General features: G+C 45.2%; 2 protein-coding genes across 3 annotated transcripts; one reads left to right on the forward strand and one right to left on the reverse strand.

Moving 5' to 3' along the window:
- Positions 1 to 12,874: 12,874 nt before the first annotated feature.
- On the reverse strand, positions 12,875 to 24,185 carry LOC119441837 (NADH dehydrogenase [ubiquinone] 1 alpha subcomplex subunit 1-like). The gene is made up of 3 exons (XM_037706468.2): positions 23,977 to 24,185; positions 21,252 to 21,338; positions 12,875 to 12,985 (listed from the first exon to the last, which is right to left on the reverse strand). The coding sequence occupies exons 1-3, from the start codon at positions 24,073 to 24,075 to the stop codon at positions 12,947 to 12,949; spliced, it is 225 nt and encodes a 74-aa protein (XP_037562396.1). The 5' UTR covers positions 24,076 to 24,185; the 3' UTR covers positions 12,875 to 12,946.
- Positions 24,186 to 24,375: 190 nt separating this feature from the next.
- Positions 24,376 to 57,661, forward strand: LOC119441838 (metallo-beta-lactamase domain-containing protein 1-like). Of its 2 annotated transcripts, none has more exons than XM_037706469.2 (6): positions 24,376 to 24,683; positions 24,976 to 25,140; positions 25,481 to 25,643; positions 34,222 to 34,385; positions 39,929 to 40,043; positions 48,562 to 57,661. In XM_037706469.2, exons 2-6 carry the CDS (start codon positions 24,997 to 24,999, stop codon positions 48,780 to 48,782), a joined length of 807 nt encoding a protein of 268 aa, XP_037562397.1. In that variant the 5' UTR covers positions 24,376 to 24,683; positions 24,976 to 24,996; the 3' UTR covers positions 48,783 to 57,661. The 2 variants fall into 2 exon arrangements, with proteins under 2 accessions (XP_037562397.1, XP_049517618.1); XM_049661661.1 differs by having other exon boundaries at positions 24,376 to 24,564.
- Positions 57,662 to 72,089: the final 14,428 nt, after the last annotated feature.

The raw sequence follows: 72,089 nt of genomic DNA on the forward strand, positions 1-72,089 counted from the left end.
TTTGCTTCCCAGTAACGCCTGCAGCCAATAATGAGCTTCTGTGTGTGGTTACAGCGGATGATCCACATCATTTATTGGGGGGGGGGGGGGGGGGAGAGGGGGGGACGTGACTGACTCTACACTCAACTGAAATAAACAACTTACAAGGGCCTGCTATTACAATTACAACTTACAAGGCCTGCTACAAGGGCCTACTGGAACATACACAAAAAGATCATACTATCTCGACTATGTCTAAATGGAGTCTGCAGCACTTTGGAATAAAATTGTGCAACTATGACGCACTTATTGATAGAGCATCGTGATTCGTTGACTGAAGGTGTTAGGGGGACTCTACACATTTGTATCCTGAGATGCCGAAAATTTGCAATGTCGGACATGACAGGTATAAATTTTAGAGATGTGCGAATATTCAAAACTTCCGAATTTTAGAGAAGCCCGCGAATACACGCAATATTGCTGCGCGACTGGCCGCTCGAGGCACTTTGCGTGTATTCGCGGGCTTCTTTCACGCTCGAAAAAACGCTTTTATGTATAGCGCGTACTGAGCAACAGAAAGCTGTACCGGGAGTTTTTCATGTTGCTCGACAATTTTCTCATTGACATTTTAAGTCTAATTATAATATTTGAGAAGTCGATTAAGTAATTAAGCCTAGTTACGTAATTAGGCGGAATGCAAAAAATAATCTGAGTATCTCCAATCGACGGCAAACAACATTACCTTTGTTCTGTCCAGCTACGTGGTATTTGCATATTTTAAAATCTTGGTGCATGATAGTTGGGACACCACGTATAATTCGAATTGCAATATAGTTAATCTATTTACCATCGACTCTCGTCGGCCATCGACGCTGGCCAAGCCATAGAAACTAACATTTTCCTAATTATTTCTTTAAGCCTATATGTCTATGCCGAGTCATCATGAAACGCGCTCAACCGGGCCAGGCCTTCTGTATTCACCTCGTCTCGAGCCCGCTCAAAGTTGCCAAGCCTCTTGAAAATCGGCCCTCCCAATGACAGACACTCCGCATGAGACCCACAGATATAGCATTCCTCTATATGCATGCGGCTCGAATATTCTTGGCGTAAGCTTGAGACATCTGCCAGCGTACTGCTATATATACTTCGCTTATCGACGTATTTATCTGCAGTAAGCCACACGCCGACCGAGTCGTTTACGGGGCAATCATGTCATCTGCAAATTGTAGGTTTGTCAGACATATTTCCCGTTAATTTATAGGCTTTCTTTTTTTTTCCCCCTTTCTTTCGGGCATGCCATTTGAAAAACAAGGAAAAGATTGTGTCTCGCTGTCGCGCACGTCTTTCATGATTTGTATCTATGCGCTTCTGCACTGCGCCTGACGCATACAGTATATGTGTATTTATGAGAGTACTTCAACACACTGATTACGAAGTGCTGACGTGACCGCTGGTATGTCCTTTGGGTGATATGCTGAAGGTTCTGTGACATATTACGAAAATGTTCCGCGCTCTTACCTGTTATAAGGCGAACTAACGAATTGCCTCGGCATATAGTTATAACCATTCTTACAGCTTGATAATTTATGCTATCTTTTCGTGCTGCACTTATATTGGAGAGACGTGTATAGAATCTGGTTGAAGGCGTCACATCACTATCATAATTATTGTATATCTCTTATAATGTATTTAATTTCCTGACCTTTCAATCCCTCCGAACAGCTTTGTGCAGACAAAGCTACACATGAGAGCTCTCATACATATTTATGCAAACAAATAGCCCCAACATTTTATTTTAAGTATATTTCATTGCGGCTCAAGCTGTGTAATTCGTTGAGCTTGCGTATTGGAGGTAGGCTTTTTTAAAGAAAAAAAAAAAAGGGGGGGGGGGGGGCGGAATCTTCTTCCAAGGTCGACCGTTGACACATCTCCGTGCCTTCAAGAAGCATGCTCGACGGGAAATGAGACGGCATAACGTGAGTGACTCGACAACAAAGTAATTAACAGTGGTAGAAGAAGGAATGTCGCTGGCAGAGTGATTCCCTGTTCCTCCATTGTTAATCACTTCAAGCCTCCAGCTTCCCGTGAACCTCTCTCTCTTATTTCTGACAACTTCTCAGAGGGCGCCGTCGCCCCAACATCATTGTTCGTTTATTTACAAAGGGGCTCACCTTTTTTATTCGGTGCCCGCATTGTTTTGGGCAAACACACTGTTGAGGTGCATAACCTGCATACACATTACACAGGCAACTGGACATACTACAGCATTCAGGGCTTATTCTTACGCAAAACTAGTGCGTACTGGTGTGCTATGTGCTTGGGATTATTTTGGCTCACGTATATTTCAGTGGGACCAGTCACCTTTGAAAAAAAAATAATAAGCTGTGTTTCGCGGCCTGCATAAATCCTGTATAATACCGCAAGTCTTGCGCTGCGAGAACGCGGTGAACCTCGATTCTATAGCAAGTGTTTAATAATAGCCCCTCACCACACTTGGAGCTTCGTATACGCGAGAAAAGGATCATGCTCTATATTTCGTTCCTTGTATAACGCCGTGACGAAAAGGGTGAATAACTGCCTCGCCACTCTTCGCTTGTGGCATGCAGCTTGCATACGTCATGGGAGGATCGCGGGGCAAGGGAAAGGCGCCGTCGGAAAGCATGCTTCGTTTGGGGTCTATCGGCGCTGAGTAGTGCTCTCTCAAGGGCTGAAGAAGATAGTGCCAACATTTCCCCGAATTCCTCACACAGAACCACTTCTCGTTTGGCGTCTGCTCAGAAACGCTACTACTATAGACATAGCAACGGTTGCCGACAAAGGTGAATAACTTAAGGTACGCTAAGGCCCATTTCTGATATTCCTTAAAAATAGGACCCGTGCAAGTTTGTCCGTGCGGACAGCTGAGGCAGACGGCTGCAAGCGGCAAGCGGCCGTCCAGCAAATCAGTCACGATGCGATGTGCACTTGCGAGGGAATGCCAGTGCTATAACGTTCTCGCAGTCTATACGAACAATGGTGCGTAACAACGCCTCGAGCGATTAAACACGTCTCGCTGTGTGTTTTGTGTACTAAGTGTCTCCCACGTGAAAGTAGGACAACGGGAAGGCAGCGCGGGAGGGAGGGGTTGCGGCTTCTGCTCTGCGAGCAACTTGTACTTTGCGCGGCGCCGGACGGTCGCGCGCACCGTATCTTGAAAGCGATCTGCAACACGGCTCCTACCTTTGTATGCGCTGTGCTTTCCCCGCTCAGTTTCCGTTGAAGCGATAGACCGCATGAACCTTCGCTCGCTGCTGCTGGCACGCTTGCTCACGCCAGCGATTTGACAGCGGTTGTGTGCGGTCACACAAATAACGCGCAGAACTGTTGTCGACGGCGGCGGCGTTTTGCCCGCGTTCGCACCGAACGCGCGTGGCGACGGTGACGTGTTTATGAAGAATGTGGCAACCTTTGCCGTAAACCCTATGGCGGTGTACCGTAGCGACCATAAGGCCATGGTCCCTGTGGTCACTAAATAAATGAAAACCACCGGATTATATATATTTCTTTCTTTAATGCTTCAAATAACGAATTACATCATCACATCTTAATAGTTATAATTAGAAATACATAATTACCACCACAGCACAGCTTCACTGGTCTTCCATCTCCACCCCAGTGGAAGGGCTGACAGTTTTTTTCATAACCAAGGTTCAACATCCCACCATCGGGAACGTAACTGATTTTTTTTTTTTTTTTGATGTGTGAGATATTCGGTATGACAGCTGTGCACAGCCACGGTGAGGAAAATCCGGGAGCGTCCGCAGAGAAAGCGTCCCTTTATTAATATCTGCGGATATCGAGGCAATGCCCGCGATCGGACGCTTTTGCACTGGCCACGTAACAACAAAGGCCAACGTCCTTTCCTCCCCCTTTTATTTCTTCTTTATTAACACGCGTAACGATAGCACAATGGAATCATGGACGTCAAGTACGTCGTGCAATTACTGGAGACGTGCCAATCATTCAGGTCAGAGCTGACAACGTGAGTTTCTTGCGAACATTTCGACCAAAATGAAATAATTCTCCCGAACGATTGTTGCAATTTTAAACCAATTACGTCAATTAGAAAATATACAAGCACGAAGTGGCACGCAGTGAGCTGGCTTGACTAGGGCGTGAAAAGCGCGGCGCGTTTTCCTTGCCAGACAGGGTCCCTCGCCACGCCGCTGCGCTAGGGGCGCTGCTGCAGGGGGGGGGGGGGGGGTTAAAGTGGAAGGAAACATCAACAGATCAGCCGTCGAGATAAGCAGCAAGAGACGATTAGAGTACTGGTGGAAAAAAAAAAAAGCAGGGCAAAGATGGATACGACCTGATCTCTTAAAACCATAGTAGCGGTACAAGGTAAATTTTTGAAAAAAAAAAGAGATAAAGAATAATAAGAGGTATACAAAAATGCTAGATAAAGAACATGTATAGTATACCTGATTAAATCAAGCAGGTTAGGTGACTATTTGTCACCGCCCCTTTTCAAAGGGGATGCCAATAAATCATCATCATCATCATCATCATCATCATCATCATCATCATCGGTGCCGTGCCGCCACCGCCGTCGCAAGTTCCCTGTAGGATAAATTCCCTGCAGGATAACGTGGCGGCGTCACGGGGTTTCACACCTCCCAATTCTAGACACCCTAGCTTGACGCAAAACAGCTGAGATCTCTTGAGTCCGTGCTATTTCTTTCTTTTCTTTTTTCCTTTTTTTTTCTCTTTTTTTTTTTTTTTTAGCTTGTGAGGCTCGGCCTTCCCGTCCCGACGTGGGAACGGCCCGCGGTCCTCCTTCCATGAAAACGGGGGGGGGGGGGGGGGGGGGGGGGTGACTGCTTCAGGACCTCAATATAAAGTTTACTACCTACCTACCTTGGGTGCTCCTATCTAATTACACGGGAACGGGTGAAGCATTTTCCTCGGCAACCACTGCCCCGAATCTGATGTTATTTATTACATGCAAAAGAAAACGTTAAAATCTAGCGACTTTGTAGGAAGCAATTTTTGTTTAAACCGTCGATTTTTTAAAGAAAAATAATTGCAAATTTTAAATACACTAAGCTATCAAGTTTACAACTCTGTACTTCAGCAATGAAAAATGATACCACAGTTCTTTGAACTGCATCTAATAAGACATCTAAAGCGGACAAGATTGAGGTATGATGCACCGCTCTGAAATAGACCACTCATTTGTGAGTAGGAGTACAAAACTTTCGTAAACATTGTGACAATTTCACATAATCTGTAAATTCACATATCAGGTTTGCCCGCCTGAGATGCAGATGCAGTTTGCAGAACTGCGATATCTGTTTTCGCAGAGTTACGGATTTGTAAACTTCGTGCCTAAATTTTTTGAGGCATACTAATTAGCTCTTCTTTTAATAAAAAAAAAGTTCCGAGGCCCTAAATAAAAATTTTGTTTGATAAAAATTAGATTTCACTCAAATATCCCACACATTTTTTTTTTTTCGAATCGGTCCAGGGGTTGTGTCATAAAAGCATTTCTGCGTTTTACATGTATTTGAATGGGCGGCATCGCAGTTGGCCGCGAGATAAATTAAGCTTTCTTTTATTAAGGATGATGATAAAGGGAAGTTACATTAGGACCCGTCGGAAAAGCGTGGCGAACCATCACGCAACTGACAAAAAGGCAAGGGAAAATTATTTTTTGGCCTACGAGAACGTGAGGCGCAGACATGCTCATAACATGCTCTTCAAATTGTGCGCGTATGTTTGAACGCGTACAGGAAGTCACGTAACCCAAACAAGCGGGGACCTGGCGACACCTGGTGCATCGAAGGAGCACTACTGGCGGCGGCTTGGCCAGCCGGCTCCAGGCCGAAGAGTAGCCTTGTGAAAGATTTTAATATTGCTACTCGGGGCGCTTTCGTGCGTTCGAACTATTGGAACACGCAGCTCAGACGCTAAAATGTAACTTCTGCAGGATTTGCTTGCCGGTTGAAACGTTGAAGACAGCGAACGCCACCCGATCCTTGGCCAATCCACCTTGTGGGTGTGCATCACATTGTTGTCGACGTCATCATAATCGTCATTATCACAATTAGCCGAAAACATACTTTATATTTGCACGCATACTGAAATACACACGGTGTGCACTGCTACTAGACACGGATAGGCGAGTAGGGAGTGTATGGAAAGGAGCCACACGGGGGACCTCGATAGAGTCGGACATATATATTTTGCAAAATCTATCCGAAGCATATGAAGAGCTAGGCTATTTTGCGATGTCTATATTTAGTGAAATTCGCCAGATAGTTATGGGCGCTTACTCGACTTTTGTTCTTGCTTTTTAATATTACATTATAGTTTAGAAAATTATATTTCGACGCAATGCCTGTAAAAACACGTGCAGAAAAGCCACGACCACTGTGGCCACGACTACAGTGTACTAGATAGCCACGACTATCGACTAAAATCCGTAGAAGGGCCAACAGAAGTACGGCGCAACCCTGACCGCATTGGTTCCTGTCGTCGCCTGGTGAACCACCAGCGCCGTGCGCTGAATTTCTTTTAGTAACTGCGGCGTGCACGAGGAAGGACCTTCTGTCGCGTTTGAACAATGCCGTCTCGCCAGGACATTCCAATGCGTTCGAATTAAGCGAAAAGTCGACTTATCCGATCTCGAATTATCGGGAGTTGACTGTACATATGCGACTACTCGTGCAGGTCTTGGGCCCTGCTCGGCGCTAATTAATCGTTGAAAAAAGTTGTCGCAGTTTCACCCGAAAGGCGAAGCATCAATTGCGATAGCAAATTAGTAGAGAGCTATACGGAGTAAAGGCCCATTCACACTTGCGACTAGGCGAGGTCGCGCGACCAAGTTGGTCGCAAAGCGACCAGTCGCTAGTCGCAAATGGTCGCTTTTCTCGAACTGCGACCATTTCGGGCCAGTCGCTCACTGCTCGATTTTTCAGTCGCGCGACCGCAGTTGCAGAACAGCTGAACCAATCATATGCGAAGGAACAGGAAGTCCGTATACGCTGACGCTTATTTTACGCGGCGATGACAGTTCAAGCAGACGTGAACGGCATATCGTGATACATTTCGGTTTAGCGACTCGTCGGTCGCATTTGTAAGTGTGAACATCGTTCGTCTTGAGTAGTTTTCTGGTCGCCAGTCGCAATTGGTCGCGCGACCTCGCCTAGTCGCAAGTGTGAATGGGCCCTTAGGATAGTAGTTTTATCCACTGACCTGTATTATGTTTTGTAATGTACAGATCAGTGGTTTTATCAGCTGTTAAAACTTGTACATGCAGCAGCACCAGCAACGCGCAGAACTGTTGTCGACACCGTCGGAGTTTTGCCCGCGTTCGCACCGAACGCGCGCAGCGTTGGTGACTGTTGTCGGTGCCTCTGGGGCGGCTCGGAGGTTTTCGACGAGATCAGAATGGGACACTCGTCGAGCTGCGTCGGAAATCGGGTAAGATTACCTTCTCGCCTCGCAGCGTTTTTATATAAATACGCATTTGGTGCCGCAGCTAAACGTCACCTCCCCTCCCTCCCTCCCGTCCCCCCACGGCCTTTCGCCCAACGGAAGAAGTCGCATTTGCTCTCTATATGTGGTGATTGTAAAGGAAGAAAGAGACGCTTAATTCTGCAGCCCTTCAGGGAGCACGGCTCAGAAGGCGCGTTTGCTCTCCGACGTGCGTTCGCTCCCCGTGAAAGCGCGCATCCCTCGCGCCCTTTCACTCGCACATACAGCGTCCGGAGCGCGGCGACGATTTCATCGCCGTTGACGTCATACAGTGCTGCCACTGACGAACTGAGATTTAGAGCAATTTTTGAAGCAGCAAAATCTTAATTTTGGAGCAGTTTGGAGCATCCAGAAAAAGATTTCGGAGCACTTTGCATCTAATAAATGCCAGATGCTGGACACGTCCTAAGCTATTTCAAACGCTTAAAATTGACAAGCGTTATTCCAAAAAGTATTTGCTTGCTGTAAAAAAATGTTGCTCTACCTCTAAATACGTGAGTTTCCCTTTAATTTAAATGAAGACAACAAACCTGTTCATACAGTGTGCTTTTATTAGTTTATTTCAAGTTTAGTGAAGCTGCTCAGATGTTGCCTTTTACATCGTATGATTTTTTCATTGACAGCAGACACTTTGTTATGTTTTCAGCAAGGCTCTAGCATCAGTCAGAAACACCTAGCCAGACAATGTCCAATGCTTTTCTGAGCCAGGCCAGCCTTAACGAGCCCCTCGTAAAGCTCAGTCATTGTTTCAAACGCCAGCAGGTACTTTTCAACGGTCTGTCTTTCCTCGTAAAGCTGAAGCTTCTGTTGGACACCAGCAATTCAAACAAGCTCGATTATTCGGACTACTTTGCGGCACCATCACTGGCCCATAAATTTAAAGTATAAGTACGACCGAAATTTCGGACACCTTAAGGTACGCCATTCTATATTATTCGGACTGTGCCTGCACGACTGCCTGCTAATTTGACCGCCGAGTTCAGCGGAAATAGCTATATTTTGGCGTTGATACGTCGCTGGCATCGCCGCAGCATGGTGGTCGGCCATGTTGCCGACACCTCCTGGAAACTGAAAGTAGCGAACCCTAGTTAATCCAGCACCTTTGCGCCCAAACCGTCGGGCAAGTGAACTCCGGCAAGCCATTCGGGAGTGCATTCGGGTTGGCTCCGCGCCTCCACCGTTTATTCATTGACGTGCTAACTGACGACACGGTCGCGGCGCCGACTACAGCCTCGATGTCTCCGCCGACGAGGGCAGTGACAGTTTCAAAAAAAAAAAAAAAAAAAAAAAAAAAACGAAAAAAAAAAACGCGGTGACGCGAAATCCCGCGAAAGTGAACACATATATCCCCGAAATCGGTGAACCGAGAATAATCTCTTTATTAGCCATTGGCGGAATAAATTCAGTTATTTTCTGGCGAATGTGGATATATCCGACTCCCAATTTGGACTTTTAGACAGTCCCCATCGAGCCCGAATTATCGCGGTCGCCGTTCGATTTATGAAGCCGCTTTAGTCACGCGCGCTACGCACGTGTGCGGGCCACTGCGGCCACACACGTAATGCGCAGGCGCTAATTTTGGCGCACTTCGGCGCAACATCGTGTATTTTTATCAGGGTGGCGCAGGAAATCTCGTGTGGCGCAATCTGGCGCAGGAGTGGGAGCACTGCGTCATACGGAACCTCACGGCGACGGCAGAAATCCGCTTTGGAGTGTCCATATAATTGTTATCGCAATGAAAAGAATTCGCTCGTGCGAAGTAGGTGATGCTTAGTAGCGACACTTATGATTTCGAGAGGCTGTATTAGTACATGAGCTTTTTTTTTCTCCCTTGCTGCCTCCCCTGCAGCACCCACCGCGGCAGGCCAGTGGCTAAGGCGTAACGCTGCTGAGCACAAGGTCGCGGGTTCGTTCCCCGCCGAATTTCGATGGGAGCAAAATGCAAAAAAAAAAAAAAAAAAAAATGCTCGTGTACCTAGATTTAAGGGCACGTTAAACAAACCCAATTGGTCAAAATTTAGTCCGCTACGGTGTGCCTAATAATCAGATCGTGGCTTTGGCATGCCAAGAATTTTTATTATTTCACTCTGCGGCATAGATGTGTATTAAATAAGAGCGTGGAGGCCTTCTTCATGCAGAAATTGGTGTCTGATCCGTTCGTAGATTGGAATTTCTTGAGAATCCCCTTTCGAGTATAGCCGTCGTTCCTGGACAGATCCACAAACAGGTGGTGAATGCCAGTTGTAGACACTGAAGAGCAATGCGTTGATGCATTCAAGCCACTCTTACCTCCACAGGAAGACACAAGGTGTCGTGTCGTCCTGCAGTTGCCACACCAACTCAACGTGATGTCACGGATTTTGAGTGGCTGCTTCGGTCTATAGTTAATTTATAGCAGCAAGAAGGAATTGCATATTGCATTCCAGATTAACCAAAGACGCAACCTAACAATTGGGTTGCAGCACTTTTTCTGCATCAAAATGGGCCCAAGTATGAGAAAATACTTTGAAATCCGTGACGTCCCAGTGAGTTATATATTGACACAAAATTCAACAAATGGAAGTCTGGCCTTCACCTTTTGCACTAGTAATTGTAGCCTTTTGTCACCGTTTATGAATGGAATTTATTAAGAAATTTTTATGATGAAAGCAGTCCTGAAGAAGAAAAAAAAAAAACTGCTTTTCTGGTGTAAATTGATTTTGGCGCTGCTGCTTGACGTTTCTTTAGCGGCTTACTATAATAATAATAATTTATTCCACAAAGTTAAAAAGAAAGAAGCAGAAAGATATAAACTAGGACTAAGCTACACTCAATTTATAGATTACGCACACATCTGGAATTAAAAATAGGTCTGTCTGAATGGAAGTTCGGAAAAGCAGAAGAGAAATAGGAAAAAAAGGAAGATCAACCAGTCACACGTTTGGTTTGCTACCCTGCGCAGGGGGAAGATATAAAAAGAAAAAGAGGAAAGGAAGCATTAATTAGCAGTGCGAACATGTGGGGCTGTCCATCAAGCACGCCTAGAATATTGGTCGTGGAGGCCAGTCCATTTTATATATTGAAGGCCCGTGTTGCTTGGAAAGGCTGCGACACATTAAACCAACTGTAACACTAAGTTCCCGCACCTATCCCCCTTTCGTGAAATCATAATTATTGACAGACTCTGCTCGATGCTAATTAAGCGATTATGAATATAAAGGAACTACACATTGCAGCAGAAAGTAAGCAAAGGTTTGATTTCACAACTCTGTAGATTTTTCCAGCAAAAGAATTGAGACGAGAATGGAAGGAGCAAGATGCTGTGAAATCAATAACTTCTTTTTGACCGTCGTTCAGACGCCATCCGTTATCTCGAGAATCAGCCACTTGGCTGCCACACAGGTTGAAGGAGTCAAAAATAAAATTATTAAAAATAGGTTAACATGAGTACATGCTCTCTGCCTTCATTTTTTCTCATTTATGTATTTATTTCTCAGCAATAGAAGTACGCACAAGAATTTTGGACTGGATAATTCACCAGTTTAATTTAGGTGCATGTTTCTCTCAAGTGTCTCATTTAGTTGGCATTTGACTACTGATCTTCAACTCTTGGAGTGACTGCTGCTGGATTTCTGTGGGCTTTCAATGTGTGCAACCTTGCACGCAAAGTAATTGGGCAGTGACCCTAAAGATACATTTATAGAATAGAAAGCATTTCTTTTCTAAGATTGCCCAAAGACCTTTAAGTACATGTCAACCTCTGCACTTTAAAATTCGTAAAAATACAGAAGAGGGGAGGCTGAGTTATTGCATGCATTTCTTTTCAAAGTGCCCTGAGCATACGCTTTTAGCATGCACATATGCACTTCATTGTGATTTACCTTCGGACGCAGCACACCAGCAGCAGAAAACTTCGCACAGCAGAGATTGACAAGCAACACAATGTTTTATATCACAGTCCTTTTCACTGAGTTTGCTTTTGCTAATTTGGCCTATTCAGGCACATGTCTCTTTGAAGTTGCTCAAAGCAAGTGCCCCTATCAAGTACTTTCACCATCAAACTTCCAATGTCCTAAGTTCCTTTCTCTAGACCTGATTGAAGGTCCGGAGAACGAGGACCTAAACGTTTTCCCAAAGATTCTATTTTTCATGAAACATTATGCGACATTAGTAATATCGTAGAACAACCCCAAATTCATAAATGTTATGGAAAATTCTAGAGTTGACCATCTGTAGTGACCCCTTGGAAATACACTTGCAAGATAGACAAGTCACTTGGCTCTAAGAAGAAACCTAAGTCCAATGTACCACTGCGCATTGATGTTGCCATAGACCAATGTGTTTTGCATGCAGACGCTGATATTACATGCGACAGTCGGCGCCTGGCATGGATCGGCTCTGCGCATTTGACTCTTCAAGGGAGCCATAAATATAAGATGGCTGTCCACGACTGCTCTACTTGAACATTGAGGCAGCCTCACGCATGTTTATCAAACATTACCCAATTAGTACACAGATGTTCCGACTTCTTGAATGTCATTAAACAGCTAAAGGATGTCAGTAAAAGCTTCACCTCTCTGTCAGAACACCCAAGCTTCACAATAACTCGCCTTTTAATATTAATCTACACTGGGTACAAAAACAAAGCTCTGACCCTTTCAATGCCATGGCAGATAGCAAAGCCCATGACAACACGAAGGTCACACAACTGCCGATACCTCTTGTCCCGGACTCATTTTGCATTCTCCAAGTCCAAAAATTCTCTCCAACACGACATACATGCTCTTATTACCCCGTGCCTACTCCCTCCCCCACAACCTGACAAAGGTGGAGGAATCTTCCCCGACTAGGATCCGGGCTGGGGTAGCCCTCACCCTTACTGTCAACTGCAAGTGGAAGGGCTTCATCAAGGACAACGAACCCTGTGTCAAGTGTACGACACTGGCACCAGACATTGATGTGTACCACCTGCTGTGGACTTTCCCAGGCACGCAATATACCCGGGAGCACTTGCTCAGATGGCCTGGCCTCCTAAATTAGACCCTTACTGGACTTCCTGCACGATGCAAGATTACGTTCACTCTTAGTTTTTTTTTTAAGCACACCTTAAAGCAGCCCATCTCGAAATAAAAAAGACAGATTGCTGCAAATACAGCTTTAACCAGCAATGAAAGTGAAATATACAGTGGGAACATGAACCACAGATGTGTTAACAGGTCAAAACATTTCGCATAATTAGTTATACTTCCCACATAAGTTAGATTGGTTGCAGACGTGATGTGCATGAGGGAGAGGAACATGCATAGATAGCCATCTACCCATACTTATAGGGAATAGATGCACATAAGCTGCTTACTTAAAGGATTAAGCATTTTGAGAAACTGAACAAGTTGGCAAATTTCACTGTACAAATGTCATTTATATCACTTTATGACTACAATGCCTGACACAAAATTTGTTGCTTGTGTCTTCATTTCTTCTCAGGCTCGTCAGGAATTCCTTCAAGTCCCTAAAACAAACAAAAAAAGAAAGTAGATATAAGGCAGTGAATGCATAATGAATCGAAGAAGCAACACAAACGAACAAGTTTTAAAGTAAGCATTCACAAAAATCCTCTTTGCACCTTGAAATATGAAAAAGAATAAAGAAAACAAATGTCGTGGACAATGACTACTTGACTGCAATGATACGAGATGAGGACATAGGGAAGGCTGGAAACAAATGGGCTTGCTCGTTGATCTTTCCAACTTTTCTCCTACCATACTACACTACAGTGAGGTAACCAGAATCTTATTATAGGAGGGGAGCAGGTACAGCTGCCCAAATCTGTAACTAGCGTGCGCAAGCGGTGAGTTTCTGTGCGCCAACACCTTAAATTAGGAACAAACTTACAAATGACTATGCTATCTTCACGAGCTTTGTGAGCATTAGTTAACCTCGACTGTTTCACAAGTTCGTTCCATCGTAATGCACTGGACAGCAGAAAAAAATGCACTTACATAAGCTAGCTAAATATTTGACCGGCTATACATGCCCTGTGTGGCACGTATTGGCTATGCCACCACTACCATACTACCATGCTGTACTATTATTCGAGCTCTGCTGCAAAGCCATATCTGGTCACAGGAAATGCTTTGTTAAAATATTATGTACAATTGAATATGGTTACCCACAACAAACACCCAAGCTACGGTGGCTAGATGGGTAGGTGTGCCGACCGAGCGTAGTTCACCACTTCTCCGCATCATGACGCAAAATTGGCGCTGCGGACAGCAGAACGGTTCAGCGGCGCGCAACGGCGGCTGCGCTGTGTAGACGAGCTGCGTGTCTGATAATATCGCTTGCCTCTGATTGTATCTTTGAAGTGCGCACTATAATACCATTCTGAGCAGTGTAGCCAAGTCACAATGACGAACTTGTTGTCGTCTAGTCAGAAAAAACGAAATGCTGAAGTAAATTTTCTAGCTTGGCAATCGGTCACATTTATTGATATAAACGCAGCGCTCCAGCCCATTGCATTAAAGACGTAAATGCATTTTTTCCATGCATAAAACAATACTGCAATGGTTTTATACGGTATGTGGAACCGTGTTTACATGATATTTAGCGAGTTCTAATGTTTCAATTTCGAGAAATCCAGCTATTGTTTTATTGCTGCGTCAGTTACGGTATCTAAATTGGTGCGAGAAGAATTGTGTTGGTAAGTGCATATGGTTCACTGTTTCATTGTAATAAAATAGAGTAATACGTCTTGGGCTAAATTCATGCATATATTTAAAATACAAGAAAAGCTCTCGTAACTTGAGTCAGCAGACACACCAACATAAATTAGCTAGCGCCAGCAAGGCCGCAACGTTGGTCCACCACATCATAGCATTGTTCACAGCACACGCCTCATCTTCAGGTGCTTCCTCTTCTCCCTGTTGCTTTCGCGCGCCATGTTCTTGCCCTTTACAAGAAAGTAAAGCCGTGTAATCGTATAGAACTTCACAACATCGTTTGTGAACTCTTTCTTGGGCTGTTCACAGCCGATCAAATTTGGAGGATTCATCTGCAGAAAGGATGCAAAGTCGGCGATACTATTCCTTCGTAGCGCATTTAAACTGAAGCAGAGCGTGAAGGCGTCTTCTAGCGATGCTACCAGTTTGTTTAGAGCTTCAGAAGGGAGTATCAGCCCTGACCTACTCATGTGCAGCGTAAGTGACGACTCGGGAGGAGGAGCTGATTCTGTGGAATTCAGTAATGTCCCTGAGCAATCAGGGCACTTGGTTCTTTGCAGGAATTTCTGTGCTACATAGCCTGCTATATAGAATATCAGTCGCTTTTCCCTGTAGCAGCGCAGCGGTGCTCGATGTCGCAGGTGCTGAGCACCTGATGTGCAGCTTGCAAATTTCCAACGTCGAAGGGCTCATGGACGTACGCTTTTCGGTGTACCGTTTGCTCATTAACGTCACCGATACTGAGCAAGCTACTGAGCAGCCCGGGGCGAACATTTCCGCTGTCTTTCTCACAAATTTAGAGCCCGACTTGCAATTCGAAGCGAAGCAGTAAGTCTCCTTGGTGGTCTTCTTTGGTGGAGCAATGCCGCCGCTAATCTCGCCAGTCATTTTTCCGACCTGGAACATTCCACATCGCTTAGGAACTTGCAAACAGTACGAGAGACGCGGAGCTCTTCATCTTTGAAACTGGCACGAACAGACGACATACAAATATTCAAATACGGGCTTTATTTTTTTGCTCGCCGCCAACCCCCTGTAGCAGACGACGCGCGCTGCGGAGCCGTTCTACTGACCGCAGCGCCAATTTTGTGTCATGATGGGGAGAAGCGGTGAACTACCGCTCCAGACGCGGCGGTCGGCACACCTACCCATCTAGCCACCGTACCCGAGCCAATAAGGTATTGAAATCAGTTTTAACCAACATGGGAAGAAAGTACATAGGCATAAAATGAGCACAAATATAAATCTATGTATTCGAGAATGCAACATGAAAACAAATATATTCTGGGGAAGGTGTTTTTGAGGTAAAAAAAAAACAAGATTACCATGATTATAATGTAACCTGACACAGCAGACGATAAATGTCGCTTAAGGCTTTAAATGAAAAATTAATATTCAGTGGATTTAACGCTATCGGCATTAAACAAAGCTTTCTTTGATGTTCCTGCAAATGCTTTTAAAGCAAAGTGATATGCAAACGTAATGATAATTACACAAATGTTTGTGTAAGATAACAAATGCAACACAATGTTTATGCTATAGTACCATCAATGCCAAAAGTGCGATGCAGTGTTTAAGCATAGGCAACATGCTGTGCCAATCAGCACCTTGGGTGTGTAGGAGGCCCACTTACAGACTATTGCAACTCAGGACAAAAAAAGCTGAGATAGAAGGTCATGTCACATTTTAAGAATCGCAGCATGCTTCCTAAAATGACCTGAGGCACAATTTTGGCCTGGAAGTTACACAAAGATATTTCACCTCAATACGGGTGACATTTGTACAAACAGGATGATTCAGGACAGGCTGCAGTGGTACACCCAGAGCACATATTTCCAATTTCAATTTCAACAGTGAAATACACCGGCTGGCTCAGGACATTATCCTTCTAGAGTTTAAGCATCTGAATGTTGCATAAAACAGCATCTTAAGTGGTCCTGACACTTTATAATGGTGCTCCAAAACACTACAGACATGAGGAGACAGCTTAAGAAATCTCTTCCCGAAATAATTTTTGAATAGTGTTTTGCATTAGCATGGCCAAAAAGAGCAAAATGCTCCACAGAAGCTTTCATGCACCTTTAGTGTTTCTGTGGAAGTGGACATGTTTTGTTCATTATAGCTTGACTGTGGTGTGCTTTAGTTTTCGTTATTTTATACTTATCACACTGCACATCACACAGCTTTTATTAATTTTCATTTCAACTAAATGTGTGGAGTAAAATAAAGTACAGAAGTCAACACACTTATCTAGAACACACTCCTGAGGCCCAAAGCAACTACCAAAGCTTGAGTCGACCACCAGGTGGAGAGAACTCAATGGAAACTGTTAAAGTAGTCGCGCAGCCTCACATCCAGCCAATTTTGTGCCACGTGTCATCTTCAGATATTGTCAGCGCAGTCCTGAGAATGTGGTTCGTGCGTTCTAGAGAAGTGTGTTGACCTCTGTAGAAGCTAGAGGCCATTGAAGTGAAACAGGAGACAGCACATTTATGAATTCCTTATCCTGCCTGGTATCGAGCAGTATATCCCCTTCAGATGCCAATTAAATCTGTCCACTGAAAATTCCGTTTGATGGCATTTCTTGCATCTTCAGAATCAAATGCATACAGCTGCAGAACAGATTAGGAAGTTTCAGTTCATCAGCGAGTTTTACGTTGACAGAATGTGGATTCCATGTGATAGGTCAATACAATACAATACATCGTATATGAGAACACCAACTATTTTATGTATACCATACTTGAAAAGCACATATTCAGCCACTTATATGCCCCATGCAAAAAACATTTGTGAAAAACACCAAAAGCAGTAGCGACATGACATATTGACACCTATAGCAAACCCTCAGCCCGTCGAAAGTATACGGGCTAGGCTGCCTGCGACCGCTAGGCTATCTAACAGAATGTTTTAAGGGAGTTACTGTGGTGTGCCATAACATCAAACGCCCTGGGGAATAAAAATCTCAGTATCCAAAGAAGTGAAGTGTGAAGAGCGCCGCGGGAACCGCACCACACAGCTGAACGACATACATACATGGTGAACGTGCAGAGTAGCCCGTACACTTTTGACAACCGCTGTACATCCCAACTCATTTTACTGAAACACTTTTAGACACTATTCAAAATTGCAGCACATGTCCAATCAGGAGTGTTTCAAGATGTACGTGACACATTTTAAATGTACAATTCTTTTCATCAGTGCTTTTGCTTTTGATGCCCTATCTTGGCATGCACTATTGTGCACAGTGCACATGGAAGGGATAGGTTCACTATGCTTCTGACCTCAAAGATTAGGCAGAATGTTTGACTATAGTATTCACCCCCGACAGGGGCCACCCTGAGACCTCACCATGATTTTCAATAAAGATGTTGTAACCAACCACCATTCACAATATCCACTGAGCACTGCTGATCACCATTTTTGCACTAGTTTACCGAATGCTTCAGAATGCTTTGTAGTTTTGAACACGGCAGAGTTTTCAGTAGAGCATACATGAACATGTCCAAATGCACTCCTTGCATTTTAGCATTAGCAAGGGCATTGTAAAATTACAATGAACCACCAACATGCCCAAACTTCCTCCCTGCTAAAGAGGCATACAAGGACCACTTGACTTACTGAGTGCCATCATTGTATTTCTTTCTCCTTTCTTCTTCAGTGTCTGATTTCTTTCTTTTTTTTTGCCACTTAACTAGCTGAACATTGCTTCTGCTCTCTGTGACCTGCCAGCGATTGGTCAAGACATCTACAGGGCTTATTGAGCCAACAGCTGCTGTTGGCCCTGGGGTCATGATTAAAGGCCAACTGCAATGACATTTTCGACCACGCAAGTAACCTAGTTTCAGGTAGTGTAGATATAATGCAGGCGCTGTGCAAACTCACAGGTTTCTCCCAGTTTGAGATATGAGCGGCTGCATCACATAAAGCTAGCAAAAAAACATTTTACAAAGCAAAATTGAAAAAAAAAAAAAAAAAACATTATCCAGATCCCATACACTGTGGGAATCAATTTTAAGTGAAGCCTTCATCAGCGTCTGTGAGACGCGCTGTTCCTGTTTAGCCATTTGCAACTACAGTGGAACCTGGATATATCGAATGTGAAGGGGATTACAAAAAAAGTTCGATATATAGGTAATTCGATATATAAGATAAAAATATTGTACAAAAATGTTCAAGGGGATTTTACTGCTGTCCGTTATACACAATAATTCGTTATACGCGGGCTCAATATATCCGGGTTCGACTGTATTTAAAGCACATGACCTAACCGGACACACTTTCACGGGGAAATGCTTTGCTCAACACAAACTTACGGTGCTCTAACACTGCACCCATGTGCGACAAAATCCTGAGTCCATCACACACACTACACATTAAACTGAACTCATCCTGCAAGAAATGGTTTTCAAATTACTTTTTTTTTTGCACCTTTAAATGACATGGCGAAGTTCCACTTCTCTCTCATCAATTATTCTGAGCCCGCCATGCCCCAGAAGCAATGCAAGCAACCTGCCTACACTGTCGTGTAAAAGTTATTTAGAGGCTGATGGTGATGGTGGCTCTGGCCAAAATTGCTGAACTTTTTGACTGCGTCGGAGCACGAAGCCTTCGATGGCTTCGAGTGAAGTGCCATAAATGCTGCTTTTAGCGCTGAAGAAGAGCTTTGGTTAATTTTTTTTTTTTTGCTAGAATTTGCAGCCCGTAAAAATGTTTTTTAAGGAAATTTCGTGGCCTGAAATGGGTAAGTATGGCATTTCACGGTGAGTGTACAAGTGTGCATAATCATGCTTTGCCATAAACAAAGAAATAAACAGACGCATCTTATATGCCGGCGCAACTTAGATACCAATATATTCTTTGAAACTTGCGAAAAGTGGGGCGTGCGACTTATCGTCTGGAAAGTACACAGGAGTGCAACATGCAGTCACTCCATGGCCAGTTCTTAACCACGATGTAGTCCACAAATCTACTAGCTCTAGAACTTGGATTAAGCCAGTCTTACAATTGTACAAACAAAACTGTAAGTGTAGCAATGTATTTTAGCTGTTTTCACCTTGTTTGCATTTGAATTTATGTTGATAGCACATTCAAATTGAAAAAAAAAAAAGCCTACAATCAACATACTATTGGACAGTGTGGCGAACAAAAAGAGAAAGCAACAATGTATATACTGTAGTACATTGTAGCGAGCCCTTCCTTCCCCCCCCCCCCCCTCACTGGGACAAACTACTACTTTATTATGCCACCATTGCTTCTCACATAGCTTCTTCCTGCATTTCGCCTTCATCTTCCTTCACTCACTCAATATGCCGTCTTTCTCTTTTAGCCTGTAACAATTTGAAGAGGCTGAATGCAAAAGAAGTATCACATGCAATGTACGTACACAGCAGACGACGACACTGATGACATAAAAAACCTAATTTTGGGGGGTTGTGCCAAAACCACAATCTGATTATGTGGGACGCCATACTGTGAAAGTCCAGATTAACTCTGACCATCTGTGGTTCTTTAACTTGCACCCAATACACGGCACAGGCGTTTTCACATTTTGCCCCTATCGAAATGCAGCTGCCACGGCCGAGATTCGATCCTGCATCTTCGGGCTTAGTAGCCCAACGCAGGACTACAATGAAATGTGTGCCTGATGGCGATTGAAGAATGATGGTATAATGACGACAGATTGATGATAGTGCAATAACAGCAGAACATGACAACACGACATGGGAGTGACAATGATGGAATGAAGGCAATGAAATGATAATGGAGGCAAGTTTGTGGTGGAGATCACATTTACACTTCCGTACATCACCCACTGCCCCGGGATGCCTTGGTTTGCATTATATCCGGGACCGGCCCCCCATTGCACAAAACAGCAGCCAGCACTCCCAAAGCGGGTGGGAGAGGAAAAATTAGCTCCTATTAAAAAAAATTGTGATGCCATTATGGCTCACCAGAAATTACGCAGAAACCAGAATGTTGAGAACCAAAGCAGTGCCTGAGCATGACCTCCAACATCTGGTGGTGCTGGCAACGTGCTGAAAATCTCGGAGGCCATCTTCTAGGATTTGTATAATATCCGCTAACCATCAGCCGCATGCATAGTCTGCTGAGGTGCTATGTAAAGGCTATTAACAAGAAAATTAGACAGTTACCAACCCTGCAGCTTTGCAAAGATTGATTCAACAGTATATATACTACTCATTTATAATTATTTTAGGCAAAGTTAAATAGTATCACAGCTGACCTTTAACCAGTGCGAGAAGACGTGACACAGCTCTACTGCTACTAAACCATCATGCCACTATTGCAACATCATCAGGTCAGATATCCAAGCGACATTAATGCATTAGCAATCTTCAGAATGACATTGTATGCCCCATGCTGTATGTAGGCAAGTAATATTTGACAACAGGTGAGTATAATGAAAGCACAACAGGTATTGGATGCAGAGAGATTAATTACATTCTTTTGTCATTTTAAAAAAGTGTTACGTCATTATTAGCACATGTTCAGCGCTCAGCAAGCAAGTGAGTGAGTAACAACTTTGTAAATTGAAGGAGTGAGGGGTAAGGGAGGCTAAGCTACGTAGGCTGCAGGCTGTGCTTCTCGATTACGTCAGTGAATGAAATGCGACACTTGAAGTGCATGGCAGACTGCGCTTTTTGCTTCACCAGTGGGTGCTGTGGACACTGAACTGATGCACTGTGGTGCAAAATGAAAGTGAGAGCCTTCGTGAAGCATTGTGACTGGTTCCCCAGCAATCACCCAACGCTCTCCAGTGGTGCAAAGCACACTGGCCCCATGCAGTCCGATTATCGTGTCTCAATCGCTGAGCACTGCACTTCAAAATCCAAGGCACCACAACATTTGAGCTTGCATTACAGGACAGAACTTGTAACCATCTGCACCTACATATAATCCAACACTGCTTCAATCAGCATCAGCTATTTCAGTAATACACAAAGTGACAGATGAACATCCCGACCTCACTATGTACATAGCTCGCCTAATTAGTTCCACAAGAAACATAGATAGGCAAGATGAAATACTTACGATGGTCGTGTATATATGCCCACTCAGCCGCTCGTCCCGCATGGCATCCTCCCGGCTTCTGACATCACACAGGACCCGCCTGTAAGGCTGCAACGGCAAGACATAAAATGTATCAAAACATCATCTTGTGTGTCAGGCATGGACATATTCAAGACGCCATAATAAAAGAAACACGGTGAATCCCTTCGCCAGGCACAGCCACAAGAAATACCATCAGCTGTTCAATATATTCCTGAATAAAATAAAATAGTTTTGACACGATGCTGACCATTCTCCTGCTTTGCTAAGCAAAACAGGCTTAGTTTGCAATACCTAGGCTTGTGGAAAGTCTCTTAAACTAAACTGTGGGTTCTAACGCCCAGAATTTGAACACTTGCTTATAACAGATGCCATCGTGTAAAGCTCCGAATTTTGACCACTTAGTGTTCTTTAACGTGTACCTAAATTCATAGTTTCATACAGTAATTACTAGAGGGAACTCTCGAGCTGCAATCGTTTAGCCACCTTGGGAATGTTGGTTAGTACATGGATTTGCCTGATCTTCATGCTTGCAGATTCAGACGTTCTTGTGGCTTTGTTCATTATACTTTATCTGCCTTCATGGTCCTACATTTCAAAGCAATCTAGACTTTTATGAACGCAGAAGACTCTGCGAATGTGCATTACTGCTACTAATAGTAGCGATTCAGCATGTCGAGGTGGCCAAATCAAAGCGCACCAAGCATCTCAATGAGCTGGTTTGCCCATGAGAAAGCCATAAGGATGCCTTATACCGTATGTCGATGCATGTGTCTATGGCATAACGGCTTCAATATCGGGCTTCTGTGCTAGAGGTCCTATGTTCAAACTGCTGTCAGACAATTTTAATAGTATTTATTTAATTATTGATAACAAAATATTTTTTTGAAAATGAGTTTACAAATTCATGAAGTTGTTTGAAGCCAAAAGGATGAAGTTTAGACAAATCCATGAACTATAGTAGAATGCAACTTAAAAAAACATCAGTTGGCAACAAAGGCACATGGACCGCGCGGGGTTGTGTTACTCCGCCAGCCAATCACAGAAGCAAACAAAATTTTCGTCATGCGACCTTTTCTAAACAGCGTTGTACTTGTACGTTCCACTATAACAGACAAGTGAAAACATAAAACTGTGCTCTAATAATTTTATTTTTGTGGTTACCTGCCTCATTTAGGGTAACAGGGAAAGTTTGAAGTACGAACCATTTGCAGCCTCGCGGAGGAACAGTGGCTGGAGGTTATGAAGGCGTGGGCAGGGCTTCATTGCAGACTTAAGTTGTATCCGACTATAACAATCATTCTTATACCGGCTGAACCGCCCCACTTGCAGCTTTCATAGACACTAGTGCAAGAATTCTCCCTAGTAATTATTGTATGAAAGTCTACGCCTAAATTTAAGTACAAGGGCGCTTGCACTTTGCCCCCAATAGAATACAGCTGCTGTAATCGGCAATGAATGGGCAATCTCATGCTTAGCAGCAAGCATAATGCCACAGCCCCAGCAGCAAGCCTGGAGAATGTCTAGTTTCAATGCAGCAGAATGCCGTACCTATGCTGGGTTGAAGAACAGCCACTTGACTGAGTATTCGTGTCCAAGAATTTAGCGGCAAGGGTCTCATATGTGTTCCATAATGGCTTCATTGCAATAAAGTAGTGAAATGCGATGAAGCATAGACAGTACATGGCGCTCAAGTATGAATTCCCAAAAGTATAAAGTGGGAACAACGCGACATTATCTACCATACTTGGGGCCATGGTGAGACACCAAAGCTGGAACCTGGACTGGCCCGTCTGGTCCTCTGTGTTCCAGAAGTGTAAGATTGGCTGTCCTCTATCGCAGACAGCAGATCTTGTATGTGAACACCCGCTCGGCACACTCTGGCCTCGGCAGCCCCAACACACAAACCACACTGGTTCCGGCTTTGATGTCCTTTGAATTCTTTAAAGTTTGACATCATATTCGCTTCCAAGAAAAATGCACATCTACCAACGCTGTGCACCATCCCATCTGCACCCTCATTTTAAGACTCGCTTCAATCAACTATCCTGTGAAGTTGTCTACAAGGTACACTTTCAGCATGACACGAAACACAGAAACGGCCACTGATTATGCCATCGTCATCATAAGCATCCTAAGTCATCCTATTTTATGTTCACTTAACGATGAAGGCCTATGTCAGCTGAGTGGTTATCCAAAATCGTTACGGTCAAATGATAACCTAGCTCGTGCAAGCCGTCGCACCGCGATGACGAGCTATGGGAAGACGGGAGACCAACAGGGCCAAAAATAAGCTTTAGATTGAAGTGGGAGCTTAATCCTACATGGAAGTATGAGGAAGTGCTTGCTATGATGTTCTGCATAGGCAAGAGCCGAGATTCTAGTCACTGACAGCTCCCATAGGCGCATAACCATGCGTTTGGTGTTCGCAACAGAGCACTTATCGAGCGTTTATTCTTCCAATGAGTTTGAAACGTGCAAGCGCTGAAACCACCCATGCCTGACTTCCAACACATTCGATAGTAGCGGAAGTCGGCTGCGTGGAAGCGCTCGAAGGTGCAAAGCAACTCTGCCTTTAGATTTTTTTTTCGCAACTAACTTCTCACCAAGGTGAATGCTACAAGCTACGGAAAAATGAGAGCACTCATAGGCTGAACACTCAGGCCAAGTTCTGTAATAGCAACCCGAAGGTCACCGGTGTACTAACCTTGCCGTCGTAAAGCCAAGATATTGGCTTAACAGTCAGATTTGGAATAGACATCAAAACGCCGATGATAGCAACGGAGGGAAGTATTTCGAACCACATAGTTACAAATGCGACTTCAAAACGGAATACGACGACGCTGCTCGAAGAAAAACGGGCTCAGCCGCTCATGCGGGGTCAGCTTCGCCGCACAGCACAAACGACACGACGACCTCCAGTGGTCGTTTAGTTCAAGTTTCTAAAATTAGTTTTAGTGATGCTTTACCGTAAATATCCAGAAAATAAAAAAAATTCAATGTTTGACAAAATTTGGGGTAACTACCACAAAATATTTTTATTGTATATATTCATAAATAGTTTTTGTTTTGAGGGGGGCGACTTGCTTAGCCAATGGGGCAACTTTCTACATTGCTTGCAATCGGCATTTAAAATAGCTCACATGTGACGTGATGTTTAGATTGTAGTTAATTGGGCAAGCTGATACTTCGCAACCTAAAATAAAATCGTGCACGGTCGCCACGACGCCAACGACGCGCCGTTCTCGCGTGTCTTCTTCAAAAAGGGTTACCGGAACCCCAACGAATGTGCGAAGTCTGGACGGTCTGCTGCATTTGAGAACCGCGAGACAAGTTCTTGTTACTTTGCTGAACTCTTTTTAATATCATCTCTGCTCTTGATTCAAATAGCCTTTGAGCTTCTATAGCAGTCAAGTAAGTCCATGCAGCAGGTATATATTATTACACCTCCAAGTGTATCTGGAATGACGGGAAAAACAACAGATAGGTCCCCTGCCAATGCCCCTGCCTGCATTGTTCTCTTCCAGTGTATCCAAGGTTTACATATACCTTGGTGTATCTGCTGCCGCATTTTTTGTTAATGATTGTTTACTCGAAGCCAGGATGGCGTCATTGCACTGTTGACTGCTATTGTGGCGTGTGGCGCTGATTGCTGTGACCGACCCTGCTAGATAAGAGCATATGTAACTGTTTCATTCATTCGCAGGCGCCCGAGAGGAGACGAGAGATGCGAAGCGCCTGTCGCAAAGAAGCGGCTCACCCCGCGATCGCTATCAGGGATCCTGTCAAGGAAGCGTTAGTGAACGAGTCGGGGAGTTGTGGAAGATCTCCCGTTGTCGATTTCTTCGTCTCTGCTTGGGAGCGACAGCCGGTGAGCTTTACACTCGACGGCAGCACCTTCACGTTAGTTACAAGTTGATGCGAAGTTTTAAAGCGCCTTACTGGAAGCTTCGGTCTGCTAGTCAACTGTGTGTCAGCAGCCAAAAATTTTGCGTAATACCCGCATGACTGTGGAAAGGAGCTGTCTACGAAAGGAGATGGCAATCAATTTCGCCTGCTACAGCAAGTTCATGTGTATTGTGCGCATGTCGTTCGGCTTGACACAAATGCACTATAACTTAAACATTTTCTTCTGTAATTCGGTGCACATCATTATTAATCCTTTTTTACCTCTTTTTGCTTTTTTTCTTCATTTTTTTTCCCATTCATAGAAAATGGACTACGACATAAACGTTATAAAGGAAGGGTACTCGTTGTTGAGCAAGGACGGCCGCACCATGGTAGCGAATGGGACATCCACCCTTGTACGTGGACCTGGCTTCAACATCATTGTGGATACATTGTCTGCTTGGGACAAGGACTTCCTTGTGGAAAGTAAGTACCTTTCTGCCGCATCCATGGGGTGGTGATTACCAGCACATAAACCTCATACTTTTCCGTTGCCTTTTGCACAGGTCTTTCTGCTTGCAAGAGTACTGGAATATATCACAAATGTGTGCCTTACATTTATTTAGTCTTTATATTTGCCAAGTCTGTGTTTCTCTACACGGAACATTGGAAAGCTATGATTAGCATATCAGCACTACAACCATTATACCCACCGTGTTTGGCCGAGTGGCTATGGTGTTTTGCTACGCAGCACGAGGCCAGGGCGTCGATTCCCAGATGCGACGGCTGCAGTTCGATGGCAGACAAATGCAAAAGTACTCGTGTACTAAGGTTTAGGTGTACGTTGAATTGGACCAAATATTCAAAATTAACTTCAATAACTCATAGCCCACTGTGCCAGTTTAGGGACATTAAACTGCACAATTGAACAACCATTATTTGGTGCACAAACTAATGTTTGCACTGGTGGGAGAGCTAATCAATTGAAGCAAAAAGCTGTGGTATGCGTATCTGAAAACACTTTGCGCAGCGATTCAACTCTGCTATTGCTGCTTTATTTCTCTTTCTGACATAATTAAGGGTGTGCAAATATTCGAAATTTCGAATAAGAATTGAATAATCTCTGCTATTATATTTGAGAATTCACTGTTCAGTGTCGTCGAACGTTCGTTTCTTTCGAATATATATGGGATAATAACACTTAATGGAATCTTCAAGAAGAGAAAACTATGAAAGTGAGTACTATTAATAGTGATTCTGCTGCAATATAACTGCTTTTATTGCGGAGGGCACCAGCTCCTTAGTGAATGCAAGGGGCACATTACTTCTCAATAAGTTTCATTCATTCATTATGAATGCATCACTTTTAAGCAGTTCGTATCGAAATTTGTTGTCTCAATTTATTATTTACCATGTTTGCATCGTTTTAAATAATGTGCGGTGTTTTAGTATCACACTTCTCTCGTTCAACGAACTTAATGTTGTGCATGCACCTGGTGACGCCTTGTTTCCTTTTGTTTCATTACTGTCATTGCCATATTGCTTGAGATAACTGAAAACAGTTGTTTTTAATTTACAATCTCATCATTTGTCTGGACATCTGGCTGTGAATGTTATTACATACATGTCAAATAATGTATATAAGCTTTTTTTTCTTTTTTACCACACGAACAACATGCCAACTTCATATTTTACTTAGAAATAAGACAATATTCTATTCTATATTCGGATGTATTTATTCTCGAATATTCGTATTCGATTCAATTAGTAAACTTTACTATTCGAACACCTTGTTGAAATAATTGTGGGTTATGGCAATCGCAGAGGCCTCACATGAAATTGGGAAGCCGAATTTTGCTTGGGCTTTAACTCTCTTGTGCATGCTGATGATCTCTGATTGAAGGAGGTTTCTAACACCCAGTATCACATGGGGCACTTTCGATCGTGGTCAAGCTGGCCCAAGTTTGAATTTCATCATTGTGGTTGACTACTTTTCACAGGCTGAAGAAGCAAGCTGATCGTGACTGAGAAATCAGGCTTGATCGCAATCACAAAAGATCGGGCTTGATCACAATAGGAAGTGCCTTGTCTGACCCTGGTACTAGTTTTGCTCACATGTGTAGCTTCAATTTCGATATTTAAACGCATATGAAATTAATAAATGCTCGCATTAGACAACGGCTGAACCGGTTTGAATGAAATTTTCTCCATTTACGAGAGCTGAATTCTACTGACTGTAGGTAGCAGTGTTGTGGTTCAGGGCCTCATGATTTCTACAACAGCTACTGATTCTTGGCGAGTAAAAAAAAACAAAACAAAAAAAAACATTGAAGCACTAAGTTTACAAATTTGTAACTGTACTACAAGACAGATATTAACAGTTCATTTCTTCTATGCTTTCCCTGGCATCATTGTCTATTTGCTTCATATGGATGTGTTAAATAACAAAAAAAGTTAGCCCCTCGGATTTTCTTGCTCTTCTCACTCTGAAAAGGCAAGGCAGCTTGGCATTTCAAGCATTGGAACGCAATGTGTGGCAGTGAATAGGCAAATTTCTTAGTTTGAGGAGTCAGCTAAGGCTTTGCACTACTGAGCACGAGATCATGGGATCGAATCCCGGCCGCGGCGGCCGCATTTCGATGGAGGCGAAATGCAAAAACGCCCGTGTGCTTGCGTTGTAGTCCACGTTAAAGAACCCCAGGTGGTCAAAATTAATCCAGAGCCCTCCACTACGGCGTACCTCATAATCGGAACTGGTTTTGGCACGTAAAACCCCAGAAAGAAGTAGTTTGAGAAGCCAGATTCCTATTGTTATGAATAATAAACTTGAGGCACTTGTCAGAAGAAATGTCGGTGATGGAGCAGTCTCTGCACATCATCATATCACATCAGCTCATTGTAAGTCACATATATCTGTGTTGTGAAGTGCATGTGTAAATACATTTATGAAACATGCCTTCTCCTCAGCTATTGCCATTAAATTTCCTTCAGTCTCAAAAGTGGACAGTCTCATAGTCTTTGATCAGACACTTTCATTTCATGACGGACAACCTTTGTTATCGTTAGTTGCATGCTTTGTTCATAAATAGGCATCACACATTTTCCACATCACACATTAAACACAACTGTTGGAGCTTGAATAATTGCTGAATGGGGTTAACGTGGTACTTGTAAACACTGTTTGCCGAGAGTGGGCACCAAACAAGATTTTTTGCACATTGCCGATAATATCATTTGAATACATTGTCTGAATGCTAGCATAGATTTGAATGCAGTCTATACACTGCATGGTGGAACACTGCACTGTGAAGCAATACTATGGACAAGGACGTGAAGAACTAGAAAGCTGGAGACACATGAAGCGCAGACTATCAACTGTTTAATGACAGTGATGTAAAAACATAAATAGCGAGAACAAGCAAGATCCACGGAGTCGCATGGCGTTTCCTCTTTACAAGTTGCATGCACGTGAATTTCTTTTTTCAGAAGTGGAGTTTTTTTGTCACCTAGTGCTATGGATAGTGCACTAACACACATGCCCTTTGGGGTGCTATAACGTAAAGCTATTCTAATTCTGCAATCAGCTCACCAGGATTGGTCAAAACATTTTGGGCCACTCCCACCTTCGCCTGTCTGTCACGCGATGTCACGAAAACCACGATAGCTCCCCATCTAATATAACGTGTACACACTGATTATGCATGATTAAACAGAACAAAACAAAAATAAGTTATTCCTTATTCAACGCCTTTTCACCATTAGTCCTCTGCTATTGGTCCAATGTTTTCGAGCTGTGCCCACTTCGCCTGTCTGTCACGCGACCTCACAAAGCTGCGAAAACTCGCCACGTCAAAGTGACGTGTACGCGAAAAAAATGCATTAATATGCCGAACAAAACTGCAAATTTTTCTGAATAGCCAGAGACTGCCCTGTTCCGAAAGGAATAGAAGATGGCTGCCGGCTGATCGCTCAGGGCTGGTATTTTGTAGTGATGCCTTTCTGATGCTAATGCCTTTTTCCTCGCTTGGTCAGTGGTCAGAGCGACGGTCCGCTCACCTTATCGATGGGATCAGCCGGCCGTGAGCCGTGGATGATAAGACTAGTATAGAATAAAGCATAACTCATCGCTACAAATTACCAGCCCAGGCCCTGGCTACTCGCACCTATCGGTGCGCATGTATTTATTTGCGCATGATAAACCTTGCGTGGCAGTAAAACGTTATCGAGCCTTTTCGGCACGTATACGTCGCTCTGCCAACTCTTCCTTGCTGAGGATCCGTTTTAGCGGCATTCTTACCCTTCCGTTGCACGCCGCCGCGATTTTCTACCAGCCACCGCAAGCTGAGTAAGGCGAAGCGGACCAATCGGAGAAGCCGGCACCACCCTATTCATGCGGTTACCTATTTTCACTCTGCTGGCTCTGCCCCATCAAAACCCTCTCCACTAGAGCGTGCTCCTCACCTCTTGTCAGCCAGTTAGATAACAAACACCTCTCGGTGGAGGCAATGTTATTCGTTTTGAAAGCGAACAAAGGTGACCTCCTATAAACGAGGAGAGTGTTTAATTGGGTTGTTCAGACAACGCTGCAGGTCACCGCCCGATGCTTGCGTCGGTGGTTACGTAAATTTCACGTCAGGAGATTGGAATAAAAACAGTTTGGAATAGCTTTACGTTATAGCGCCCCTTGATCGTGACGCAATGTGGAATGCTTCAAAGGCTTCTCAGTACATTTGTTTGTTGTGTGTGGCAATGGTGGTAGTTATTTCAAGTTCTGGCTGGCAAGCACTCCTCAAGCAGTGTGCAGTGAGGTTTCCACACGCCGTTGACGTTTCATAGACATACTAGTTGTGTTCTCGTAGCCTTTCATTCGAACACCGACCAGTCTGCCGAATGTACGTCTGCCCACAAGACAAAGGAATGTTGCAGACCGCATTTTTTTTTTTTTTTTACGTTCTTGCATTCTTGCAATTGTGTTTGATGCCACACGTTGACCTTCCTAGGGGTACGCCGGCCCTGTGTGCCTGCTCCGTCAACCATGCATGGCACTTCAAGGCGGTCGCCGTCTTGAGTGTTCCGCGATGACCAACGAAGCAATGATGGCACAGCAGCCAGAGGCACCTGTGATTTTTTTTGCACCCACGAGACCCAGGTGCCTTTTCTGCCCAGATAGCTTGGATGTCGAAGACTGGTTTGCCATGTCCGACCGCATCTGCAAACACAACAGGTGGGACCCCACGCTGATGTTAGCCAACGTGATATTTTAACCGAAAGGAACGGCACCCGTGTGGTATCATACGCAGAAAGAGCATCTGACCAGTTGGCGCACTTGCAAAGCGAAGCTTCACGAGTTGTTCGGCAGGCCATTTGGTCGTCAGCAGGCCACTGAAAAAAAGCTCAGATTGCACGTCCAGACATTGACTGAATGGCACATTTCCTACATACAGGATGTGCTAGGCCTTTGTCGAAAAGTTGACACCAAAATGACCGAATCTGACAAGATTTCTCACATCTTGAAGGGAACAGCGGACAATGCATTTAATCTACTTGTCTTCAAGGACTGTACCACGGTTGACGCTATTGTTTAGGAATGTCAACGCTTTGAAGAAGTGAAGACTCTCCGTTTCACCTGCCGGTTTCTTGGGCTACCCAGCGCCTTCACAAAAATACATATATTGCGAGGATAGCATATACTGTATTTACAAATTACCATTAGCAAATGTACAAGTTACAGTAACCTCAAGCAGCTGCAACGGATACAAGGCTCTCATGTGCCTCTGGCCACTTCGTCGCTGTCATCATAGTTCGACCGACGGTATCAGCCCCTTCAGTCTTGTGACATGTTCAGGTCTGTGGCATAAATGTGCGGCACTTAATGTTACATAGAATCGCATGAAGTGTGCCTATATCTTTCTGTCGTATGTACTCTTTCATATATGATGCACTATTTTTTGATCGGGAATGCGAGCAGTGAGAGAAGTCTCTCTAGCTTTCATAGCGGTGCCTGCTAGTATGAAACAGAGTATATGATGTTACCCACGCTTGAGGTGTTTAAGGAGATGCGAATGATTCAGCACATTTCCAAGTTTGTGTTGCGTTGAACAGCAGTGCTGTGGTGCAGTTGACGCATAGGTCTTGCATTTAGTGAATAATTTCCCGATTGCACACAAGGGACTGGCATTCAATATTTCAGCTTGTACAAATGCAGACTTCTAAGCGTATCGGTCATCTTCAAGATCACCAGATTTTTCTGACGTGAATATTAATTTCGACATCTAGGGTACAGGTTAGACGCCATTAGAGACAATACTGAAAGTAACCCAGGGGTAGTTCCACAGGGGCTTGTTGGCAAGCTACATAATAGGACTTGTGCGCCTACTAAACTAGCTTTCTTTTTCAACATCACTTGTACAGATAGCAACATAAGCACACTTTCTATAAAATATGTAACGAAACACGATTGCTGTGTATTTCATTGTGTACCTCCGTTACTGGTGACTCGGCAGCTGTGGCATTACACTGCAGAGCACGAGGCTGTGGGTTCTATTCCCAGCCCCAGCTTTTGCATTCAAATGTGAAATGCAGAAACACTCATGTCCTCAAAATACTAGCTGGTTAATTCCAGAGTTGTCGACTGTGGTGTCTTGTCTGCCTGATACACTATCATTAAAGCAGTCAGTCAATTTAAGTGAAGTCAATAAAGCTTTGAAGGCATGAATCAATCACTTATATGTTATTAGCTTGCCACGCTCAGCGCTTTACACAAGCACAGATCTAGTCATCTCAGTTGTTGTGTATCTACTCTGTTTCTGCATTTTATATGTAAACTACCTCTGTAATGTGGCTTTATGGTGCAGTAGGGGCGGGGGGAGGGGGCTCTGTGAGATGGCCTGAAACACGCATCCGTAATTCAAATTCACTTCAGGGTTCCTTTAAAAAATATTGCCAAATTCATGCTGACTTTAGCACGCGCGTATTTATTGTCTGAAATGAATATGTTTGCAAATTCAGACCATGTCCTTACCAAAGCAACACCCCAGAGGGAGTGCATTGGGCGCATGTTAAAGAACCCGAGGTGGTCAAATCAAAACTAATCCACAGTCCCTCACTATGGTGCGCCTCATAATCAGATTGGGGTTTCGGCACGCAGAACCCCGAATTTAATGCAATTTTTTTTTAACCAAAGAAGGACGCTCATGCTCTTTTTAACTGTTGAAACAGCAGACATTGGCTAAGAAATTGTTGCTGTAAAACTAACTTGTGCTTAAAATGAAATCTTTCTTGGTGTGCTTGTTTAAGTGCGCAGATTTCAACAGCCAGATTAGATAGTGTGGTGTGTGCATTTTCAATAAAGGGTTAATGCATGTGCTCAGTCAGTACAGTTTGTGGTATGAACACACATTTTCTATGTACTAATTCTGCATTTAAAAATTGGAGCAGCCTTTATACAACAAAAAGCATTCATGGGTACCATATAGTTTCTCACTATAACACCTAGAGGGTAATCTGGCGCCACCATCTATGCGAGTTTCCTAAAGGGCGCAGTGCCCTCATTGAAATGACTGGATATGTGTCTGCGAGGCTTGCTTTGGCTGGTGTTGAACCAGGCTTCGTCTAAAATTGGGATATGGCTACACAAATAATGCGTTCTTAAAATAAAATCTACATAAAAGGCTTTCACACCCATATTACATCTCTCAGTAAAGTTTACTCACCTACAACAGACAAGTTGTTCCAAAATAAGCGAGAATTTTGTCATCTGTCCTCCAACTTTAGCGGCCAGCTGATACTTTTTACGTTTCATATAATTGTACAGTTAAACCTGGATATAACGAAATTGACAAATTCCCTGAAAAACTTTGTTATAAAGAGGATTTCGTTATATGCAGGTTCGGCACGAAAATTCGGAAAAGAAACGCTTACCGTATTTACTCGATTCTAATGCACCCTCGGTTGTAACGCGCACCCATTTTCGTCGAAGCACTCATCCTTGGAATGTCACATCAGGTATTGGATGCGTGGACGCGTGTCGTTTCGCACAAGCGCGAGGCGTCGGAAAGGAAGAGCGAGCGACACGGATGGCATTGTAGCGTCGTATAGTGTCACCTAGTGTCAGGTTAGTGAAGTAAAGCACAGAGACTTGCGCAGTAACCAAAGAGTGGCGCTGCCAGAGCGTTGAAAAAAAAAGTTATTTTTTTTTTCCTTCGGCAACATCAATTGGAAAAGGAGAGTGCCGGCTTAGCGGGCTAGGCCAGCTGCAGCAAGCGGCGGGATCAGGTTTGAATGAAGGGAGGGGGAAAGGTCATGCCCGCGGCGGCAAGATCGCCGGGTCGAGGGATGCAGGCCTGCCTCGCACACGCACACACACGTGCTCTCGCCTCGCAGTCACCGTGAATTCAAGCGCGACGCCGCCGCTTCGCATTCCGTCACTGGCGGAGAAGGTACTTCCGGTTGCTGCTCGCGCAAAAATGACAAAATTTGGGGCGAAATGTCTAGGTTGTCGGCGGGGAAAATTCGTTATTTCGAGGGGGTCTCCAGCTGCCACTTCGTTACTTAGAGGTTTCAAATACATGTGCTTCTATGGAGTAACGGCGGGGGAATAGAAAAACTTCGTTATATCCAGGAATTCGTTATATGGAGGTTCGTTATAAGCAGGTTTAACTGTACATCCAATGATATGTCCTCAAAATTAAACAAAACGTGTATCTATGTAATAATAAAGCTAAAACAGCTTTTTACATGGTGTTTAAGCAACAAATGAATTATTGTGACAGACGGAACGGTGCTAGCCAGGCGCATCTTCAAGGCGTCCTGGCTGTCCGAGAGCGATGCCAATCTGAAGTCACAATATACCGGCATTCTCATGCATACCACAGCGCAGCAGCGCCAGATTTCCCTCTAGGTTAATAGTAAGAAACTCTATGATGGGTACTATTTGACTGGTTTCCTGTTTGACTTGCGGATAGATTGTCAGAATGTTTTCTGCTGCAGTGGTAATTTACGAAGTTTAGCTTTGCTAATGAATGGTGCCTTCTTTAGTTTTCAGCATGGTCACCTTTGTTTCCAGGTCTCTCAAGGCTCGGCGTGTCCTGTGATGAAATCAACTATGTGGTCTGCACCCATGGTCATTCAGACCACATCGGAAACCTGAATCTGTTCCAGAGGGCCACCCACATCATTGGCACCACAGTGTCCAGTGGAGACGTATACCAGCTGTGCACTTTTGAAAACGTAATGTATTTTCTATCTTGTTCACTTTGAGTGTGCTGACTTGCTTAGGTTGTAGTGAGAAAAACGGACTGTAGTTTCACTGCAAAGGTGCTATAACGTAAAGCTATTCCAATCTGTTTCTATTCCATCTCTGCCATTAGCCATCCACGATTTGTCAGAAAGTTTTGGGCCATGCACACTTTGCCTGTCTGTCACACGACGTCACTAAAACTGTAAAAGAACTCCCCACCTGATATGACATGTACACACTGCTTAAGCATTACGAGTCCGAACAAAAGAAAAAAATTCTTTCTGCTTCTACATCTTTCTTGGCATTAGCCCTCCGCTATTGGTGAAAAATTTTCAGGCTGTGCCTACATCGCCTGGCTGTCATGTGAAGGTCACAAAGCCATAAAAATTCACCATGCCAAAGTACGCACTATAGATTCATTAATATACCAAACATAACTGAATTTTGGGGGGATAGCCATAGAGTTGCCCATTCTGAAAAAAATAGAAGATGGCTGCCTACCGATTGCTCTTGCACTGGCTACTTCGAGCTGCCAGGGAAATAGAAAATCTTTCTGTATTATAAACATTTTTGTGTCGCAGTGTAATGTTGTCGAGCCCTTTTGCTATTCTAAGCCTTCTTCACTCAGGATCCATTTTAGCCGCATCTTTAACTCCCCATGGCACACCTTTGCGATTTTTGACAAGCCTGCACAAGCTAAGCAAGGGAAAGCGGACCAATCACAGACGCCGGTACCACTCTCCTCACCCAGTTATCTAGTTTCACTATGCTAGCTTGGCCACACCAAAACCCTCTCCACTTCTGCGAGCTCCTCACCTCTTGTCAGCCAATCAGATAAGAAAAACTTGTCACGGTAGGCAGAGCTGTTTGCTTTGAAAGCACACAGACGTGACCTCGCATAAACGAGGAGAGCATTTGATTGGGCTGTTCAAACAATGCTGCATGTCACCGCCTGATGCTTGTGCGCGGAGTTACATAAATTTGATGTCAGAAGATGGGAATAAAGTCGTAATGGAATAGTTCTACGTTATAGGGCCCCAAGTCTCGCCATGCTGCTGCTGGTGCTGCAAAAGCTGTCAGTATCTTCAGCCATTAGTGGCCTGAATGGCAACCGTAGTTCGAGATGCTTGGTTTGCTAAATGAGCTTGCCAGTGTCCTCTCTCTCTCTCTTTTTGCACCATACATGTTGTCAAAATTCAATTTAACAAAATGCAGTATTGTTTATTCCAGTCAGGCATGTACACTAAAAAACAAGCCTCTGCCTCTATAGTGGGCGTTTATGTGGTAGCACAAATGTGCTGCAGAGGAATACGACACAGGTGCATGCCCTTAAAATAAGTGTTCCGCCTGTTTGTGAGCTTCAACTGGATTTCATTGCCACGATAGATTCTTCTACACATACAAACCTCATTATAACAAACACAGATATAACAAATACAGTGGAACCTCGATTATATGTCCCCCGGTCATGCGACGACCCACATTTCACTACGAATTGGTTTAGTCCCTGCAAAAGCCCCATAGAAATAATGTATTAATAAATTACCACGATTATAGAATGCAATTTTACGCCGACCCGCTTCATAAGACGCCTCTCTAGTACCGTCCGAGAAAAAAAAAGTTCTAAGTAAACGCATTCTCTGGCACGTAAGCACACTGCAGCCGGCTGATAACGGGTGCACAATACCGTATTTACCCGAATGTAACGCGGCTGCGATTGTAATGCGAGGGACGACTTTCCAGTCACGTGACATAAAGAAAATAAAACCGCTAATGTAACACGAGATGAAAGGAAAATGAAATGGTACCTTTATTAAAGGAATCGCAATTCGGAAATGTTCTCTTCACTCAACATGGTCGTCTGAAGAGGAAACGGAGCTTTCCTTGGGGGGTCTTCTCGGGCGATCACTTTCGTGGATAGTTTCACTATCGCGAAATTTCACGTGACTCGGCACTGAAAGCGTCCGCGACAAGTGTTTCTGGAGCTGTCCTAAGCTAAAGCGCCTGAAAAAGAACTGAAGTAGCGTCATTCGTGTCAGTGTGCAAGCGCCTCCTCTCTCGTGCGTTTTGTAGATTGTAAATCAAGTTAGTTGAAGTGCGCAGCCCTTGAAGCATGGCCCTTGGCCGGAAAGATGGGCTTGTGCAATTATCCCACTAGGGCACACCAGGGCGGTGCGTTCGTAGTGGTGTAGTGGGAGAGGTTCGAGAGTAGTAAAAATGCGAAAGGTAATGCCGAGTACGGCAATGGAATGTATGTAGAAGTAATCAAGGGGGCAGGATTTGTGTCATGCCTGAAAGTGTAAAAATATGCAGTATTCAATCAGTCAATATACAGGTGCTCGTGCTGTGTTTAGATGCATGGCATAAAGCCCCTAAGAAAGGAGCCTATTTATTCAGGGTTTTTAAACTGAGAAGTTTATGCCGATGGTGCGGTTACGACTTGTTCACTATTTTAGGGGTACACCGTGTCACGGAAGTGCTTTATAGAAGATTTAATTTAAGTCAGCTAAAAGCTTGTACTGGCAAAAACCATCCCCGCAAGCAAGCAGGGCCGGACACGAATGCGTTTGCATGCAGACGCGCTCAGCTTTGATGCTCCCGAAGGCTGCGCTGCAAATGGACATCCGGGTAAGCTCGGCGGCGCTGAGAAATCGCACGGTTTCAAACATTGCGTACTATGTTGTAAGAAGGTCGAGGAAGCGCCATCTCAAATGTCTACTCGCTTTTGCGTTATTTACGTGATGAAACGCAGCACGTGCGCCGAGGCATTGATGGGCGCTGAAAACGCAGCTCCCGCGCTAACGAGCGCGTGCCAGTCAAGCCCCGCTAGGCTCGTGGCTCTCGTGTCCGTAGTTTCCTTGTGGACACCTTAGAGGTGCTGCTGCAGCTTCCAGGAGAGGAGGCAGAGGCGAAGGGGTGCAGTTGGCACTACTTTAGGTTTTTTTCCTAGGGCTTTAGTCCTAAGCTCGCTAGCAGTGCCAAGAGAGCTGTCGGCTGTATACTTCGAGGGGTTCGGTGTCTGGACGAGCCGAGTCTCGCGAAAGCGAAACTATCTCCAAAAGTGATCGCCCGAGAATCGTCATCTTTTTTCGTGCCGTCGAGCTTGTTTGAGATTTAAGTACTTCTTAAAAGACAGCACAATCATTTCATTCGGGGTCAGTACCAAGCCACTTCAAGTTGCACAGAGCTTTCCCAACTGGCCTCGCATTTAAAGTGGGCCTGCCGCTGGTCCCGCCATCCGCAAATAGTCGACGTCGAGACACCAAGCCGCAGCGGACTTTCCCAGCTCCTCAGTCATCAAAATTGCTCGTCTCTTGAAGCGACCGTCATACCGAATGCGCTACGTCGCGAATGAATGGAGTCGAACTGCAAAATGCCGTGGAGCATTGCAGCATTGTAACCAGCCACAAGCACAGCGAAAACAGCGTCGATTCCAACCAAAAACAAGTCCTGACTTCGGTCGACTTGTCTATGGATTGGATCGAGACGTAAAGTTACAGGTTGCCAACGTAATGCTGAAAATCACGGGATTTAGATAGTTTGTTTTAAAATGGTCAATTTTCTCGTTATTTGAATGCAACGATAGGGTCGAGTTCAAGCAACGAAATCGTGAAGTAAAAAACTCGTGTTACAATTGAATAAATATGGTAATTTTTTAACAATTTAATCTACCTTCCTTGGAAGCAGTGCAGGTTCATACAGTGGGGCTTATTAAGGCAGTCTGTACCCATTTTTTGGGCAAAAGTGAGCGTCGCTGCCTATATTCTTAGTTTTTCGATTATACGACGGTTTGCATGGTCCCCTCAAAGTCTTATATTCGGGGTTCCACTGTAATCGGATTTAACAAAGTAAATTGAAGTTTTTTTTTTTTGCCAGTATCAGCGTGTGACAACTAGTATATGCTTATAAAGGATATCGGGTATAACAGACATTTTTCTATGGAATGTGACTTCGTTATAACGAAGTTTGTGCAAGATCTTAGAGCCTCATGTGTTGAAAACCCTAAACAAACGGAAGTTCACTCAATGTCTTGCTCAACCTAATTAAGTTTGTGGGGTAAATATAACAAAAATATAGGTATGCCAGGTTTATATTCTGGTGACTGGCACTTTTGGCCTGTTAAGGTTTGCCGCTGCCATGAAGAAAAACCTCAACGACAGACTCAACAAGCTCACTGGCGAGGGCCGCGTTTCGATCATCAAATGCTTGTAACTCTGCTATGACAGCACCATATCGAAAAATTTTCGTGGCTATTTGTTCATTGCAGACTCGTGCACAACTGCAACACAAATACATTTCGACCTCTGGATGCTTTAGGGGCCCTACAAGGGTTTTCAATGTAGTGAAGTTTTGAAGTCTAAATTTGATTAAATAATTTTTGGGCCCCATCAACTTCAGTAAATCGGGGTTTAGTTGTATTTAAATATGGCCAGCACTAAGAGCACAGGCAAAACAACTGGTAGAGTACGGATTGTGGCAATCCTTAACATCTGACTCAAGGTATGAGGTCGCCTAGCAACCTTGAGTCAAGTCTAGGCACTATTGTGCCAGCAGAAAACAAGCACCTGCAGGAGCGTGAGTGTTGAAGTTTTTCTAAGAAAATTTAGAGGGTTTAAAGTTTATTGAACTAGACAAACCAGCGCTGACTGAAACTACAGAAATTTAAAAAAAAAACAATTTCTAACTTCACTTGCAAGTGAAGTAGGAAATTTTTTTTTATATATTAACTGTAGGTGGACTATTACCTAAGTTATATAAAGAACGTAAAATTGAATTCGAGTTAAATTTAACTGGACGTATTACTTACTGTGTGTTCTATTAATCCACTACAGTGGCTATGGTGTTGTCTTGCTAAGCAGAAAGTCACAGGTTCTATTCCGGGCCGCGGTGGCTGCATGTTGAATGGGGAGAAAATTCAAAATGTTCATTTACTCAGATTAAGGTGCACATAAAAGAAAACCAGGTGACCAAAATATAATCTGAAGCCTTCCACTACAGCGTTTCTCATTATTCACTGTGTATTTCTAGGATGTTAAACCCAAGAAGTTTTAAATTTTTATAAAGGAGGTGAGAACCTCACGCTAGGCTCTCAAGAGTTGTGAGGTTTTGCATGAGACGGAAGGGGCGATGACTTCTGAGGCATAGACAGGCAAGTGAACAAGATCTGTGTGGATTGCTTAAAAGATTACTGTTTGCTGTGAAACGTTCAAAGCTGAAAACAGCAAGGGATCATGACACCAACAACATGTAATTGCTGGGACATGATGTCAAATCTGCTTCACAGAACCTTCTAATCTTGACGGCAACCATCATTAACCATCTGTGCATCTTTAAAGGGGCAGAGATGTTTATTTCCTTTACCTATTATGGATTTTTGTTCAATCCTTCAATGGTCTTAGTTAATTTATGTTCATTGTGGTGCTTATTATGTGATGTCACAGTTTTCAAATGATTTGAGGAGTATGATCTCTGCTCTGGATGAAGAGTGCACAATCAACATAGTATCTGACTTTGGTGTCTTTTTATTTTTTAGGACGAGCCTTATAGGATTGCAACTGACGTCCAAATCATTCCCACACCAGGCCATACCTTGACTGATGTCAGTGTCGTGGTGAAAACAGCAAAACTGGGCACAGTGGCCATAACAGGTACGCATACCAGGCTATTTTACTGTGACAGCGATTAAGAACTCAATACAGTTGATGCACGTTACAACAGACCGTGATGTTCGAGTGAGAAAGGTCCGTTATATCTGAAGTCTGATCTATCCAAAATTAGGGCCACTGTATGTTGTGAAATGGCAAAACTGTGCACATACAGTAGAACCCCGCTGTTACGTTCCCGGGTGCTGCGTTTTCCCGGCTGTTACGTCGTTTTTGGCCAGTCCAGGCACAGCTCCTATAGAACCCAATGCATTGGTAACCCCGCTGTTGCGTCACAACTGTGGGACCATTTCCTGTGGTCCATGACTGTGGTCAGGTGGGAAAACGCGGCAGTTTGAGCGGGACCCCAGGTAAACGGCACGTCCTTCTTCAGAAGATCCGTAAGTGGTCGGGCAATCGCTGCGAAGTCTTTAATGAACCGTCGGAAGTAGGAGCAGAGTCCTACAAAACTTCGGACGTCTTTGACAGACTGAGGTACAGGAAAAGACGTGACAGCACGAATTTTCTCCGGGTCTGGTTGAATACCGGAAGCGTCGACGAGGTGGCCCAGCACTGTAATCTGCCGACGACCAAAGTGACACTTCGAGGAATTTAGTTGGAGCCCAGCCTCGCGAAAGACTTGAAGAACAGCTGATAAGCGCTCGAGGTGTGTCTCAAACGTAGGTGAAAATACGAGAACGTCGTCTAGGTAGCAAAGGCATGTTGTCCATTTGAACCCTTGAAGCAAAGAGTCCATCATACGCTCGAATGTGGCGGGGGCGTTGCACAGACCGAATGGCATAACTTTGAATTGATAAAGACCATCAGGGGTGACAAATGCGGTCTTCTCTCGGTCCCTTTCATCCACAGAAATTTGCCAATAACCAGACCGAAGGTCTATTGATGAGAAGTAGTTGGCACCGTGGAGACAATCGAGGGCATCGTCAATGCGAGGCAAGGTATAGACGTCTTTTTTAGTAATTCGGTTTAGATGACGATAATCTACGCAGAAGCGCCACGTGCCATCTTTCTTTTACCAAGCACAACGGGCGACGCCCAAGGGCTCGACGAGGGTTCAACAATGCCTTTGGCAAGCATCTTGTGCACTTCATCTTAAATAACCTTACGTTCTGAAACAGAAACTCGATATGGCCGGCGATGAATAGGACTGGCATCACCAGTATTTATGTGGTGCTTAACATTTGAAGTCTGGCCCAACTGTCGATTGTTGAGGTCGAAGATGTCTTGGTACGAAACCAAAAGGCGACACAGAGCTGCTGCTTGCTCAGGCAATAGGTCCGCAGCAATCATGGGACTAAAGGTTTCGTCACGGCAAATAGCATCCTGTGGACATGGTGAAGACTCGGAGCAGCCGTCTACGGAAAACGCCGTGACGTGGTCATCTCCTATAGCGCGCAGCGTTGCAACCGATATGCCTTGGGGTAGAACTTGCTTTGTTAGTCCAAAATTGACGACGGGAAGGCATGTCCGGTTATCGACGACGGTTACGACGGAGTGGGGCACAGTGATATCGCGCAGCAAAAGGACATCAGGAACAGGAGTAGCGACGTAATCACCATCGGGCAGAGGGAAGGATGATAGCAATTCGACGAAAGTCAAGGTTTTAGGCGGCAGGCGGACGAAGGCGGTCGGACTAAAGTTGTTCGGCAGTTCAGCACGAATATGCGCGAGTAGAGGAAGTTCGAGGCAAAGGGTACCGGTAGAACAGTCGATCAAAGCTGAATGCGCCGTAAGGAAGTCTAGTCCGAAGATTAGGTCATGGGGACAATTGGTCAGCACTGTAAAAAGAACGGGAATGTGGCGGTCGGCGATACTGATCCGGGAAGTACACATTCCAGTGACGGCAACAGTGCTGCCATCGGCGACGCGTACAGCTCGTGTAGTAGCAGGCGTGAGAACCTTTTTCAATCGACGACGGAGGTTATTACTCATTATGGACACCTGGGCTCCAGTATCTATTAACGCCGTCAAAGGGACACCGTCGACGTGGACATCAAGTAAGTTCTGGTTCGTTGGGAGCGTCAATGGGGGATTTTGACACGACGAAGATAATGCAGCGCTACCCCCAGGAGCTGCATGGTCTAGTTTTCCGTCCGGGAAGACCCATAATTGGTCGGCGACGAATAGCGGCGTGGCTGGGGCGACGGGGACCGACGGCGCAGAGGTGACGGTGAGCGAGCGGGACGACTGTCATCGATGGATACGTCAGAGGTAGAAGGCATACGGCGAGGCGAGTAGCGGCGAGGGTCGGCATATGGGCGCGGAGACGGGGAGAAGTAGCTCGAATACGGCGATATCCAGGAGGTGCGGCAGTGGCGAGCGACATGGCCAATGCGGTGACAACGGAAGCAAATGGGCTTGTCATCCGGAGTTCTCCACTCTGTAGGGTTGCGGTATCTGGGAGGGGAATACAGATTGGTGCTAGGCGCAGCTGTCGGCACCAGTCGGGCGTCAGGTCGCGAGACGGAGCAGGCAGCAGGAAAACCGAGGTTGGCAAATTCTTGCCGCACAACTTCCTGAATGAGGGAGATCGCCGGGGCTGGTTGGTCAATGGCGGGGTCAACTGGGCGTGGATGGAACGGGGCAGGACTTACAGCCTCGAGCTCGCGGCGAACAATACGTGTGACGGTCTCATTGGACGGGGGTGAAGCGGTAATGGCGACGCAGGAGGACGTCGCAGCCGTGTTAGGGAGCCGGGAGAACTGCGGAATGACGCGGCGGCTTTTGGCGAGCTCAAAGCGGCGGCATTCCTTGATAATGACGTCGATGGTGGACACATTGTTGAATATCAACAAGTTGAACGCATCGTCCGCGATCCCTTTGAGAACGTGGCCTACCTTGTCAACTTCGACCATGTTCGCGTCGACTTTTCGGCAAAGAGCGAGCACGTCCTGTATGTACGAGACATACGATTCAGTAGAAGACTGCACTCGAGTAGCAAGCTCTTTCTTTGCAGCCAGCTGCCGACCGGTCGGATTTCCAAAAAGGTCGCGGAGCTTCTCCTTGAAAGCATCCCAGCTAGAGATCTCCTCCTCGTGTGTCCGGAACCAGACACGAGGTGTTCCGTCCAAGTAGAAGAGGACGTTCGCGAGCATAATGGTAGGGTCCCAGTGGTTGTTGCGGCTAACAAGCTCATACATGCCAAGCCAGTCATCAACGTCGACATTATCTTGGCCGGAGAATATGCCAGGATCGCGGGGAGTGGCAACCGTGACGTACGTTGTGGTTGGAGTCGGAGTAGTAGGAGCAGACGAGGCCTCGTCAGCGGGAGCCATGGTGGAAAGCTGGACGGTGCGGCCGCTGCGGAGCTCCGTGGCGAGGACGGGGAACGGCACGCTCCACCAAAATGTTACGCGAACGAAGGATTGAGTACTGGAGACTATTTACAAAATATATTTACACAGGATAGCTGCAGCGCTGGCCAGTTCAGCCGACAGCTCGAGAGCAAAGCGCAATTCGTCTTCTTCGTCTGGGCGCCCGCGCGCATCGTCCATAAGAAACACGCAATATGCATGTATCAATACGTTGCGAACTGCCACCCTGCGCCGGCCTGAGCTGCCATTTTGACTTTTCATTTTGCTTTGCTTGGTGGCTTGACGATGGCATTGACCGCCCAAAGTGCCGGGGGTGGCACCTATGACGTATTTTCGGTTTCCGCCAGCAAAAGCATGGCCTTTAAGATCCGTATTTGCTATCTAAAGATGGTGTCTATGATGCGTTGTGGCCCTAAAATTGGTTTTGGCACATAGATGTTCTATGTAAAATCCAAGGGCGATAACGCCGTCGCCGCGCGCCGTATGCTGTATGTGTGAGTGAAAGCCTGCAAGGGGAGCCAACATCCGCATTTAAATCTCACGCACGCAAGAAAGAAAAGCAGGGAGGAAGCGCGCCTTCTTCCGTTGCGCTCGAGGCACTGGCGAGGGAGGGAGGGATAGCGGGCGGCGTTGTACTCTGGCATCAACAGCGTACTGCGCGGTGGGGCGCGGTCGCACGGGCCGTATCATGAAAGCGATCTGCGTTAGGGCCGAGTTAGAGGCAGTGTAGGTGCGTCGGCAGCTGTTAGCTTTGTGCATGCTGTGTGTTCTCGGTGCTCAGCTTGCGTTGAAGCCATAGACAACAGCACGAAGGTCACTTCGCTCGCTTCTGCAGTGGCACTTCCTCACGCCAGTGTTTGACAGCGCGTGTCCGCGCTCATCGAGTGTGATGTGTTCATGTTTGCCTGTTGGCGCTGACACCATGCTTGTTAATATAGTTAATAAGCAAATGTTACAAGTTTATATGGACGATAAAACTACTATTCTTACTTTGTATAGCTGTCTACTAATTTGCTATTGCAATTGATGCTTCGGCTTTCAGGCAGAACTACGACTTTTTTTCACACGTAAGAATTAAAATAACATTGTGTGCAGTTCAACACTACACTCATTTCTCCATTTTTCCTATTTCTCGGCTCTTGCGTTTCCCGGCTCTTACGGTTTTTTTTTTCTTTTCTTTTTTTACGATTACGTGAAAAACGTATCGGCGGGGTTCTACTGTACCGCTGTCTAACCTGTAAGCGATCGCAAAAGCAATGAGAACATCGAAATTAAAATAACTATAGATAAATGGGTTTAGCGGTAATCTTACAACCATGTGGCATGGTGTCTTCCTGTTCACCGTTTTCAGAACACAGGATTCTGACAAATGGCAGTTTCCCCGTACTAGAGCATATACCGTAGTTACTCGATTCTAACACGCCCTCGATTGTAACGCGCACCCGTTTTTCGTGACGACAAAAAAAAAAAAGTCTTTTACAGTACCGCGCACCTCATGCTTTCAAACAGAAATACAAATTTCTTTCATTTGGAAAAACGGATTTCCTCCCGATGCACTGAAGCATCGAATGCGATAGCAAATTAGTAGACCGCTATACAAAGTAAGGATAGCAGTTTTATCGGCCGTATAAACTTGCAAACATTCACTTACTAAATAAATTAACAAGCACGGTGTCACGCGCGCAGAAGCAAACATGAACACATCTCGCTCGTTGACTGCGGAAACGAACTGTCGAAACGCTGGAGTAACAAAGCGCAGTGAGTGAATTGACCTTCGTGCTAGCATGCCTCTCGCTTCAATGCGACGAAAACACCGCGCACAGCGGACTTTCCCCGTCGCAGATTGCTTTCAAGATAGGGCCAAGGCGATCGTATCGCCGAAGTGGATCGTCGCAGATTACGTCCTGCTTCAGTCTACTGAAACCGTTCCACATTGCTTTGCGTGCGAAAATCTTCTCCTTCTGTTTGCGCCAGTCCCGCATGCAAGTTTCGAATTCTCCGAACGTCCGTGATGCGGCCCGATTTCCATCCATCTGCGCACACATGATCACTTTCCTTTTAAATGCGGCATCATGATGAACTCATGCTGATAGAGCAGACGCAGAGAACGTGAAGACAGATGGTAGACTATTGCCTAAGCACGTGTACTGCAGCACACGGAGGAAGCTACGATAGCTAGATTAGAGAGTAGCTAGGCTCGACGCGCGTGCGAGGCGGCCATATTGAAATGCCGACGGCTATATGGTAACGCAAATTTAGGGTCGTACTCGATTCTAACGCGCGCACAATTTTTTGACCTGTTTTATTGGAAAAAATGTGCGTGTTAGATTCGAGTAAATATGGTATACCCAGCATAACAGCGGGAAGCCATCTGGCTGCCGAGCACGTCACCGCTGCCGTTGATAAACATCAGCTACAGTTTTTTCTGCGCGCAAAACAGTGGCCAGTAGTATAAACTGATGTCTTAATTTTATGTTTCGCGACAAGCAACGAATGAGAGCCGAATACGACAAGCACGAATGAGAGCCACAGTACAAGGCAAGTTCTACTCAGGGCCCGCGCCTCGCCGCTACTGCACTTACTGCACATAAGACGGCTTGACTGCATCACACGCCTCGCAATTCTGGACACCACGTATAGCAGCATATATCTTCTTTTTTTGTGTGTGAATTGATGCACTGAAAGTGGTGCATTTTGTTATCGTCAGCGGTTTTTAAAACGTCATATGCTATGGCTTCACTTTGAAGCTGGTTAGGCCTGGCGGTAGTTGTCCGCTTGCGTAACAACACATTCTCTTCTCCGGTGGGGTGTTGCACAGCACACTGTTGCCAGAAGCTTTCCACTAGTGTATTCGTTCCTTAAGAAGAAAAAGTGCATTTTCGCAAATTTCGCAAGCAGCCAGAAATAGTTCCGTGCCACACTGCCACACGCAAGCGATGCTGTAGCTAAGTAAGTTGTGTTTACACCACACAGACAAAATTTGCCCAAAAGGTTGTCTGTTTTAGCCGATAGTCTGTTATAGCCGGGTTCGTTAAAAGTGGAATTGATTGCATTGATAATGTAGGAAAACTAAAATAAGGGAGAAGAATAGTCAATTATATCTGAAAGTATGTCGTATGCGAATCCGTTGTATTGAGCGTGAACTGTGCTGGGTTGTCTTTGTCTATTCATCTGTCCATTCTATCACATTTCAGTGTTCATCGTAGTGCCGTGATCCATTATACGTTTAATTAGTATGGCGTACAAATACCATATTGTCACATAGTAGTGACGATGAAGAGCCAAATGTTGCCAAAACTGTGAGTTAAACCGAACTCTCTATGCATTGGGCAATCTTGTGCTCATCGAGACACGCAACACTCAAATCATGACAGTGGCGAGCACAATCGTCGATTGTTGAATCTGATCTTGCTGGTCAAGTGCGTCCACTATTATGACTTACCTTACATTGCAGAGTAGATCCTGGTGCATGTGTACATTCAGAAACGAACAACACCATTCACGACATGCGTACAATCGGATCAGACATGCCTCCTTTGCTGTAGAACTCATGACGATGCTCCAGAAATTTCAGACATTGTAGGTATGCTCTGGCACCAAGCGACATTTTGATAGTGGTGATAATTAGCTAAAAAAAACCATTGCCAATAAGTAAAACAATCATGCATGGCAATGTACAACATTTTACTTTGACAGCATTGAAGTCATTGTAGGTTAGTTCTCTCTTTTTTTTTTGTCAAAATGCAGGCACCAGGGCGTGTTTGGAATATCAGATAATTGGGACTCGTCCTCTGGTCCTGACAGGCGTATGCGTCATTTAATGCAACAAACTGTTGTTAATTTGGACGTATTTGGCTGCACATCGGTTAATTCTGACAACTCTCGGAGCTCGGCCAGTGCGGAGCGCTGCAAATGTTCAATGCAAATGAGCAAGAATGGTGCTAGTGCCAACTGAAATGAAGCAGCGTAGTTCGCATCGCCATAGTCATCATTGAATCGTATGTGAATGACAGCAACGCTGGAACGCTTCGTGAATATTTGTGCCTTTAAAGCGTGTAATCTTGCGTTTACTGCCACGCGCCTTTATAACTGCGTAGCCACCACCCATGTTCACGTCGATAGCGACCGCGGTTTCATCCAACAAATGGTAGTTTCGTTTTGACTCGGTGTGTACGTTGGTCGCGAGCCTTCAGAATCGCAAGGTCGCCACTCACGATCATATCGATAGCGGCCAAAGTTTTGTCCGCAGCTGTTGTGGCAAGCAGTAGTTTCGTTCTGACTCAGTCCAAAGCTGTCAAGGATGAAGAGCACCGGCTACATCGCGATGGACGAACAATCTGCTGATGACCAGCTCAATGGCAAAAATATTATTGGAAGGTGCGCGCGGTAGTGACTAGCGTGTCTCAGATGGAGACGCGCGCCGTAGCCGCGCTGCAAAGGAAGTTGCGAGGCCTTCACTGCTGCGAGCTCTAATCAGTCACAAGATGATAATTGCAGCTTTTGCCTTGCTTTTGTGCAAAATAGAGACAGGATTTGCTGATTTATTCAATAAATAAAAGCATGTGGATGTACTAAGCATTTGTTTATTGTTTTCTTAATATATCCTCAATAATTCGGCGTTCGGTTAATTGTGACATTTTTTTCGGTCCTGTGAAATCCAAATTAACAGTCTTTTACTGTATGCACATGTACTGAAGTAAGTAGTTCATTACAAATGTAGTAAAATTCACACAACTGATTTTTATATTCGAAAGAGCTTTGAAACAACTGGTGTGAGCGGCCAAAATGAAAGTGAGGCATGCATCATTAGTGCCTGCAAGCAAACTTGGTAGTTGCACACCTCTGGTTGAACCCTGCAGGCAAGCATCCTGCGGTAACACTTTGAAAGGTAAGAAACCAGTTTTCGCGGCGGCCACAATTCAAAACAGCATGCAACCATACCAAATTTTAATTGCGCAAGCGCAGGCATGTACACGCTGCAGTAGACAAGGCGAAGCATAAAGTCAGAAATTGCTTATGATGTTAACCAAGGGGTGACAATGAAGACCACAAAACATAATGGTACAAAGCACATTATAGACCAAGCAGTTTGTAAAGTGGTCCTAGTGCGAAAGCCTTACAGGCATGAAGGTGGCATGATAACTTTGAGTGTTTCTGAAGAGCATTCCTTGGCACCTCTTCAATTGCAGGCGACTTGTTTGAGAAGGAGGAGGACATTGACAACCCCAAGCTGTGGAAGGAGGTAGGTGGCAGCGAGGACCCACAACAGCAGTGCAAGAGCCGCCAGATGATCCTAGATGTAGCCGACTACATAATCCCCGGCCATGGACCCATGTTCAAGGTCACCGAGGAGATGCGAGAGAAGCATGCGAACCTCTTGGAGTCTCACAGCATCGAGGATGGCAATTGACGCTGCACCTCAGCTAGGATGTTGTGTCGTAAAGCCCATATTCAGCTTTAGTTAATTATTATAGACACTGTCTGTGATGATGAATGCGAAGTGGCAGGCATAGAATTGGGCATGTCACCACAGACTATGCCCCTCTTTCCTGTGAGTGATTTCTGTGTCCAGGCTGACTGCAGAATGTGCTCTTACAGCAGTATTATTAGAATAGTTTTGCAACAAGGAATTACAGATTTGTACGCCTGACTGTATACATGTTATAAAGATCAGATTGAGAGCCCTACAAGGGATACCAATGGCCATCCTCAGGATTTTTTTGAATGCTTTGTTAAAATGTAAAGCAGGGGAGAAAATTAACTAGTTCCTCAAACAAGAGCTAGCTCATGCACTGACCTGCCCACTTGCATATCATCCCAACTGCAGCAACGAGGTGTGTTGAATTCCTAAATTAAGATAACCAAGTACAGTGTACCTCATTTTTCAAACATTTGTCTGCTTTAAAGTTTGCTTTTAACAAGCGCTTTGCATGCACTGTAATTTTTTTTTAACATATACATAGGAATGCCTATTCTTTGCTTAGATTTGTTCTCGTGGTTATTGCTTTAAGCTTAATCGTAAAAGAAGTACCCCAGAATGACCCGAATGTTTTTCTTGTAAAATGATGCTCCATAGTTCTTCAAGGCTACAGTATCCATCTGTAGCTTAAGGCCTCCCGTGTCAACCTGACAAAGGTCGTAGCTTAACACAAAATTGTTTCCTAGCCAAGAGTGTATGTAACCTGAGAGCACTCTTTTCCTGCCACACCCCACAAGTTCATTTTTGTAGTTCAAGGAAGGCAAAATTTTAGCTCGGAGTAATCCACCACACGGTTGAATAATGACTTATGAGAAATTCTGCACTGAACCAGCCATAACATTATGTTGAAATTTCGGTGCTAAAAGTAGACAAGGATGGAAAGGAACCACACGACACAAGCACTAATGTTATTTTCGACATCAACATGAGCATGAAATTTCGACACGAACGCGTAACTACCCACTCAGTATAGGGTACCCTCTTCAGCATAATTTCATCAAAAAGCTAGGAATTAAATTTCATGTGTCTTAGTCTTATTAATTTAAGTCAAGTGACTAAATATCGGCAGATTATTGTTAGAGATGCTGCATATGCTTTATGAGTGCCAACCAATAGATGAAATGGTGCTTATCAATTTGATGTAGTATGAAAGCTGGTAATCATAATTACAGTCGGCATCAAACGTTTACAGACCTCTAGATTTTACAGACCATTGGCGCGCCCAGTAATGTGATGAAGCACGCGCTAGGGCGCTCTTCTGTGCTCCTTTTAAGCCAGATGAGAAAGGAGAGTGCGACGCCACTTGGCTTACTCCAGTTCAGTCTCGGCTTCCCACACGTCTTTCTTAGTCATGTTTATGGCACGGGACGTTAAGATAGCTAGTGACGAATCGAACCTTGGCCTTTGGCTCGGGTTTCGCCAAAAAGCAGTTCATGGGAGCAAGAAATTTTGTTCAAAATAACCATTGCGCCGTTTTTGGAATTATAATTCGTTTCTCTATTAAAATACATAGGACTTTGCTAGGATCAACAGAGCTGTGAGAAGTGTGCAGATGAAAAGGAGAACGGGAAGGGGGGTTGATGTAAATCGCGCCATCTAATACTCATGTTCGAGGGGGACAGCGTGAGGCGTGCCAATGAATGGTGGTGTAGGAAAAAAGTAGGTCAATGGAGGAGTAGGGTGTGAGAGGAGTTCGCATTAGCGTTGGTTGTATATATGGGGCTTTAGGTTAGTGGTCCTGCACATTTCATCCCAGCTACAACTATGGAAAGACCACTAGTAGTGTGTACTCCTGAGGAAGAAGCTGCCTACTGCGAGCGTGAGCGAGAGTTGGTTCGTGAACGGGCTCGTCGTCGTATGGTCGACCCCGAGCTGCGTGCCAGAGATGCTGAGTTTAAACGGCAGTGCCGGGAGGCCGATCCCAAAGTGCCAACCGAGGCGCAGAAACACATCGGCAGCACCGGGAGGCAGATTTGCTGTTCGACCGTCTTGAGTTGAAGGGGCGGTGATATTTTTTTTTATACCTTCACAAAAATATGAACCCAACAATAATGAAAAAACAGGTGGAAAGAAATAATTTCTTGCACCTTTCTCTGCTCATTGTGGTCAATAATTGAAAATCTTCACACATTTTAAAGCGTACCTATAAGGTATTGCAAGCAATAAATGAAAAAGTCAGCTCAGACCTATGGTGCACTGATACAGGATGTCTTATGCTCACAATATAGTTGACATTGCATTTGAGAAACATTAAAGCATCTAATGGCTGCCTCTTTGCTTGAGGGAATAATTGAAGCTTTACACTCTGTAGACTGAATTAAAGGACTACTGTGACATAATTTCACTTTGACGAACATGTAGAGTATGTAGCATGGAAATAAGCTTTGCAAAGCTGGCAAGGCTGGCAAATGTCTAATGTTCTTATTAGCAGCCTTTGAATAGCACCTAAGCAGACAATGCATGCACATGGTGGTTAGCGATATGATTCAAATGCCAGCATGTCGCCTCCCAAGATTTTCAAGCAAAACAAAGCAAAAACTATGTATTTGCTAGGTTTCCATGATGCATCCACTGATATTGCAAATGAAAATTTTGCTCGGGGGCTGCTTTATACCTATGCTAATTGAAACTAGGCTTTTTATGCAGTCCAACACTGTTTTGCAGTTGGCATTAAGGCCTGATTTCATATCATGAGATGTTGATTGGATACTTGGTCTTTGCGTTTGATATTGTTTGATGTTGCTACTGAGTGTATTGCACTTGTGTATGCCTGCTGTCTTTTCAAAGCATGACTGAATGTCAGCACAGTGGGCTTTGGGACCTGACAAGTTTACCTTGGTGCTGTTGTATAACCTGTAATATGTTTCGTGAGGAAGCATCTACTACAGCCCCCCCTCCCCTTGTTTTTATACAGTTGGTCTATGATGGTATTTGCTTGCGATAATCAAGTTCTTGGTGTAAAGAATAAGCAAATTTAAGCCAAAACATTCTGCTCATAGAAGATCCAGCTGCTGACATTTCTTTCAGTGTTTCAGTTACTGTGTGTTATAAATGTATGTAGTTGCTGCTAAAATAGGAATATCTATGTTTTGTTTTCTTTTTATGTGTCCATAGGCATAATTAAAATGCAACCACTCAGGTGAACAGTTACTGCAATTACATTCTGTTTTCCTTCGCCCATCAAGTGCATGAATCTTGGTTCATGGAGAACTACAGAGTTTATTGACATATTGTGTAATATTGTCAGTGAAGGCCTGATTTCATGTCATGAGATGTTGATTGGATAGTTGTTTTTTTATCAGGGAATGGGAAGCTGCTGGGTTTACAGAAATCTAAAGCAAAATATGTTGCAAGCTTAGTTACGTATGTAGTGGTAGAGCTTGTCTTTGGCATTGCTATCTTGTGGCCATGCTGTGGAGCAGATTTGAGGTTTGAATGTGCCGAGCATTTTTCTCGACCCTGTGTTTAATGTTAGTGTGTATACTGTCTAAAGTTTATCTTGAGCATAGCTTGGTTTTTAACACACATATCCTGGAGGCCTTGTGGCTCACTGTGGCCAATAACTCACTTCAAGCTGAAAGTGATTGCCTTTTCTTGCTAGCAGACTGCTAGATCTCATTTCAGATCTCATCACTCCAGGTCCACCTCTTCATTGTGTATCTGTTTAGTTTGCTTTCTATTGTTTATGAAGTCAGAAAAGCACTAGAAGGTGCCTTATGTGTTTTTTTTTTTTTTTCAGCTGAATGAAAAGTACCTGGTTAGCGTTTCACGTTTCTATACTCTATGTATTTTATTTCTTATAGTTTTTCTCTCGTGTCTATTTAACAACTCGGAACATTTGTACTAATTTGCACTAGCCTTTCTGCACTGTTCGCACATAATGCCTTAGGCCTACTTTCATGCTTTGTGTTAATGGTCATTCATGCATCACACAAGGACTTCTCTCGTTCCATTGATTTGCATGAAAATGTAAGAGGTTGTTGCAAGACTGTAATCCTCCTGTCTTTGGATATATATAGTAATCTGTTACACATGTAGCAGGCAATGCTACGAAGGCTGGAGATAGACTTATTTATTATTTATTTATTTAGTACCCTCAGGGCTTATGCAGTATTACAGTTGGGAGATAAATTAAGAAATAAATACATAAAGTGCAGCTAGTACACATTCATAACAAACACTGTGTTAACATTTGTGTGTTCAATAACATATTTGACAGCCGGCAGGAAACAAGGCACGAGGCATGAAATAATCAAGAATGAAATAAGTAAAAAAGACTGTGTGCTGAAAAATTAATGCAAATAGAAACTTACTGCGCATACAAAAAGACAAGGCATCATGTGCTGTACCCATGCTGATCAGGCACTTATTTTTATTATGCTGTGCAATCGGAGAGGCATTTAAGAAAAATGATAAAACTTATCTCATTGCTCACATTCGCGACCAATAATATAATTTGATGTAAAATTAAGTTTCATACTTTGAAGTCCCAAAATATGACGTATTTATTGCATGAGAGGTGTCCGATATCTGAACTCATTTACCACCATACGAGCTGAATGACATATTTATGCGCCCAGTGGCCACAGCACTCACAACCAAAATATAGTATGTTGCCTATACTGGAAGCGCAAATGTGCATGAGTAATGTGATTTGACATAAACTTGCTTTCACAAGTAGATCTTCTGTAGAAAACGTCGCAGATCAAAAACAAATGACCTGGGAAAGGCACGGAGTGAGACCTTTATGACAGGACTAGTTGCGTAGCTTCCGTTATGTTGCCTGTTAAGTATGAAACACTGAGTATAGCTCTTGTCATGTGGACCATTGCTTGTGCAGTGCTCAGCATTGCATTAGTGATAACTCCAGAGAATGTTCCAAATGCTTGCATCATTTGCTGTACTAGCCTTTCTTGCATTGCAGCACTATTGCTTGATAGTTGAGTACAGAGCTGCTTTTGCTTTGTCATGGTTGTCATGTATGTCATTCTAATGGCAGGGAGACACTGCAAGCGTAATTCATCTGTGCTAGCCTTGAATGCTCATTCATAGTGGTCACTTCATTTAGTGTTTAGGAGACTTGGCGGGACATTAAAGAGAAACACTAAATCGATGTAAACAGATAATGTTCTTTCAGAAATCTATTTTTGTTAATTTCACAGCAGGAGCTTGAGCACTGGAAGAAAATAGCTTTTAACTTCAATTTGTTTTAAATTTTGCATCAAAACATCATCACGAGTACATTAGTGTGATGTCATGGATGTAAAAGTATTTTTTCATATTTTTGCCTTTGTGGTGGGATTCACGCATCACACACACAAAAAAAAAAACACTTTTTGGTGCAGTAAAAGTTGCCGAAACTTGTAAAGTTCAATTCTTGACTCATGAAGAATACAATGTAGTCTATTTTTTACTGATAAGCAATTAATTAGGCCTGAGCTTCCGCCATCAAAATCCGTGATTGCCTTCAGTTGGTGCAAGAACTTCAAGGCATTGTTGTCGCCAGTCTTTCACTTTTCTGGCTTACTAAGCCTCCTCTCGCGATAAGAGTGGCTTTATTGTACTGGTAGAAGGGTAGCTTGCTAATGCAAATTGGCCTGCTTTTTCTCCTTAGTGTTTTTTTAAACATGTAAAGATCATTCTGAGCTGATTTGTGTTTACTGTAGGATAAAGCTTTCTCCCAGAGTTCTCCAACTACTCCTTTTTCTGAGCCAGCCAAATCCAACCCTCTAAATTTTCTAGTCTTTTCACTTCATCTAATCTTTTGTTGACTGTATTATCTCGCCTTTGGGACCTGTTAAACCGCTCATCTCTCAAACGCGCAGAATAGGCAGCTTGGCACACTTAAGTATACAAGCACTTAGTTATCTTTCTGCATGCTAATTGACTGTGTGTGAAGCGCTCGACTACCTACTGATCCCTACCCATGAATGTGGGAGCGTTGACACCGTCACCAAAGGTGGGGGGGGGGCGATGATTTTGCACGCCCTTTTGTCATGTTTAAATGCCTACGGCAAAGGACCCACAATGGCAAGCACTTTTCATGCAGTCTATGACTTGGGCGGAGACGGTGCCAAGAATTCCCCAATTGAAGAACAGCCCAGTCGTTGAAAGCTCATAGAGGCCAGCATAGTGACAGTGTAGGATTCAACAAAAATGCTCCTTTGATGGAGTGATTGTAAATTGCTGGTGTGTGTGTCACTTCTGGTGTTCTATGAGCGCAGGCCTGCGGACAAATTACGCAGAGACGGGATGACAGAAATTAGAAGCAACCTTGCAGCAAGGAATCGCTAAGAGTGTAGGATTAAGAGAGAGCGAGCCATGATGGGAAAGAGTGCTGGATGCTTGCCTTAAGTCAAACAACTGTGCTAAAGAGATTAGACACAACCCAGTAGGTGGTAGCTTAAATTCAATTATAACCTCATTGGCTAGGGGAATGTTGAGGCGGGCCAGCAGTTGCAACCTCTCCTCTTTACTTGTTTACTGAAATGTATTTAAAGGCTATATGGAACCCATTCCTTTCAGTCTAAGCTGTAATCACTGAACTGACAGATCAGTAAGACTCCATACGATGCAACTCTAGTCTGAGTCCTAAGCACTTGGTGGTTGAACAGTGAGACTCAGTTGGTCATATGTAGGGACAGTTGTCCTAGGCTCTAACTTAGTAAAAGTAGAAGAGTAAGGCACTGTTTACTTCTGTGTTTATCATCAGTGTTCTTCTGCAAACTATGCATTTGACTGAGTAAATGTTTTCACTGCAATATATATCCAAGCTTGTTACTTCCAACCTACCTCTTGCTTCATCAATGTCGATTATCACCTTGAAGACTTGATCAACTTCAAGGAAAAAGAACAAACTTTACTGCACCCATTCTGTTACTCTCCTGTACCATGAGCTATCTGTTCTACACAGTACATGACCTGCCAAGTTTTTATTCTTAATCTGAATTAGAATATAATTTAATTTATACTGCTACCTTGCTATCTCCTAATGTTATGCCAATTGTTATGCTGTTGTCATTTGTCACTCCTTGTGCACTTCTGAGCTTCCTGTTGTGAATTAAGGATCCTACACCGTACTCTCCAATCAGAATCAGAATTTTATTATTATTTTATTTATTATCAGTAAGGCCTCTGTAGCAGAACACATCGCCATTACCCAGCACAGTGTATGCCTTACCACTCCTCCTAACCTCACTTAGCCCTATGACATCCCAGGCATTGCGTAAAAATTTGTCATTTTTGCAAGGGTTGTTTCACTCTTTAGGGTTGTTGTGTGAAATGTTGCCAAGTTCAGTTTCCAATGGCAACCTATCCAGGTGCAAAGATTCTTGGATCCCTCTGCTACGTAGCAGGTCTGACTGCTACCTTGATCTGGGGTTCATGCTGTGCAGCCACTCAGTACTGTGGGGCAAAGGTTAAGTGTGATGGTCATGTTGTAGGTAGTGGCCAGTTACTGTGCCAGGGTGGCCAATCCTGTTTGGCGAGGGAGTGTCGTTTGTATTTCAGTGAGCCTTTTGAAGTATAACCTTACTGACCCTCCATACTTTTTTTTGCTGGATCTAACACCACGAATTGAAGTGTGAGAAAGTCAGTGAACAAGAGTATGACTTAGCATTTTCTAGGACTCGTGTATGTTGATATTAAAAAGCTACATCATCTTAAATATAATTTTGGTGTTAGCTTCATAAGACTGCATGGTGGCACTGAGATACAAATAAATTACATAACTAAAAACGTTTACAATTACTGGTATTTATTACACCAATTTTTCATATATCAGCGCCGCTATGCAGTCTTGGGGCCCTTTAGAATACGTGCGCCGTGTTGCAGCTCATATTCCACACGACTGTGCAAGTTGTAATTGACAAAAGAATTATGGCAGAGCTGAGCCAAGACTTGGTTGTGCATGAAGCGGAATCATATGTTAATGTTTTACATCACCAAACAGTGATCTGACTTATGGTGGTGGCCACTTGTATGAATGTGCTGAGGTCTGCTTTCCACTCTTTGGTGGCTTAATTTGAGAGAGCTGATAGGCATGTATGGGTGAGAGACCTTACTTGGCAATATGTTCCAGGCCATGCCTTGTCTGATTTTGTATCACCTTGGTGGGGCTGTTCGTTCTTCAGTAGTAGCAGCAAAGTGTACACCGTGTGATTCCTTGTGGAGTCTGAATTTCTTGTGGTTTGTTACACGCCTTGAATTTTAGGGGAGGTGTCACGAATGGGCTTATTGCATGTGCTCACTTGCTGGCCACATTGCATTCTACCCAGCTTATTGTAGTGCTGTTGTAAGCACTAATTTCTCGTGTCTCTGCCAAGCACCTTCTTTTCTACAGGTTAGTCGAGGATATATTCATGTAAGAAAAATTGTTCGTCTCTGTGTATATATGACTCTAACTTACCAGAAAATTGGACCCCTCTGTGATACTTGTTCATCATGTCACAGTGATATAGTGGGTCTAGGTGTGTATGCAGTTTGTTAGTGCGAATTTAGCAAATGACTCTTGTGCTTGCTGTTGTTGCAAGTATGACATTGCATTTTCTGTAGCTAGAGGAAGGTTGCTTTAAGCATCCTTCTTGAGACTTGTGACATGCTTGTTTACATAGTGGATTCTACAAAGGATTTTTCAGGATTGTACCAAGATATTTGCAAGTATTTTTGCATTTTTCTAGCATTTTGTAAGTGCGTTTTGCAAGAACAGAAAGAATACGCAAGACATGCTCACCTAAATGATGCTGCATCTGATCATTGAGTCATTATTTGTGACCATTGTAACTACAGTCTTGTACTCTGAATAAACATATTAAGTGACACTAAGTGACTCAGTCTCAGCATATTGCTGCTGTTCATTAACACTAAACTTGTGTACTCATAATTTTATCAATTCATTTCGCAGGTCTCTTTAGGAGCAGTCATTGACAGCTACAGCCTTTTAACAGTGGAGCTGTTTAAACCGACCGTCAGTCCGTAACGCGTTAACAAAAAACTCTCCAAGCGAACACGTCACTGCTCGTTGCCAAGCAACCACCTCGCGAATCGGCGTGTGCTTGGCCTCCTCTCCGTGCCGGGCACATGTTGCCTTGACATGGGACGTTAAGGAGAGGGAAGGAGAGCATGCGCGCAGCGCGCGCTATGCTCGGGAGAGAGTAAGAGAAAATCAGAGAGAGAAATTGTAGCAGCACCAACGAGGCAACGCGCAGAGCTGCTTTCGACACCGTCCGCGTTTCCCCGCGTTCGCGCCGAACGCGCGCGGTGTCCGTGACTGCAGCCGGTGCCCTGGCGGCGGCTCGGCAGGTTTCGACCAGCCACGCCCCGGTAAGTGTGGAGGCGCAGCTTGTCCTTCACGTCACCGGGGACATAAAGCTCGGAGCCGCCGCGACGGCGGCAGAACTCGTTGACTCTGTGGCGAGTACATGTAGCCTTGACATGGTACAACCAAAGATCGGACACCCGAAGAAGAAGCCGCTCATCTTAATTGAAGCGCGCCGCGCGGCCAAGCGAGAATCTGTGCGTCGGCAGCGAGCCAATTCGGAATACCGTGCCCAGCAGCACTTAGTATTTCCTAGCAAAACTTAGCCAAGCCTAGTAAAACCTGGAAGGAGATCGACACCAGCTCTGCTGTTTACTCCAGCCTTGCACCACTTGTGCAAGCTGCCCACAAAATTTTTGCTGCGATGTTGCACGAAATGAAGTGACATTTTTCAGTACCGCTAGCCCAGGTCAAAATTGCCTCCTAAATCCACTTACCACATCAAGAACTCCCACGCGGCTCTGTAGAATGTTCACTCGATCTAACCTTTAGCTTCACAAGCTGTATTAAGTTACTGGAGCTCACTGCAATTGCAGACTCGAGCCACATGAACGAGAGCTTTAATTCCGGATACCATCCAGCATTGAGTAAAGCCACACAATTGCCGAGACTTGCCCTAGCCTTAAAGCGGTGTTCACGTGGGGGCGGGGATCAGCCTCACCCTCGGTGCTGCGACAATGGCGGTCTGTTGCGGCGACAACAGGAGTCACGCGATAATTGACGGGCGATGTCTGCTCCAGGACTATGTAGGGTCCGATGAATCGCGGCTGGAACTTATCGCACAAACCAGGCGTGCAAAGGGGCGTCAATGGAAGTATTTCGTCACCAGGTCGGAAGGACACAACGCGATGGAAGGTGTTGTAAATGATCTTCCGGTCTTGTTGTCTGGCCGCTGTGTTTACGCGAGCACGCTGGCGACAATGGGCGAGTCGCGAAACGAATTCTTCGCTAGACGATGCAGATGGGTTGACAGGAGAATCGAAGAAAGAAATGTCTAGCAGGGAAGTAGGCGACCGTCCGTAAACTAGGTAAAATGGCGAGTAGCCGGTGGTACGCTGAACGGCCGTGTTGTAGGCGAAAGTGACGAAGGGTAGAAGCTCGTCCCAATTCTTGTGATCAGGTTGAATATATACGGCGATCATGTCGGCGGGCGTGCGATGAAATCGCTCTGTCAAGCCGTCAGTCTGTGGATGGTAACTCGAAGCTGTTTTGTGGGTGGTACCAGAGGCGCGCAGCACTTCGTTTAAAAGTTGCGAGAGAAAGGCCTTTCCACGGTCGCTTAGCAGTACCCGAGGAGCACCATGGCGCAGAATTATAGCTCGAAGGAAGAAGTCGGCAACCTCCGAAGCTAAGCCAGTGATCACTGATGTCTCAGCGTAGCGCGTCAGGTGGTCGATGGCGGTCACTATCCACCGAATGCCAGCTGCAGTTACACGAAGGGGCCCGTAAAGGTCAATACCAACAACCTCAAATGGTGCGGTGGGACACGGAATAGGCAGTAATTCGCCGGTAGGAGCAGAGGTTGGGAGTTTGCGACGCTGACACGGAGAACAGGAACTGACGTATCTCGCCACACTAGTAGAAAGGCTAGGCCAATAGTAACGGCTTCGAATGCGATCGTAGGTTTTGTGGAAACCGAGATGGCCAGCAGTCATGTCATCGTGGAATGCTTCGAGGACATAGGCTCGAAGAGAGCGCGGTAGAACGGGCACCCAGCGTTGACCGTCAGGGTGGTAAATGCGCCGATACAGCACGCAATTGTCCAGCTTTAATTGTGCGAGTTGGCGTCGAAGCCGCGCGTTAGGTGGGCGAGAAGCGCCAGAGAGGTGGTTTATCATACGCCGGCAATATGGGTCAGCCCGTTGGCGAGATGCGAATGTTTGATCGTCGTCCGGAGAAAGGCGAGGAAACCGGCGTAGAAGTTGCCGAGGTGTCGAGTGGGTGGGCAGGAAGCGGGCAACGAGAAAGAGCGTCTGCGTCTTGGTGTTTTTTGCCTGATTTATGAATAATGTCAAAGCCATATTCTTGCAGGCGGAGAATCCAGCGACCCAGGCGTCCACTCAAGTTCTTAACGAGTGGAGAGCCAGCATAATGCGTGGTGGTCCGTAACAATTGTAAAATGACGCCTGTGTAAATAGGGACGAAACTTCTGTACAGACCAAACTACAGCCAGGCACTCCTGCTCAGTTATCGCATAGTTCTCGGCATTGGTGAGTACGCGGCTGGCGTATGCAACGACTCCCTCGCGTGAAGAGTTGTCGCGTTGCAGAAGAATGGCACCGATGCCGCGGCCGCTAGCGTCTGTGTGCGAGAGAGTCGGTGCAGTCTCATCAAAATGGCAAAGCACAGGTTCAGACGTGAGGGCGCCCTTCAACATGTCAAAGGCTGCTTCACATTCTTGAGACCAGAGAAAGGGTACACTGGAAGCAAGTAGATTGTGTAGTGGCGCAGCGATGGAAGCAAAGTTCCGTATAAAGCGACAGAAATAACAAGCGAGGCCAAGGAAGCTTCGCAAATCTTTAGGCCTTTCTGGGCGAGGCAAGCGAAGGACCGCAGCAATCTTGTCAGGGTCAGGGCGTATGCCCTCCCCGTGCTCACGACATGCCCCAAGACCTTAATAGATCCGCTGGCGAAACGGCATTTCTTCGTGTTGAGCTGAAGACCAGCGTCGGCAAGGCACGTCAGAACTTCATCCAAGCGTTGCAGGTGCTGAGGAAATGTTGATGAAAATACGACAATGTCATCCAGGTAGCAGAGGCAAATTTTCCATTTCAGGCCACGCAGCACGGTGTCGATCATGCGTTCAAAAGTCGCAGGTGCATTGCATATAGCCCGAAAGGCATGACGTTGGATTCGTAAAGTCCATCAGGGGTGGCGAACGCTGTTTTTTTCTTTATCGTCTTCGTGCATGGGAATTTGCCAATAGCGGCCGCGGAACGCAGACCGAGGCTTGAAAAGTATTCTGCACCTTGTAGTGAATCAAGGGCGTCGTCAATGCGAGGCATAGGGTATACATCCTTTCGAGTGATCATATTGAGGGCCCGGTAATCGACGCAAAAGCGCACGGAGCCGTCTTTTTTTTTTTTTTCTGACCAAAACATTTGGAGATGACCAAGGGCTAGCTGAGGGCCGGATGACCTTCTGTTGTAGCATGTCCGTGACGTTTTCTTCTATGATTTTCCGCTCGGCTAGGGACACGGGGTATACGGGCGTCGGCGCACTATAGACGCTTCGTCTGTCTGAATGCGATGTGCTGCAGCTGTGGTTTGGCCCAGAGTCGACGAATGGACATCAAAAGAATTTGCGTGTTTGTTCAACAAAGCAAGCAGCTGCTGCATCTGTGAAGGTGGCAAGTCACGGCTAATGGCTGCAGTAAGGGCGGAGGGAGAAGCAGTATCACAAGTAGAAGGGTCTTTGGGAGACATAGTTGTAAGGGGCACGACGCATACAGGCCCTGGGTCGGCCGCGCAAGCCACTGTGGTGCTTTGCGGAAGAATTTTCTCCGATGTCGCGTTCGTGGCGGTGACAAGTGCCGAGCCATTGTAAAATTGAACCACACCCGGTGCAAAAGCGATGCCTTTATGAAGGCAACGGGAAGAGGGCAAGACCAAGACGTCACCATGGTCGATATCGTTCGACATAATGGTAATAATTCGCTATCGGCCGGGAGGCAGTTCAGTATCTTCCGCAGCGATCAGGCGCAACGGCGTGTAAGTGTCTTCCCCAAGTAAGTAGTCGGTGTCCGTAAGATGCACAACGTGTTGACCACAACAAATAGCCGCGCGCGGAAGCAGAAGAGAGAAAATCCCACCCTAAAATAAGTTGATGAGCGCACGAACCATCGATGAGGACACGGGCAGCGTCCCCTTGGGCTGCAACTAGTGTCGGTCCATCGTATGGCGTCGTGACTTTCCTGAGACGGGAACATAAATCAGCGTGAATAACGGAAATTGTCGCACCTGTGTCCACCAAAGAAAGTATCGACGGGCACTCCTTGAACAAACACCGAAAGCATATTGGACGAGAGCGCTGGAGAAATTTCAGTCCTGGTGTCGTATGCAGTTTGTCCTCCAAAAACTGCGTCGCTTAGTTTTCCGGACGAACGTTAGAGTTGAGTGAGACGAGCCGTAGTGGTGACGTGGAGTGGCGGAACGGCGCAGGGGGCGACTTTCCAATTGCTAGTAGGTACAGCTGGGGCGTGGCACTGCGGGTCACGTGACTTCCGCTTAACACGTGTTGTCATGGCAATCGTGGAGCTAGGCCCACTCTGTACCTTCTAGCAATTGGAAACACGCCTCCGGGACCGGGCGCAGCGACCTTGCCGAGCGCAGCTCCTACGTGCGTAGGGAGCGAATCGTTTAGGGCGCGTTGAATGTCGGGCGGTGTCTGGGCCACGCCGGCCGCGCTTTATTATTGTAGCGTTTGTTGTAGTGGCGGAAATCCTTGCAGTGGTGGTGGTGTGGCATGACGGCTTTTGATCTCTGTGAACTGTGGTGGTGTGAACAAGCGGATTTACAGGGTGCGAGAGAGAAACGATGATATTCCTAAATAAACGCATCACTGTTTTGATGGTCCAAATATAATCTCACTATCAGGGAGGGAGCAGTCTACCTGACTGGAGCTGTATTGTTTTTTATTTGGGGTGTTGCTACGCTGCGCTCCGCAACACCCCAACCACCGCCGCTTCGCGTCGGCGCCCGGCACCGCGGCTTCCGCCGCAGCACCGGGGTACAAACGCGAGCAGTATCCGCTTGTTTACACCACCACAGTTCACCGTTGATTGTACTCCGCAGATTTCTCGATTACCTGATTTATGACATCGATATGATCCATCGTAGAATATCCCTTCCTGAAGCCAGCCTGTTCTCTTGGTTGGATGAAGTCAAGTGTTGCCCTGATTCTATTGGAAATTATCTTGGTGAATATTTTATATAATACCGAAAGCAAGCTAATGGGTCTATAATTCTTCAGTTCTTTAACGTCTCCCTTCTTATGGATTAGTATAATGTTGGCGTTCTTCCAGCTCTCTGGTACACATGAAGTTGTGAGGCATTGTGTATAAAGGGCCGCAAGCTTTTCAAGCATGATATCTCCTCCATCTTTGATTAAATCTACTGTTATTCCATCTTCTCCAGCAGCTTTTCCCCTGGTCATGTCTTTCAAGGCCCTTCTAACTTCAGCGCTAGTTATAGAAGGAGCCTCTGTATCCGGTTCATCACTATTTTGAATGAAAGTAGCTTGGCCGTTTTGGGCACTGTACAGGTCAGTATAGAATTCTTCCGCTGCTTTTACTTTGTCATCGAAATTGCTGATGACATTACCATGCCTATCTTTCAGTGCATACATCTTGCCTTGTCCTATGCCAAGCTTTCTTCTTACTGACTTAATGCTGCGTCCATATTTTACGGCTTCCTCAATCTTTCCCACGTTATAATTTCGTATATCCCTTACTTTTTTCTTGATGATTAGTTTTGACAGTTCAGCGAATTCTATCTGATCTCTTGAGTTGGACATTTTCATCTTCTGTCGTTTCTTTATTAGGTCCTTTGTTTCTTGGGAGAGCTTACCTACTGGTTGCCTTGGTGCCCTACCTCCCACTTCAATTGCTGCTTCTGAGATCAACCTAGTTACGGTTTCATTCATTACCTCTATGTTGTCTTTATCTTCCTTTTCTAAAGCTGCATATTTGTTTGCAAGCACCAGCCTGAATTGGTCTGCTTTTACCCTTACTGCCTCTAGGTTGGCCTGTTTCATCTTGACTAATTTCACTCTATCTCTCTCTCTCTCTCTTCAAATTGAGAGAAATCCTCACTGCACTTAACCTTACCTAACACTTCTACATCCTGCACTATGCTTGGATCGGCAGAGAGTATGAAATCAATTTCATTCCTTGTTTCCCCATTAGGGCTTTTCCAGGTCCACTTCCTGTTGCTGTGCTTCCTGAAGAAGGTATTCATTATTCGGAGCCTATTCCTTTCCGCGAATTCTACTAACATCTCTCCTCTTACATTCCTAGAATCGATGCCGTAGTTGCCAATTGCTTGCTCACCAACCTGCTTTTTCCCCACTTTTGCATTGAAGTCGCCCATGACGAAAGTATACTGAGTTTGCACCTTTCTCATTGCTAGTTCAACATCTTCATAAAACTGTTCTATTTCTTCATCATCGTGACTAGAGGTTGGGGCATAGGCTTGTACTACCTTCATTTTGTACCTCCTATTCAGCTTTATTACGACGACTGCTACCCTCTCATTAATACTGTAGAATTCATCAATGTTGCCCGCTATGTTGTTATGCACTAGAAATCCTACCCCGGATTCTTTCTTATCTGGAAGACCTCTGTAGCAGAGGACGTGGCCGTTAGTCAGCACTGTGTAGGCCTCACCAGTTCTTCTAACCTCACTAAGGCCAATAATATCCCAGGAAATGCCTGATAATTCTTCAAATAGTCCTGCTAAGCTAGCCTCACTCGAGAGGGTGCGCGTGTTGAACGTTGCCAGGTTCAGTTTCCAATGGCGGCCTGTCTTGACCCAGAGATTCTTAGCACCCTCTGCCGCGTAGCAGGTCTGACCGCCGCCTTGGTCAGGTGCTCCGCAGCCACTGGGAACTGAGGGCTATGGGTTAATTGTCGGAGTCATGAGGGAGGTAGTGGCCGAATACTGCACCAGGGAGGCCAATTCCTGTTCTGGTGAGGGAGTGACTTTGATGAAGCTTAGTGGGCCTTCCTAGTTTGGTTGCACCTGAAATAGTGTAGCCCCACTAGCTCTCGGCGATATATTTTTTTTCTTGCCGGTGTCAGGCACCACTCCATGCCTGAAAATGTGGTGGACTGGAGTAGGATTCGAACTTACGACCTTCAGATTTGAAGCCGGGTATTCTACTTCTGCTCCACGCCACCACCACCTAGATGAACTCACACGGCGGCAAAGCGCAAGAACATCATCGATGTACGATGTGTAAGACTCGCCTGGCTGCTGTAAGACTCGCCTGGCGAGTATCGAGGGTTTTCTTTGCGATGGCAGAACGAACGGCTGGTGTATCAAATATTTGGCGGAGCTGCTGCTTGAAGGCAGCCCAGCCAGTTAAGTCTATCTCGTGGTTGAAGAACCATGTCTTCGCTACACCCGTCAGGTAGAAGGAGACGTGGTGGAGCTTGTGGGGGTCGTCCCAACGATTAGCGGAACTTACTCGCTCGTAGTCGTCCAGCCAGTCCTCCACATCTTCAAGCATGCAAAGTACCTCGAGCGGCCAGTCGTGCGGCAATTCTGCGTCTATTCGCGGGTTTCTTTCACACTCGGAAAAACACATTTATGTAGCACGTATTGAGCAACAGAAAGCTGTATCGGGAGTTTTTCATGTTGCTCTACAACTTTCTCATTGACACTTTGATAATTAGGACAACCATACCATCTACGCAGATGACATCACCATCTGGTGCGCCGGCGGGAGTGACGGCCAAGTTGAGGACGCCATGCAGAGCGCCATCGATGCAACCGAGCGCTTCCTACGCCCCACTGGGCTCAGATGTTCTCCATCCAAGTCTGAGCTACTTCTCTACAAGAAAAGACCCAGAGGTGGTGGCCATCGTGATTGGAAACCAGCGTCCGAATGCGAAATACGGCTTTTCACTGGTGACGGCTCCCCGGTGCCCAGAGTGGACTCGCTCCGAATATTGGGGATGTATATCGAGTCTAACGGTGCCAATGGTGCCGCACTCAGAAGGATCATCGCCAAGACGGAGAGTGCTCTCGGCCTCATCCGGAGGATCGCCAACAGGCACCGGGGAATCAAGGAGGACAATCTCATCCGCATTATACATGCTTTTGTGCTCTGCCACCTTTCATACTCGGCAGCCATGCATAATTGGCATGTTGCAGAGAGGAACAAGTTAAATTCCCTCATCAGAAAGGTCTTCAAGCTTGCCCTCGGCTTACCTGTGAGCACTCACACCGAATACCTCTTAAAGCTCGGAGTGCACAACACGCTCGAAGAAATAATAGAGGCGCAAGAGCGTTCACAGCTGCTCAGGCTATCCGGCACCCCGGCGGGCCGCAAGATACTCGATGAGATGGACCTCTACCCTGTCGACCATTGCCCCGACGCCGTGCGCATTCCCAGCGACATCAGATCTCAACTACACATCGCGCCCATTCCCCGCAATATGCACCCCGCACACAACGTCGGCAGACGTCGGGCCAGGGGTAGAGCTCTACTCGAACATGTACGTAACAACCACATTGAGGCAAGCTTCGTGGATGCCGCGGCATATGTCCAACAAGAGGCGTTCGCCGTCTCCATCGTCGACTCTAATTCCAAGATCACTTGCTGCGCTACAGTACGCACTTCGAAGCCATTTGTAGCCGAACAGGTTGCAATCGCGCTGGCTGTGCTCGATGGTCGCAGAGAGGTAATATATAGCGATTCTAAGGCTGCCATTAAGGCCTACCAAACCGGGATGGTCTCCCCTCAGGCCCTTCGCATTCTCCAAAGCTTGAAAAGTATCTCTCCGCATTCTCTCATTTGGTTTCCCGCTCACTTGGGGTCGATTGAGGGCTCTCCCTCTAACCCTAACGAGAGCGCGCACGAGGCCGCGCGAGGACTCACTGACCGCGCCGCCTCCGCAGTCCCCCTACCCCGCGGGGAACCATTGATGACGTATAATGAAATCACTAAGCATTATTATCTGTCAAGACGGGTATTCCCCCTCCCGCACCCTGCCTTATGCAGGGCGCGGGCGGTGACCCTTCGACTTTTACAAGCTCGTGCGTATCCTAACCTTGCGGTTCTTCACGCTATATACCCTGAAAGGTATCCCAGTGCGGACTGCCCTGCCTGTGGACTAACGGCAACATTTAACCGATGTGTTGTGGGAGTGTGAAGCCATCGGCTCCGCCTTCAGCGAGGATAGGTGGGCTGCGCTTTTGGGCAGCTCCGAACTCAACGACCAAACCCTGGCCGTCCAGAGTGCCCGCGATCGGGCCGTCAAGCTCGGCTTGCCGGTCCCTACGTGGGACTAGCCGGGTGGCGCGGGGTGTCCCCTGCGTCTTCTCTGGACCTCAATAAAGTTATTTCACTCACTCACTCAGTACTTCTCGAGTTAGATAATTAATTACAATTAATTAATTAAATCTCAGTAACGAAAAAAGTACTGGCGGCTACTCCACTGTACTGGAAACAATACGCACTAGGTTGGCTTCGTGTAACGCCGGTCCTCTTTTTTTAAATCGTGCTGCGTGATAGCTGGGACACCCTGTATAGCTGATGGCATCCGTATCACACGTTCTAAAACTTGATTAAGACATTTTTTGTTTACAGAATCTGGGAAATCCAACTCATTTACCTTCGCACAGAGTTTTTTCATAGATTTCCACCCATTTTCGCTAATTTTTATCTCGGTGGCACTTGTAGTTCTGCCAGGGCGACGGGCTAAATTCTACCCCATTCGTTAGGCACACTTATAACGCTCTAGAGCGCTTCTATATGTAATTTATTACTATAGCCCCAATTACATGCCCGTTTTGCACTTTGCCTACACATGACCCTTTACCTCGGCCTTACTGTCACTAAACATAAAGAAGCTGTCTCCTTTAGCTCACTGAGGACACCAGGCGAACCAAATGTACACGTCATGCATTACAATAATAATAATAATAATAATAATAATAATAATAATAAAATAAACATAAGAAGAACAGAGTTATTTTTAAAAAAATTGAGGATTCATTTATTATTCGTAACGCCTATAAATAAGTCAGAAGCGTTGAAACTTCGCGACACATTGCATTTAACCTGCGTCCGTTCCTTCTAAGTATAAAGCTTGTGAAATGCAGAGCTCTCTTGAAAGTTTGGAACGCTTGCTCAAGATTAAAAAAAAAAAAAAAATGAGAAAGGATTTTTTTTTTTTTTTTTTTGCAGAGGCTTTATGTAATCAACACATCGCACACAAGCTTGGCGTAGCGTTCCACCAATGTTTTCAAAATTAAACCTCGGTTATAAACCCCGCTCGTAAAACACTGATAACGCTGCGGATCACTTGCATACGTAATCTATTGTAAAAAGACACATTTAACCTACCTATTTGGGATGCTGCTTTCAAATTATCCATACCGTGCCCCTAATTTTACCCAAAAATGAACAAGGTACATTGTGTTGTTCACGGAAGACACCGGAAAAAAGAAACTGCGAGCCTCGTATGAGAAACAAGAACAGTGGAAAAAACGAGGGTTCAGTAATTATTTACAACTTCACATTTAAAGCACGTGCGTGAAAGTTTCGCAACGCATAACACTAAATATTCTCCCTATTTTCACGGAACTTGAAGTTCGTACCTCATGCAGCTGTGTTAGGAGTTTAGGGAACATTTTGAATAACGGCAGTGTGACACCTTGGAACGCTTGAATAAGGATTATTCTACAAAGGCTGCAATAAACCCACGCAGAATAAGCATTTATCGCTCATCTCTAAGAACACGATTCCTACTTCAACGAAACATAAACACCGTACGTGGCATATAGTTTACTGAGGAAACAGGGAAAGCCAACTACAATGCTTGTATAACGCATAGAAGTTGGGGAAAAAAAGCAGGTATTTTAGTAAATATTTTTAAAGCACAAAAGTAACCTAAACAGTTCAGACTTTCGGTATATATCACCCAAAAAGTGGCCCCCATTTCCTCATAATATCAAATCTCTACTCCTTTTGCTTCTGCCAGAAAACATGTGCTAGTGTCAGTATAGTATGTTGAAACAGCCTAAAAATAAAATGGACGGAGAACGTCAGCAGTGACACATGGCTCTGCACATTTGACAATGTCGTGTTTTTTTTTCTTTTTTTTTTCTTAACGTATGAAGGAAAGCACACGACGCAAGAAAGTAGAAAGACCGCACAGTGCAACCACTGCAAAAATGATTGGTCACCACCAACTCACCCAACTGTCGACATTCCCGATGTCGTTTTAACCAGCATATCTAGGATAAGTGGCGATTACACAATGGAATTCGACAGCCCGTCGACATATAGTAGATTCAATAGTTCCGGTATTTATAATCTCACAATTTCATGCCGTAATTGGCGCGCCATCGTTGAGCGCGGCTGTTTAGAATACGTATTTCGACCCCCCCCCCCCCCCCCCCCCTTATGTTAAATGTAGCAGGCTAATTTCGTGTTTTCAAATAATAATAGGCGGCCCCAAAAACTAGGCATGATGCACGAAGTGAAACGTAATATTTGCTATGGCGGGAACTGCCCTGCGCCAGCCTTCTCCGCAGAGCCAGCGTGTATTAAACACCCCCGTTCGTCGTCTGATACAGCTCTCCTCCCTCCCCTTCTGACAGTGGGGAGGGGGAGGGAATGCCCCCCCCCCCCCCCCCCAGTAATACGCCTATGCTAAAGGGCTCTTTTACTAAGGCTGTATTTGATCCGCATGCATTAACTTCGCACACACGTTTATTATAGCGTCCCCCCGCCCCCTCCCCCATGTTCGCTAAATTTTATTTTGCTGGCTTTTGTTGTTAAGTCCGTGCAGCAGGCGAATTTTTGAGCCACTCCAGGGCACTTGCATATTATACGAAATTTATTGCACGCTTTAAACCAAACACTTAGAAACTTTGCCGACACGTTACCCATAACGTGGCTATATTTTCGCCAAATATAAACAAGGTGACTTCCTCAATTAACCGAGGAAACCGCTTTAACAAAGTATGTATGAACCTCGTATACACATTGAATACGAGAAAGAAATGATGGTTCAGTAGTTATTTGCAACGCTTCTACGCATTTAGGACAGGAACGTGAACGTTTAGCCACACGTTACACGTATAGCATCCCCCTTTTTTTCACTATACAGTGCTTTAACCGGCGTCTCTAGCGACACTACGAAGTCTTCGAATTGACAGGAAGACCGCGGGATCCCGCGAACAAGGGAGAAAAAAAAAAAAAAAAAAAAACGAAGAGCGAGGTTAGACGCGTCGGAACAAAAGAAGCGTGCGATCTGCCTCCCCGTATATCCATCGCCTTCACCTCTTGTCTTTCAGGCTTCCACGGCGAAAGCGTGCACCCTTTCATCAGTATAAACAAAACCCGGCTGCTCACGTTTACGCTATTCCACGTAAAACTAACAAGAACGATAGAGAAATGAAGCTCAAACATTCCGACTGGTGTCGTAGTGTCCCTAATCCAAAGCCAGTGGCCCGCAGCCGGGCAGCGCGCGCGTAACTCTATCGTCGTGTAACCCCTTCCTTTTCAAATACCCGACGTGCGTGCTTATTTGCTCATGCATAACCGCGGGTGTTCGTGCGCGCTCGTACGTGAACGGCGGGTATTTGAACTGTCCTCTCTGCCTCGTTTGTTTGTTTTGGAGGAGGGAGGGAAAATGGTGGTTGGGGTGAACAGGGGGGGGGGGGGGGTCGCTAAGGGGGAGGGGGTCTACCTATAGATTAAGCGCCCTGCTGCACAGGGTAAACGGGAAGTTCTCGCACGGCCCACCGTGCAATTGGTGCAGTGACGCTCCCTGTCAGTCCAATCATAAAGAACTAAGCGCCAAAAAAGAAAGAGAAAAGGAAATTGTGGGAACGACGCTGAGTGCCCACGTACACGGTTGCGGTTTCAAGGTCACCGATTTTATCGATAGGCATGTTGTTGACAAACGCGTACTATAGGGTTGAACGAAGTATTAGGCTGTCCGTTCCCTCGTTTACAGTTTCTCCGTGGTACTACGCACCGGCTGCAATGTGAAGCTGAAAGAAAAGGCTTGACCTAGACCGTGAATGTGCTACATAAGACATCACGCAATGTAGGTTTGGGTGTACTTTCTCTTCCCACGGGGAATGTGGCTGATTTATCTGCGTGAATCCCAAGGCTTACAGAAATAACCAGTCAAGCCTACTGAAGTGATTGCAACAATGGATGCAACTTTTAGTGTGATAGCAATTATACGGACGCCCGACGGCGTAGAGGGTCTCCAGGAGCGCGGAGTGCGTTTAGCTGCAAAAACGACGAAGTGGACGGACGTACGGTCAACACTGCTCAATCGACTTGGTTACGATGGGACGGCGTTACTTGTAACAGCGCCCTGCCTTTCTCAACCGGCACAAACTTCGTACGCACGCATGCTATATAAGCACACTAGCGTTCTTGCTGAGCTGCTGTGCGTATATGCACTGGCTCGTGCGGAACGGGCAGTAAAGGTCAAGCTAATCTTGTCTAATATTTCACTGAAACTGGCACTTTCTTCTTTTTAAATATAATCGTAAGCTGTGTCTCCATGTTGGCAGAGTGCCAATATGAAGATTTATTGAATTTTCCGCATTTCTGCCTTGTCGTAACCTGCTCCTCCATTTTAAACGGGCGTTCTCATGAGAACTATTTGTATACTGTATTTTCCGGCTAATTCAACTATTTTGTGTACACATTGAAATTTAACCCTCCCTCTTTTTATTCTCCCACCTAGCAAACATAAAGCTCGTGCACGACATACTTCGTGCGCAGAGGTTGTGGGTAACTAGCCCAGCTGTCCACACTTAGTGGGTATAATGGTTCCGGGTGGCCACCGTCCTGCGACTTATATCAATTATTTAAATCGAGCTGGCTTTACGACGGTAACTCTCCTTTGTTCCGTCCACTTTCAACTGCAAGTTCTCGCACGCTTATGAAGCTACAGTGGCACGGAGTTTACCGTTCGCCAGGGGAAGGAAGGATTGGTGAATTATACATGCTCAGAAAAGTCATTAGGACGACTGGTTCGTCGTCTCTCTTTTTTTTTTTCTTTTTCGCGGAGTCCACCGCCTCAAAAAGAAAAACAACAGACAAGAAACGGAATGAAAGGAGATTTTAGAGTCGCCACAGTGGGCGCCTCACCGGGAGTCGAATAAGCTGGGCGTAGAGTTCGTGTACGAGGTCGTGGCCTCGCTCCTAAGCGTCACGCT

Source organism: Dermacentor silvarum, chromosome 2 (genome assembly GCF_013339745.2).
Source record: "Dermacentor silvarum isolate Dsil-2018 chromosome 2, BIME_Dsil_1.4, whole genome shotgun sequence".
Lineage (NCBI taxonomy): Eukaryota > Metazoa > Arthropoda > Arachnida > Ixodida > Ixodidae > Dermacentor > Dermacentor silvarum.

What these genes read in the sequence shown, in the direction of transcription:
- LOC119441837 (XM_037706468.2), bottom strand. Translation starts at nt 24,075, where the DNA reads ATGTGGTTCGAAATACTTCCCTCCGTTGCTATCATCGGCGTTTTGATG. An exon ending in CTTGGCTTTACGACGGCAAG is followed by an intron (nt 21,339 to 23,976) that starts GTTAGTACACCG and finishes TTGCCGTTGCAG; the next exon opens with CCTTACAGGCGGGTCCTGTG. An exon ending in GGCATATATACACGACCATC is followed by an intron (nt 12,986 to 21,251) that starts GTAAGTATTTCA and finishes TGTTTGTTTTAG; the next exon opens with GGACTTGAAGGAATTCCTGA.
- LOC119441838 (XM_049661661.1), top strand. An exon ending in CTGCTTGGGAGCGACAGCCG is followed by an intron (nt 25,141 to 25,480) that starts GTGAGCTTTACA and finishes TCCCATTCATAG; the next exon opens with AAAATGGACTACGACATAAA. An exon ending in AGCTGTGCACTTTTGAAAAC is followed by an intron (nt 34,386 to 39,928) that starts GTAATGTATTTT and finishes TTTATTTTTTAG; the next exon opens with GACGAGCCTTATAGGATTGC.